This window comes from Haemaphysalis longicornis, unplaced genomic scaffold (assembly GCF_048455015.1).
Source record: "Haemaphysalis longicornis isolate Haplotype H1 unplaced genomic scaffold, Haemaphysalis longicornis Haplotype H1 scaffold_8, whole genome shotgun sequence".
Lineage (NCBI taxonomy): Eukaryota > Metazoa > Arthropoda > Arachnida > Ixodida > Ixodidae > Haemaphysalis > Haemaphysalis longicornis.
Window position 1 is genome coordinate 152,059,881 of NW_027526445.1, and position 71,943 is coordinate 152,131,823.

Genomic DNA, 71,943 nt, shown 5'->3' on the forward strand with positions numbered 1-71,943 from the left:
CAGTTCGGTGCGTCCGAGAAAAACGTTCGGTAGTTTCAGAACTAGATGCTCAACTTGTGATCCTTCCACTGCAAGAAGTGGACGTTGCACGATGCCCCTTGAGTTTGAGAGTAACCAGTTCCATTCACCAGTTTGGCACTAGACAGCTACCGCACACATCAGAGGTCACTGTTTGCAAAGTGGTTGAGCACAGATGCTGAGGACTGTTAAGAGCAAGACTTGGTCTTGGGTGCGCCATTCTACGAAGTACTAAGTGCGGGCTTTGCACCCCCCCCCCCGCCTTCCCCGAGAAGATTCCGACAGTTCTGGTGAGTGAATTGAGCAAACAGGAGTGGTTATGACTGACGAGCAGTGGAAATAAATGCTATTTATGGAGAGCTTTCCCCTGGAATTTTTGTCAGTTCTTTTTCACCTCATGTTAAAGGGTCAACCTATATACAGGGTAAACCAACAATCTGTTTTTTATAGTAGCAAAAGGACGCGAGTGGGGCTGTTCGATTTGCAGTGCTAGACCACACTGCTGTAGTCTGAGTATTCTTTGTGCCATGGGAATATACGTGAAAAGGAAATGCCCGACAGCTTCTCGGGAAGTCCGCGGTGAGCACAGGACTGATAAAGAGCGCCAGTGTGTGCGGTGACAAGAGGGCAGACTGCGCCGGTTTTTCGTTCCCCAAGGAATTCTCCATTGCGGGTTCAGTTGCACTCAAGCACAATTACTTTAGCTCTAGTCAACTGAGGATACGGCTACTTTTGAACCACTTGAGTGTAGCACGGAAGACAAGTGTGTTTATGACAGATGCAAGAGAGCAGAAGTCGTTTAAGGTCCCTAAAGGCCTTTTGAAACATTTCACACAAGAGAGTGTCATACTTTCAAGACTTCCCGGCGTTACTGTACTGTTTTAGTGCTGGTGGCACAGGTGTTGAAGAGTACAGATGTCACCCTTGGTCATTCGCTAATTTGCCGATTTTGATAAATTATCTTTAGACAAAGTCAATTAGTCAAAATCTTGTCTGTGACAGAATTGTGTTCTTTAACCTGAGCAATTCAAAATACGACCGTTGCCGGAAGTTAAGAGCCTTAGTTTACCCGTACCTCAGCAGCAGAAGAAAAAGCACTATGTGCCGTTTGTGGCCACCACAGCAACTACCACACCGGCACACTGGATTGCTGCTTGTTCGTTTTCATGCAATCACAGTGTTTAAAATTTCCGTTCTCATTTATTCCACAGTTAATAGGGACTCTCTGTTCTTCGTTCACAACACAACTTGTACAGGTTCAGGTTTTATGTGCAAGCAATCCTGCTAAATTGAGCCCTCCAGACTTGCTAGTGCGTCCTCATAGCTGACTTCAATAAATCAGAGGGAGCGGGGATGGTGCCAGAAAAGAGGTGCTTTCGAACACACTTTTCTCATTAGAACACACACGTAAATCGGCTGCAGGCAAAAGCAGAACATGTCACAAAGATCCTATACTTCATTCTGAATTCTGATAAGTGATTCGATAATGTTTAGAACAGGAGTTGACAAAAAGTGCGCAGAAAAAGTGGAACATGTCACATGAATTCTAATCTTCATTCTGGTAAGTGATTAGATAATGTTTAGAGAACAGGGGCAGACAAAAAGTGCACCCACAGATTTTTCCTTCCCTCCCCGCTTATTGTAATTCCCACCAAGGTGCTGGGGCAGAAAGTGGTGCTCTGAAACAGGCTCAACCCACCAGGTACAACATGCACAGCTTGCTTCGCTTTTTGTCGTGTTGTGCTTCGGAGTGGTTACCAAATAATTTCATTGCTACAACCGAGGCTGCCTGATACGGAAGATGGAGACTTGACATGCAATTAAAATTAGACCAAAATCATGCATCCTAGGCTCTAAAAGGTAACGGGGACTTGAGACGGAGGCAAAGAGAAACACAAGTTCAAGCATGCGCGTCAGGATCCCATTTTCGAGAACTTGCGAGGCCAGTGCTTGGATTTACGTTTGCCTACAAAAGAATGCAAATGGGGTGGGTGTCAGCTAAGGTGAGCATGTTTGCTACCTGGTCAAAGATGCCAATGAAACAAGTCCCTCATTGTTTGTTTTTTCTGCTTCAACAGGAAGATTGAACCGTTTGGATTTCAAGTCGCAAACAGCTGCGCCCTTTTCAATGCCTGCTCTTTTTACTTGGGATGGAGCGAGTTGGTGCTTCATCACTGGAAGTTTCAGCTTGAATGTAAAAAGTGAAGGGAGGTTGAGAATAAGAAGCAGGCCCAATGCTGCACATATGCTTGATGAAACATTGCGCAACGTAGAGAAAAATGGCCCACCCCCCCCTATGCGGGATCGGTTCACGAGGTAATGCCAAACTAGGTCCTTTTCCTTTTCTGTCAATGTGATGAAAGCTGGGCTAACGCACGTGCCACAGCTCTTGTCAGCATCCAATGCTTCGAGAACTTCGCATGCGAGGCCATTGTGCTTGGGTCTAATCAATGTCAATATTGACAATACGTGTCACACATGCACAATCACGGCACTGATATGAAAGGTGGCCGGATGAAGTTGCCTTAAATAAGGCAGCGTGTTCTCACGCCACGCCGGCTTGTCCCATTCAAACTTTTCCGCATGATTATCGGATGACTTTGATGACTTCAGTCTGGCAGTCCGTGCACATTGTGCAATGGTTCTTCTCGCATTTCTAGCTTCTGGATTTGTCGTTTACGCATCCACACATTTGATACACTTTGGCGGGTGCGCTGCACACCACACACCCGGCTGCTATCATCTTGAGACGTGTGTGAAGCCTTGTACGTGGAGAAACACTATACAGTCGCCGACCGTTTTTTCGGACTCGACGGGAACCGCGATATGCCCGAATAAAACAATTCACTGAAAAAAAAAAAAAAAAAAGAAAAAGAAAATAGAAAACTTTCATTGGCTCAACGGCTGGGCTGGAAAAACGTATGTATGTGCGTCTGTACACACGCATGCCTACGCAAGACTAAGTTTGCCTGTATTTCCGCCAGCGTTTGTCCGTCACTGGAGGCAGAGCTCGCGCTAGATCAGCATTTGATGCCTCTGGCATTGGTGGCACGTCATCATCTGAGTTGCTGTCCACCTGCGCCAGTTCGAGGGCCCAGCATAAGATTTTGTCATCATGCAACTCTGCACACGGCAGGAAGGCACTGTCGATGTTGGTACAATCTTCAAACGTAGCTGCTCCAGCATCGACACCGCTAACACGGCGGTCATCGAAAATGTCAGATACTGCGGCAGGTGGAATCTAAGCTGTAGAGTTCTGGACTGCGTCCCTATCCTCGTCCTCAATGCCAATCACAAACCCCGCATGCCGAAAGCAGTTATGGATCGTGTCCTGTGTCATTGCCCTCCAAGCATCAGACAGGAGGTCGATAGCGAATAATCCATCCACAACGTAGCTTTTGTCACTGTCCACACACCACAGCACATGACTGAGATGGCGGCTTCAAGTTCTTGATGACACCTTGGTCCACTGGTGGTATTCGGCGGCAAAAATTCTAAGAGCACCAAAGCTGGAGTCCGAAAAACCGAACGGCATGCTGTACGGCATCCAAACTATCGGCCGTGGATATCCATGTACTTCGATGGGACAAGAGGCCGTGCCGCAAAGGTGTCCGAATAAACAGTCAGTGAATGTACCGTGTTCCAGGTCTGGTGTATCTCGCTTCTTCCTTCCTTTGAACTGCTGAAGTAAGCTTTCCCATACTGCCACTAACATGTTTTTCATGAGGACCACATCACGTAACCTTTATATCTGCTGGTTGAAACTCTTTGTCATCTCATGCAGGCAGGACTTCTCAATGCAGTGTGCAAACCATAACAGCTGTTGCTCTCTTTGCATTTTTGGAGCAGGCAGAATCATAAGGAATCCCTGTATGCTCCTAGTCTCATACCGCCTTGTATCAGTGTTTTCTTCTTCAACATCCTTCATTTTTTTGTTCAAGCTGAAATTTCCACAGCTCTTTTTGAGACATTATCCGATAGCCTGCGGCGCCCTGTGTTGATGATGGCTTCCGTATCTCAAGTATTTTTGCTCAATTTCCAGTAACGAGCGTAGGATTCGATTGCTCAAATGTTTTCTACTGGCATCACAGCTGCAGGTATTGCTTGGTAGTAAAAGCGAGGGTTAAGGCATCAATTCTGACATCACCTCAGACGCTAAAGTTTAGGCTTTGTAAAAGCAGCATATTGTATATACACACAGTAAAAACCTAAACCTGATAATGGTATATAAACAACAGAAAAGCTGAATGCATTAGCTGAAGCGCCTGGGGTTGCCAGGATTATTCGGTCTAGCCACTGGTATACACTACTTACACGCCACTGACAATTCAACTCGGCGCTCGTGTTTGTTATTTCCATAGGCGTGCCACATGCAGGCACGATCATACACCTCTTGTGTTTTCACACTTTGTAATCGCAGCAGCACTGTTCAGAAGTTACATTTACAAAGTCGTCTTCCTCTGGAATAGAAGTGCTTAAAACGTTGCACACCGACAAAAGCTCGTAGAAACGTTATACGTCTTATCAGCGCGTACGGGTACGTCTTATCAATTTTTATTGCCTCGCTTTTTAGGAAACACCGTCCAAGGAGGTTTCAATTTATAAAGAGCGCGAGTAAAAACACACTACCTCGTCTGTTTTTGTTCCGCAAACATAAATTCCAACTCGTCTAGAACGCACAACAACAAATGTCCTCAAGTGTCATGCGAGATTGACAAACGGCATATCACACAATAGAAGCGACCTGCTCACCTGACCGTCTCTCCATGCTTCAGAGCCTCTGCGGAACAGCAAAAAGAGCGCCGGCACCGGGGACCCATCTGCGGACAGGTCCGAAATCGCAGAAAATGGAACAATGTCAGCTAACGCCTCAGTGCTTCCAGACATCCCCTTCCGCACTCAACGCAATATTGGCTAGTTAGAGGCTGTTAATCAGGTGACAACTCATAGTGGCAGGCGCAAAAGCCTTTCCGCATGTTTTCGCCCTCCATAAAGGCAGAGAAGAGAGGAGAAGGCAATCTCGTATCGCTTACGGTCAATCAACTCGCGTGACACAAGCCGTCTGCTGTTAGTGCAGCGAAGCCCGGAGCCGTCGTGGTGCCCCTTCGTCGCTATTGCGTACAAGAAATTGCTGTTAGAAGGTAATAAAATGCGGTACCTTGCACCTGAAGGTTCTGTCGCTAGGAACAGTCAATTTCTATGCCCTAAAATATAAGTATACTCCTTTAAATTAGCAAAAGATAGCTCTTCTGCGACCGCTCGGGCACTTGATCACTTGATCGTGTGCCTCAAGTTAATCCAGCCATATTTTCAAGCCGCAGTTTAGTAAAGCAAATGAAAAAAAAAGTGCTCACACGGCTTGTTTATGCATTAAATAAGTATAAAAATATTTTTTGTGCTAGAATAATTCAGGTTTTTTATAAAAATCTCTGGTTGTTTTTGTTTTTTTAACGCTGGTCGGTGCACGAGTTTGGCGCCGCCATTTGAAAGCACAGTTAAAACGACCGACTTTGAAAGTCTCTCTTACGTGCTAAAACTGCTTATAACTGCTCGAGGACAGCTCCATATTTCCTTTTTGCCCATGCATTTTTTAACTGGGGAGGAGTTTTGCTGTTAGGACATGTAAATGAAAGGGGCCAAAGGATGCATACAGAAACGGTATTCCTCCTCAAGCTTCGCACTGAAGGACCGCAGCCACGTGGTTTACCGAGGTGATGTAGCGAAAAAGAGTTTTTTTTTTTTTTTTTCGCTATGAAGGTGGTTCAACCTGCCAGGGGGAAACGGAAGAGTCTCTCGAGAACACCAACGCTTCTTATCGCTTTTAGTCAGCAGCGCGTCTCCGCTTAGAATGGCACGGAGAGTAGACGCTCGCGTTTCACAGCTTTGTCGACAGACATGTACCTCCCATCATGCTGCACGCAAGTACATTCTCGTACTTACCACCGACAGTCCACGGGTAATGCAAGGGTTCTCTGCTCTATAGGAATATGTGGGAAAGCGGGGTAAAACGAATGCCGGACTGCTTCTAAGGGAGTCCGCGGTGAGTCGGAGACTGAAAATTCTTTGTAAAAGATGCTACAGCGCGAAATAAAACACGGACACAGAAAGACGACGGGACGGGCGCTGTGTCCGTGTTTTATTTCACGCTGTAGCATCTTTTACAATGAGCTACCAACTCGCCCAATAGTACACTCTGAAAATTCAAGAGCCCCGCTATGTTTCTCGCAAGCAGTAGAAATGAACCGTTACGATGGGCAGCATTTACAATGAGTGAAATAGAACCAGCGCTTGTAAAAGTAGAAGTAATAACGTCGGTGCAGTGGCGTGGACAAGATTTTTTTTTTTAATGGGGGAAGCGGGGGGGGGGGGGGGGGGGGGGCTTGATTAAAAGATGAACGGGGGAAGGTAGGAAGGCAAGGTTTCCTGCGCCTTCTTTTTCAAATGAAGCTTGAAGTAACTGACTTTAAAGTGCAATGTGTGCGTGCTAAATGCGAGCAGTAAAGCCGACCTTGAGAAGCTTAGATGATGAATGCACGTTCGCCGGTCTATGGATAGGCCATGGGTGATTCGATCGGCCGAAAAACAAACGGTTGTGCGGGCACGCGCTCACGAGCGCTGGCCCGCACAACCGCTCACGATTACGCTCACGAGCGTAATGCGGACCCCGATGTTCGTCTGGCAGAAGCGGAGGCCAACATTGCGTGCTCACTATCAAGATTCGTGTCTTTTACGTTTTCCTTGAGGGGAGGATTTTCCCTACAGGGGAGGGATGAAAAAAGGAATAATTTTTCTAATCAGCTATGACGTGCAGTCGAGCACGATTTAAAGGTTATCGCGCAAGCGTCGACCGCCAAAACATGCCAGGGGCCTAGCGGCTAGCGGTTTTTCTCGGAACCACGAAAATCAAGATTTCGCACTCTTCTCTCTCTTGTCGGCTCTTCCATGCCACAATAATGGCCCCCACGACCAACTTGCCACTCTTTCTGCTTTAAGCTTCCAATTCGTTGTGATGAAGCACAGACTTGGTTACCTTTTATCTACGCCGACGATAACTAAATCGGCAGGGGGGATAGGCTAAAGCTGGGGATACGTATGCTTCATTTGAATGAGTTGCGCTTCCGCGATAACCTTCAAAACGCACCCGATTGTACTTGCGGTACATTTGGCAATGATGGTAATGATATGGCAATTATATGATGGTAATGATGGGAATGGCAATGGTAATGATGGCAATGATATGTAAATGAAGCAAGCACATTTGCTTCCGCGGTTTTAAGTCATCGACTTTTTAAGTGCGAATGCACTTCTTAAGCGACCCTGAACCTGCGTCCACCGGCGATGTCCGCGCTCGTGCGAATGCACATACCCAATGCACTTGGCACATACCCAAGTGGGGGATTGGCCAGGAATCTCCTCGTCTTCCTTGGCAACGGGGGGAGATGGGCGCGCGCTGCCTGGCCGCTGACATGGCACATACCCACGTGGGGGATTGGCCAAGAATCGGGCGTGAGAAGGGCTAATGCATCTGCTTAAAGGAGTACTGACACGAAATTTCAAAGCTGAGATCCGCTCTAGCAATCAAGTACAACGACAACACAAATAGGTGTCTGTGAATAAATGCATCTTTCTTTGTAGTTGTGTGTGTGTGTGTGATCTCTCTTTCGCGAACATTACCGAACCGCGCAAATTCAACTCGTGCATTCGCACTTTCACATTCTTCCCCTCGGGGAAATGCGGGGAATTTTTTGCTGTTGTTTTTTGTGCTAGTAACTTCGCATAGTTCCTACACTCAGCAGAGCACCTCATTGCACTGCTGCCGAGTGTTGAGCTTACTGCACGTTTCTTAAATTTCAATATATTTCCAGCTGTTTAGCCGAACAGACATGGTTTCAATAAAATTGCGGTTAAACGAATACAGAATGCTAATTATGTATGGTACAATTTTGTTGATGTGGAGGTGATGCAAGTTGAGCATAAAGCAGTGCGCAGATTTTATTAAACTGCAGTTTCTACTGCAGTTTAATAAAATTCAATTGTTCCCATGGTACAATTTTGTTGATGTGGAGGTGATGCAAGTTGAGCATAAAGCAGTGCGCAGATTTTATTAAACTGCAGTTTCTACTGCAGTTTAATAAAATTCAATTGTCCCATGAGGAAATTCTTTTACACATCATGGTTGTGCTTACCATGAAGCGTTATAAATATTCGGCATTCGTCATTTCGGTTGATGTTGACGTTGCCAGGGGGGCGAAGGGGACTTTAATTTTATGGTTCGCCCTTTGAATGATGAGTTTTTGTAGCGATGGTTTACCCGTGCTGATTTCGAATTGGAACACGAATATACCTTTATTTGAAATAACGAATTGAACTGAAAAATATTGTAAACACAGTACTATTGACAAAAAATAAATGCCGAGCACCTTAATCCGATAATAAAGTTAACGTCGGTGCACCGACCATGGGCGCAAGTGTTTTAGGCTTGTGAGCATAGGTCGGCAAAACAGAAAGAACTCACTCAAACTCAATCACAATTTTTTTCATTCATGCTGTACTCAATCAAACTCAGACTCAAATAGCTCGTCTGTTCACAAAATAACTCGTACTCACTCATAAAATATTCATTTGTTATCATACTCACTTGTACTCAAACTCATTTGTCCTCACGAGTATTCGTACTCAATCCGTACTCATGAGTACTCACTCTGTACTCATGAGTACTCAATCTGTACTCATGAGTACTCAATCTTCTGTACTCATGAGTACTACTCATTCTGCAATCATGAGTACTACTCATTCTGCAATCGTGAGTACTACTCATTCTGCACTCATTAGTACTCAATTTGTATTACTCACGAATAATCAACTTATCTGCACTGTTAGCTAGGTCGTATCTCCAATTAAAGACTAAATAGAAAAAAATAAAATGTTTAAGTGATTAGAAAAACACAGGAGCGGGCTCAGGGGAGCTCGGGGCTTGTCGGTGCGGCCGTGGCCGTAAACTGCGGTTTTCTACGTGTCTTCGGGTGGCAGCTTTTGTCGTCCGCTTTCGTTTCCGGGCGCGCTGATACTCTCCTAATCGTGCTCCAAATCAGAACTGTGCCTGCCCCCAGGCACAATGAAGCGTTTCCGTAGATTAACGTCCGTTCGTATCGAGATCACTGTCCGCTTATTCACAGATGCTCGATGCTGGCGTTTGTTTTTTGTTGTTCCGGATACGATAAACTTCGTTAAGAGGGTGTTCGTCTCGTTGAGCTTCGGGGAATTTCAAATCTGCTTTCTTTTATTGTGTGTGTGCCGTGGGATTCACTTCGTCAGACCTGAACTTGACAGTGTTTACGGCGTTGCGTTAGTCGCGCCGCTTCCGTCGGCGATTGTGTTCGTGTAGCTCGTAACGTGCTTGATGCATGTGGGGGCGTAGACGTCCGGTTTGTCCGGTGGCGAGCTGCGCTGTGTAGGGATGGCATAGTTCGGCTTGTTGAGGACGTTGCTTGAATTGACGTGTGCGTTGCGTATGATGCGTGAGCCGATTGGCTTTTCGTTTAGTGTGCGGTAGCGTGGCGTTTTCATAGGGTGACATGGCTGATCGGTCAAAGTCTGTGCGGCTCCGTGCTCGCAGTCGCCGTGGTTGTTTTGGAAGCAAAACCGTTGTGGTGGGGAAGCGGGCGTAGTTCGTGCCGTCCGTTCGGGGTCACATTCCTTGGCGTCGCAAGCGTGACTTCATTGTTAGGGCATTCGATGCCTTCGTCTGGATCGGGTTCATTCGTTGTCGTTTTTGCGGTGTCCGTGTCGTCGCTCAAGCCCTCGTCTTTTGCCCGTTTCGAGAATGCTATAATCGCTATCTCTCCCATACAAGCAGGCTCCGTTGGTCCCGAGTCCGCTTGCTCGCGGTTGCGTCCTCTTGTACGAAATAGTGTTTATCGTGTGAGTCTCGGTCGGAGCGCGGATGCCGGGGATCTTGTTCGTTCTGGCTCGGACATGCCGCATGCGCTGGCCGTGTCGTTGCTGGTTGGCGGACCTATATACCTGCACGAGTGTAATGTTGTTCGTCCGCTAGACTCGGGTTGGAGCAGCGGGTGTCGGAGAGCTCGTACGTTCCGGTAGTGTTGAACCGCGTGCGCTGGGTCTTTTTTTGCTTGTGGCCACGTGATTTCTGAGGTTTTAACATTCGCTGGCCAAGTCGGGATAGCAGCAGCGCGAGCGGAGGATGTCGCGAATAGCAGTTTTTTCCGTGTGTGCTGGCTTGGCGGCGTTCCGTGCACGGTGCATTTCGTTCGCCGTGGTCAGCTCGACTGGTTCAAGTTGGATGTCGTTCGTCACCTCTGGTGCGTTTCGTGCGCTGTGCGTCTCGTTTTATCTAGGAAACTCCCCTATAATTGGTGTGCGGTCATTCGGCACGTATGGTGCATTTCGGCCGCCGTGCGTCTTGCTCGCTTGTCGGGGCCATATCTAAAAATCCGGATGCGATGTCGTTGGTTGCGTGAACCGGCGCCGGTACAGCACGAAAGAGGTACGGGCGAAAGAGGAACGGGCGACACTGCAATACCTCCCGCTACGCAGCGCGAAGTTGCAAGTTTCACGGCGCAACCGCCACAAGTACCAAGTACTCCCTCCCTGATGTGTTTACCTCTTGGCTAAGGCTTGCGTGTTCGCTACTCCACACGGCGGACCAAAACGATTATTTGGACCGCGGTCCGCGCATCACGTGATAGGACGTCACCAGTTCGCGCGGACCGCCGTTGGACCGCGACCTTCGCGGTCCAAATATTCGCCGAGGCTTTTCGGTCCGCAGTCTCGACGGCGGACCGCGACATCAATCAGCGTGGTTTGACAGCGGCCGTGTCGCCTGGGCGGAGCCGCATACAGTTGCGCCAATAGAGAACAGCGCGGGCAGCGCGGCTGTTTCGAAGCGCTCGAAGGAGCCTATCAATCACCCGCGGTTGCAAGCGACGGGCTAGGCTTACAATCGCGACGCATACTTCATTCGCGCTTTTTCTTGCGAGTCCTATGATTCTTACTAGTGCGATGTTAGCTATGATTATCACTTTGTTTCACGCATGTGGACCTCAGTTTAGGGAAGAGTTCGGTTCCAGCGAGCGGTGACGAGCCGTATGCAGTCCGGATCGCCCCGCCGTCGCCGCTCGTCGTGTCGCCGTGTCGCCTTCATGCGAACGACGGCGGCGGCTGCGTGAGCACGCCCGCCCGGCTTGCATGCGGGTGGCCGTTATTGTGGGGATGAAAGGTTTCGTGCAGGCTTGTGCGTTACAACATGTTGTCGCGGCCAAACGGCGCCTGTGTTCAACCTTCTGGCTTGTGAGTTCAGACGGTCGGCCATTCCCGGTCCGCTCAGCCGGCCCGCCGTGTGGATGCGTGGATGCGCTCTGCTTTGAATCGGACCGCGGCGGACCGTGACGTCTCATCACGTGACCGATTGGACCGCGGACTCGGTCCGTCGTGTGTATCGGGACGCAGGGGAAGGCGTCAGGGTGGCGCGTCGCTTCTTTCTTTCTTTCCAGGGATACTATCACGGTGCCAGGAAAGGAGCTGAGGGCAACAGGCCACTGATCGGCGACTCTGGCTAGTTTCGGTTTCAAAATTGGGGCGATCCTAGCGGCAGGGTGCTGCGGCGTGGCCCTTCCCTTTCCCTCATCGTCTCTTTCTTTCCACACCACCATGCTTCCGCGCCTCCTCACGCATGCGCAACAGCTCACCGGCTCCAATATTTTTTTTTCTTTCTCTGGGCGCGCACGGCGGGCCAGTTGGGTGCGTGCGTAAGCGAGCCGGCGAGCGAAGGGCTGCGCGGGTTGCCTAAACGCCTCCACGGGCTGAAAGTTTCGCTGCATTATAAAATATATACGAATGTATTCTAAATATGGGGCCGCGGGGGAAGGAGCGTCCCCAGTCCTGCGAAGCTCTGTGGTGCAGCAACACAGGGCGAAACAGTTCGGCCAAGTTTATCGTCTTCTCCAAAAATGACAGGTAAGCAAATTAGCTTTGTACAAGTTATAGTGAATTCCTTAGAAGCCGACCGATTGCACTCTTCTATTTTCACTTCGCACATGTAACGTGAAGTTAATGAAACATGTCAGTCGTCTTGGAATGGAAACTAATGTGCAAATATATCCCAGCCTTGCAGGTACACAAAGTTTTAATAGAAGTAAACGCGCAGTCGGCGCGCAGACTCTTGCTCGTAAGGTGAATTTGAGGCGGCATTGCCGTTTTGCGATTGCCTTAGTAACTGCTTAGCGTCGATTCAGGATTCTTATCGATGTATTTTTTGTTGTTGTTTCGTGCAGTGGGTTTGAGTCTTGGGTGGGGTCCCAAGCCGAAGACGGTTCAAGACTTCATTGCACGTTTCGTGTGGTGAATCACCTCAACCCCTCCAAAGTTATCACGCTGCACCTGCTCACAAAGAAGGCAAGCTCAACTGTACGCGCTTCTTGTCATTGACTGCGTACCTATTACCACGGCGATTGTTGGCGCGGGGTGGCGTGCCCTAACCAATTTTGCCGGTGCCATCTTGCTCCAAAACGGATATTTGCGGCAAAACTGCTGCCAAACGTTGCTTCAGTGCTCCGAAAAATCTGACGTAAAACCGCGGTGTTCAATGCCAGTCAATTTGCACAGGGAGCAGTGGAAGGCCAAGCCGAAATACATGCGTTGTCTGCAGCTGCCATTGCAAGCGTTTCGCTCATAAAAAAAAAAAAGGTAGCATTGCCGGCTTTGCTGTTCAATCTAACCTGCGTGCCCGCGCCATGTCATCTTATCGCGAGAAATTTGCTGTTCCATAGTTCTAAAGATAGAATCGATATCGGACATGATGAGATAAGAGGCGCTGCCCAGACACAAGCTAGGGAGTAGCGTGTGGCAACCTAGCCGATATCTGCAAGTAATGAGCTCGGTACATGCGGCTTACAATACAGCAAAACTTTTTTTCTGCGCGTCCCCCCCCCTCATAATCAGACGGTTCTGGCGCCATTAAAAGAAAAGACGGGTGCGCTCGATTTGTGTTGCGATTGTGTTCTGTATTATACGACATGGTTGCGCATTATTTTTGTACGCAGATATAATCTAGCAATGAGTGGTCAACAGTGCGGTTATTGTGTTGCAACAGTTTTCTCTCGCTGCATTTTGTTGGTGTGAACAAGATTTCTCGGAAATGTATGGTCGGGTACGCACAGGTATGCTTCAACGCCTGCCCAAAAGGCAGGCGTTGAAGCATATCTGTGCGCGCTTTCGTTTAAATTATAAGTTCCCGTTTACTGTGTCTTTGAATTGAAACGAATTTTTTGAATGTCTAAAGAACATTCCCGTCTCGAGGCGAGCCCAAGAAATAACTATAAATTGAGTGGAACTTTCAAGTTCTTTCCTTCTCCCGCCGAGGTGTGGGCGAAAAAAATATGTATAGTGATTAGAACTTTCGAAGTTATTCTTGCGTAATCAATTATTGTGTACCTAAATGTGCATCTTGCACGTTTTTTTTTCCTATTCTGCAATGTTGCATGCCTAAATTTGCATGTCATATTTTTTCTTAGAGTCCAACAGAGTGTACATAAAATGTATGTGCATTATATTTTGTGTAGTGCATGTGTTTTCATGACTTCGAATAAAAGATGTCTTCATATGAATTTTGAATAAAAGAAAAGCGAAAAGAATGTTTGTGTAACGCTCCAATTATTATCGCCACAAAGACAACAATTCGACACCAGAAAACATACTATTACCAACATGTTTTCTTCGTTCAATTGTTAAACACGTTACTACACACACATACCAAACGACGGGCGGCGGCGCTCGTCCAACTTTCGCGCCTGGTGCCATTGCCGAGCGGCCCATGAGCAGCGACCGGCGGCAGGCGTGGAATTTGGGCGAGCGTCGGTTGCTGCGGCCGGTGCGCGGTGGCCCGGACCGGCTGCCAAGAAAAAAATGACGTCATCAGCGTCCGCGACGTTACCAACCTCCTTTCCCCCTCGCCACTCGTTGCCATGACAATAAATTCAACGTTTTTCAGACGCCACGTACCACTAGGGGAGGATTTGGCGCTGTTGGCGCGAATTACGCGGGACCACGGTGGATGCTAGAGAGGCCGCCCCGTGAACAGGCAATGGGATGCCTCTCATTGGTCGATGGCGTGGGTTAACCGAGGTCAGCAAAACAAACAAACAAAAAAGCGGATTTTTCGCCGCCTTGGCCTGCCGGTTGCACACTCTTTCTTTTTACTTTCACGCTCGCGCTCCCGTGCCGGCGCGCCAGCGAGGCGGCTCAGCGAAGAGGGGGGAAAAAAATCGCCCTTCAGATGCATTTCTGACGCCGTTTCTGAGAGGGTATCGCTCCCAGTCGAGGGCCGCAGGGCACCCAGTTGCTGCCGGTGCTTGGCAGGCGTTCCAGCAGTGTTGAACTGCGCTGCCGTGCTTCGTACACTCGATAACAAAGTTTGCAGACGCGTTTTTCGGAGGCGTGATAGCTTGCACTGACGTCACTGTATTGCCGTGTTGGTTGGTTGGTTGCACCGTGAAAATCTGCAGCTCTTATGTCGAGCAGTGCGGATGAAGCTGACAGCGATCGATCAAAAAAAGCGGTGGCGTCGTTATGTGCAATCCACACGTTTTACGAGATGTTCCAAGACGTGAGCTTAAGCGACAATAATACCGGCGTCTGGCGTTGGCATTCATCACTCAAAACGATTCCTTCACGAGGCCTCCTACAGTGTGAGTGTGAGCTTAAACTCGACAGTAGCTGCTAGCGAGGGGTGGGCGCCCGCCTGTAAACAGTAGTGAAGATAGGGGAACAACAACCACCGAAATTCACCATCATCGTCAGCATCGTCATTACACGGTGGCATAAACGAGAAGCGGCGAATGGGGTTGCCAATCGAAAGTAAAGCCATTCGAAAGCAAAACGCTCCTCCAGCGGCAAGATGCCAGAGCTCTTCGACAAAATATGTGAGGCTAAACAAGGTGTCGCACGCGTTAAACTGGATATTATAATGTCCGATTCACAACTCACAAACGTGCTTAGGTGTACTCGGATATTTTATTTGCATTGCTGGGGCAAATTACACCGCCGCACCTGTATACGGTGGGGCTATATGATCACTTGTAAATGGCACTACACGAGACAATATTACTAGAGAACCTGAGCAAAATGTTTCAAAACGGGAACCTAATAAAACCATATGGGCGCACGTACATCAGCCAAATTTTCGCTTGAATACTCACAGCGAAATGGTGCGGACAATTTCGATGAGACAAACGTTACAAACCACGTAGTCGGTTTGACGCGAGTTACGTAAAGTAACTGCGACTGTTGAAATGAGCAGTTCGGCTCACAAAACGACTACACAGCGCGACATGTGTCTACGGGAACTTCTGAAAACCGAAAAAGAGGGATTTCAGTACGCCTAGTGCGTCCATTGTTAGCAGCCTCCACCGCCTCTCCCCTAAAACAACTGGAAGGGAGCACGCGCAATGAAGCCGCCACGCGTTCACAGGCCGCGTCAACAAAAATAACTGCGGCAGTCAACAAGTGCCGTACGAGAAGAGCAACTGCGGCCGCGTTTCCCGCCGGGCCCTCACCCCCTCGTTTTCCCTCTTCACCGTGACCCCTTTGCAAGCGACCGCCGCGAAATGCTTACAGCGCCAAACAGGGACCGGGAAAGGGGGGAGGTGCAGTTTTCGTTGTCTAATTGTGCCATCCTTGACAGTTAAGCTGCACAGCGGCACTGCTAATGTTTGCGACTCGTACACGCGCGTCCAAACTCGAGCTCGTGATAAAACTTGTTTGCAGTACTGTACTCACGAGTGCACATATTCAAGAGTGCAAGCGCTCGCAAAACCGGTATTCATGAGTATTGTACTCATGAGTACTGTGTACTCATGAGTTTTGTGTACTCATGAGTACTGTGTACTCACGAGTACTGTGTACTCATGAGTACTGTGTACTCATGAGTACTCATACTCATTAGTACTCAAACTCATGAGTACTCATACTCATGAATGCTATACTCATGAGTACTCATACTCATGAGTAGTGTACTCATGAGTACTGTACTCACGAGTAGTGGACTTACCCCTGTACTCACTCGTCATCATACTCACTTTTTTTTTCTGGGTGTGTACTCACTCATCATCGTACTCACTCGTGAGTTTGAGTACAAATGAGTACAAATGAGTGTACTCACGAGTGAGTACGCCGACCTATGCTTGTGAGTGCCGAACTCTTTTTTTTTTAAGCAAAGCGTTACTGCTTTCGTCCAGCGATTTCGCGGAGGATGCACAAGGTGACCTTTTGACCGGAGAGACACCCCCGGCGACACACCCCTCGAAGCGCATCGCGTGATTCGCCGGGCCCGATGTCGGAGCTGCGCACAAGGCCACGTTTTCAGTCGTTCTGCGCAGAACAAGCAGCGGCAGCCGCCGCTGCGGCCGAGGCAACCGACCACCCTCGCAGCCTCCCATGCATGCGGCGCTGGGTCGTCTCGGGCAACGTGACTTGTCTCGCGCCCGGCGAAGAAAGAACGCCGCGATCGCCCGGCCTCCCTCTGTGAGCGCTGCACGGGACCTTGATTGATTGATTGATTGATTGATTGATTGATTGATTGATTGTCGGGTTTAACGCGCCGACGCAACGCAGGCGATGAGGCGCGTCGTAGTGGAGGGCTGCGGATTAATTTCGACCACCTGGGGATCTTTAACGTGCGCCGAAATCTCCTACACACGGGCGTTTTTGCTTTTCGCCTCCATCAGAAAAGGGACCGAACGGTTTTGAGACGTGGTCGGCAATACAGCTAAATTAAACTAAGTTAAACTAAGACTCAACCAGACTAAGCCAAGCTTTTGCTTTGCATATCCGCATTCCTGACTGCCATGCGGCTCCTCAGATTCCGTGCAGGCCCGGGAGAAGAATCAAGTCATGCGGTGCAGTTTCAGGCACGACCGTGAGTTAGTACCAGAGAGTAAAACTGCTTACTCGCTCGGTTGTGATTGTGGGAAGAGGAATCGCACTGCCTGCTCGACATAGAACACGTGATAGAGAACACATTGCACCTGCCTGCGGGTGCCTAGTTTAAGTGTGCGCGTTCCGTCCGTTCATTCTGCTTCTGCTTCACCGTTATAGCAACAGAGATGGAGTAAAGGTCGTTGAGGCAGTGAAGAAGAAGCAAATCGGCTGCAATCGTGGACTTAAACCGTCGTGATGGTCGTGAACGTTGCGCACAGCTTCGCTACCTTCATGTCTTACGCGTTAGTGTGAGCTTTCTTCATGTTTTAAAGCGAAGCGTTAGTGTCCTCAGTGCAACGCGAAAACACCGAAGTGAATGGAAAAAAAAGCTCCCCGTGGCCGGAATCAAACCTGGTTCCCTCGTGTTGTGAAGCCAACGTCTATCCGAATGCACCATTTCGACTTGGTCGAAGCGGTCTGGAACACTTAGACGACAACCAAAGAACCTGTCACGAAAAAGTTTCGCGTTCAACCACCGTCGTCGTTTGACGGATGGGTGCAGGATTTTTTTCTGCTCCAAGAAACGTTATTCAAGTTTCAAGTTTCAAGTTTATTTTCCAACATTACAGTGTTGGGGGGTCCACCAGGAGAAAAAGCGGTCAGTGACCACTTGAAGGGTGCCTGGCAGCCCGTAAACACAGCAGCTGTTTGGCAACGGTAAAAAGGATACACATGCTAATATATACGTGAAATTAACAGATATATACAGATGCATAAGTGTACATGCAATAACAATGCATTAGTGCACATATTAATCATGACATACATTCAGTAACAATAGTAAAAAAATGCATAGACACAAGAATCAACAACAAGTACATCACTTGGTTTGAGAATGCGCACGCATTTGTTTTTATCATCTATTTGGTAATGGTAGTGACTGCGGCTTTGTGATTACTTAGTGAAACTTGGGAGGACTAGAGTAAAGTTTTATCCATAGCATAGCGAACAAACATGGGGCTGTCCGTTTTCCACTTGTAGAAGGACATGTGTTGTGCAGAAAACGGGACTGCTGCAGCGCTTACAACCCAAGTGTGAACTTACAATAACAAGTAAAGGAAACCGGGCGCAACATCAGAGTTGCCTTAGCGTCCCTTTTTATTGTAATTATTATATGACTCGAAAGTTCCCGTAGAAGTTTTACCGCCATTTTTTGCAACAATACTCCTCCGGTAGACGTCCATATGTATTGACAGCAGACAGTAATTCTGTTACGTTTACAACTTCACTCGGAATTAAGTAACTGATTATAATAATAAATAAAACTCGGCGCAATAATAGAGGGGCCATATAATTGTCATATAACGTTCTTAGGAATTATTTGATAAAAAAAAATTCCCCGCATTTCCCCGAGGGGAAGAATGTGAAAGTGCGAATGCACGAGTTGAATTTGCGCGGTTCGGTAATGTTCGCGAAAGAGAGATCACACACACACACACAACTACAAAGAAAGAAAGATGCATTTATTCACAGACACCTATTTGTGTTGTCGTTGTACTTGATTGCTAGAGCGGATCTCAGCTTTGAAATTTCGTGTCAGTACTCCTTTAAGCAGGTGCATTAGCCCTTCTCACGCCCGATTCTTGGCCAATCCCCCACGTGGGTATGTGCTATGTCAGCGGCCAGGCTGCGCGCGCCCATCTCCACGTGCGCGGACATCGCCGGTGGACGCAGGTTCAGGGTCGCTTAAAGGAGCCATGAAGACAAAATACAAGTTGGGTTTATTAAAAAGACGGCTTAGTCCCGATAACAATGATACCAATATCATCGCAATCTTCGAACAAATAACGGAGATATGAAAGAGAACGTATGAAGCCGTGGCGACCCCCTAGCCAATTTCCCGCAACTTTTCTATGACGTCACGGAACCTTGTTTGTGCGATTGGCGGCCGCCTAACTGACCTGTGGCGACGACACATGACTGGACGTTTGTAATGTGGCCTCTAGTTCCATTTGACCGCATCACTTGAATGCTAACGTGCAGTTAATGCACTGAAAATTACGTTTTATTGTTGGCCCGTATGACGTCATTCTTGCTCATAACACGTCACTGTGGCGCAAAATTTGAAAGTTTTTAAATACTTCTTGCTTTTTTTCCGTTAAAAAAACGTCTTTTGTGGCTGTAATGGAGCTGAGTGAGATACTGAATCTACTGAATCCTAGTTCTTTCAAATTAAACGAAGTTGTATTTTCTCTTCATGGCTCCTTTAAGAAGTGCATTGCACTTAAAACAGGATTTACATATGCGTTTTCTGCTGAGCACTCGCCATGAAGATGACTTTGCCGCAAGGCGTTCGTGCTTGCAAAGAAGAGTTGTGTACATAGGGTTGTTCGTTTCCGGGTAAAACCCGATTTTAGCCGGTTTTTACACGCCGAACATGTTTCAGAGGGTTCTGGTTAAACCCGATTCCTCCCCGAATTGTCCTTTTTCAAAGTAGCGATCTGCACGACCGTGCGCTCACGGTTCGCGTATAACAACCAGTACTTGCTTGAAGCAAGCCTCACAAACACAGCTGTCGAACTCATCAAGTATTGGCATGACTCTAACGCTCGCTACACCGGGATGGTAAATGCTGCACTGGCATTGTTGTGCCTGGCTAATGGAAGCTGTGATGGCAAGAGAACTTCCTCTCGGCTGAGACAAGTTGAACGATCGGGAAGGTCCGACCTACATGTCGTGCATGTAGACGATAATGCATGCAAACAAGGATGTATGAAAGTTCGATGACCAGCTTTTCGTGAATGAAATATTTTTTTTTTCATGGAGGTTATGAATGTCCTGGACAGTTATAATTACTAATTCATTTCCGGAGAAACGCTGCATTTGGTGGAGTATTTGCTAGAAAACTCCGATGTCCCTAGATTCCCAACTTGAAACGAAGGGCAATTTAACGTGAACTTGTTAGTTAAGAAGCTCGGGATATTTTCTAATAAAATAAATGAAGTGTATTACTTAGTACGTCTGTACATGTCAGAAGAAAACCCGAATTCCTGATTGGTTTTGCATAAAAAAAACCCGATTTCTCCCCGATTACCAGTTTGAAAAACAGCACCCCATTTTTACCCCCCTCACGATTAAGAAAAACACAAAACCAGAAATCATAATATCTCGTAAAATTGCTAAAAAAATCGCGATATGACAGCTGTGATACGTTGTAATAATAAGCAGACGTCTCGAAGAATTCGATTGCTGTCCCATCGTGACAGTTTCTTCACTGCTCTTTCATCATCACCGTCGTCGTCAGCCTATTTGGGACCACTGCAGAACGAAGGCCTCTCCCATCGACCTCCAACCGCTCCTGTCCCGCGCCGCTCGAGTCCATTCTTTTCCTCCGAAATTCCCTATTTCGTCCCTCCGTCGAAGGTTTGGCCTTCCTCTTTTTCTGCACCCGTCACTCCGTGTCCACTCTGTCACCCTGGTAGTCCACCGATTGCCATTTCGCCTAACTACGAAGCCAGCCTGTGATGAACTCAGGGTTCGGTGGTGGGAACCACGAGACGAGCACACGGAGTCAATGACGACAGAGGCCACAACATGAAGGTGAAGCGTAGATGCAATATATTGCAGAGAGCGGGAAAGCTGGGATGCGCAGAACGGGACGAAAAAAAAAAAAAAAGAGAAATAAAAGAATGAAACACAAAGGGAGAGGAAAGCGTGAATAAGTCCTTCCCTGTCGCAGTTCGGCGGCGATTCGTGAGAGAAAGCACATGCGTGAAGAAAAACACAACAGTCTCACTGATGAAGTCCGTTATGACACGGTCGCGAGTGGCTCGATGGTTCCACGCTGACCGGAACGGAAGGCGAAGCGGCCAGGCGCAGCGAAAACGTCAGGAGAGAGATCCCGGCGCTGTTGCCCGGTGCAGTAGCGGATCCGGCTGGTGACCAGGAGTTACCTGGCGATGTCCCGGTGCGGTAGCACGGGCGCCGTCGATGGGTGTATTCGCAGCTGATGCAGGCGCACCCCGAACGCTCGTCCGCCCAACAGCCCGGTCGCGTTCCTCCTCCTCTTCCTCCTTCTCTGGAGGCGCATACCCATTAGCGAGTGATTGGCCCCGTCTCCTTCCACTGTTTTCTTTTCTGCGCCTGTTTCCTTCCTGGAGCTCATCACACAGCCCAAGTCAATTTCTTTTCCTTCGTAAAATCGCCAAAAAAGTCGCGGTGTGACGGCTGTAGGTATGTTGTAATAAGCTGACATCTCGAAAAATTTGCTTGATCTTTCTTTCTTTCTTTATCGTTTCTTTCCGTACAGGAAGGGGAGCAGAGGCAAAAGGCTTGGAGCCTGACTAGGGCCCCTGCTCCGGTGGCAGGCAGCGTGCGGGCACAGTATATATTATGAAGCACGCTTGCAGTCGAGTCTACAAAACAAAAACAAAAAAGAGGGCTGCAGACTACAGAGAGTTACATTTGCAGTGGTGCTCCTCGAACGCTCAATGTGCGACTACTTTGCACAAAAAAAGAGTACAGAACCAAATTTTCACACGGGATATGGTATCAAAACACTCGCGTGTTTTTTTTCGTGCAGTGCAAGGAGTGAACCAACAACAAAATACACCCGAACAGAGACTTACTTCCGCATAGATATCTACAATGCAACAAAACAACAAATGAACGAACAACAAAATATACCCGAAACAGAGACTTACTTCAGCATAGATATCTACAATTTCGCTGCAACATTTTATTTTATGCTTTGGTAAATTTTTTTTAGATGCGACTGCATCTCATTCACTCGCCTTGTCCCTCCATACGGCGTTGTTGTTGTCCGTCCACACCCCTCCCCCATTGTCCTCGCCGCGCTCTCCGCCGCGCACCCCCTCTCCTCTCCGATAGGGAACTCTCTCGCGAGGGGCATTGGATTGGATTCTATTGGATTGGCTTGGCTTAGATTGGATTGGATTAAAGTGGATTGTGTTGGATTGTGTTGCGTCATAGCCGCGCCACGTTGCGTCATAGCCGCGGCAGGGGGTTCACGGCACGTTCCACGCGATGGGAGAATCAACCTAACGGAAACAACAACGGAACCCCCTATGCGTCGCATCTACACAGGGGTTCCCACGAGGGGAGGTGGGAGAAGTTTTTTTAGCTATACACCATTTTCCATAAGCAGCCGGGAAAGGAGGAAAATACTCTCAAACCAGTTCTCTCGGCGGCCGACCAGCGTTGCCTGTGCGCGCTGGGCTGTTAAAATCGCCCGGCGCGGTGTGCTCTGCTGCGTAGTTCAGGAGTATTTCGCACCGTGTGCTTAGTTTTTGCGGAACTTTCAACTGTTTTAGCCAATGCTGCGATGCCGTTCAAGGCGCAAACGTCGCTTGGCCAGCACTGCGCGGTGGTGGGTTATTGAACAACCAGAGGAAGCGAGAAACAGTCGCTGACAGCACGCATGTGCACGACACCGCCTGGAGAAAATGCACTGCGTTCGCGGCGTGTTTTTGCTGCATCGCTTCCCAACGCACACCGAGTTGAGATATCGGTGGATGCCGTTGATAAATCGCAACGACTTTGTACCAACGACCAACTCCAGGGTTTCTTGGGTGCACTTGGACGGCAAGCAGACGGAGCAAAATCCATTTATTACACGCAATGCTGCGACAGGGAACGGAACCCCCTGAAATGTTAGAAGCAACTTTATCTTTTACAATACAGCATTGATTGATTGGTTGATTGATTAATTGATTCATTATGGTGTTTAACGCCCCAACGCTTCATGGGTGATGAGGCGCGCCGCAGTGGAGGGCTCCGGGTTAATTTTGACTACCTGGGGATCTTTCACGAGCGCCGATACAATAAAACATTACAATAACTTCTGGTTCCTTGTAGTCAATTTAAAATACCATATATTGTTTGTCATTACAGCCGATTGGCATTAAACAAACCCCTTTTCATTTAATCTAACCTTTAAAATCACGGCGTTTTGTTTACTTTTTTTCAGGCCAACGCATTACACTGCCAAACGATATGAAAAGATAACTTTCTCCATCGCACACTGCTGGTCGATAGCAGGATGAGCAGGCAGCCCAATGTGGAAACGCAGCTGGAGATACGCGTGAGCGCTGCATTTGGAAAATAACTCAACCTGTTCACAACGCAGTCAAAGGAAAAGCTTCTACTCCTTTTGCGTTGGCACGACATCTAAAGTATTACAATTACAAAACAGTTACTGCTGCTCGCGTAAAGCATTTGTGGTGCAAGCAGCGGTTTTACAAAGGTGGGCTCCGAGCGAAAAGCCACATGCGCTGCGCAGAGTTAGGTCAATCATGATCAACCAATACTAACTCGCCCGAACTTTGACCCTTCTGCTCAACCATAGAATAGTAAGTTGACTGGTTGTGCGGTCGTGTTATTTTTCCGCCCAGGTAACTTCGCTTTGTCAGTAACCTTCATAAGTCTAGTTAAGAAAGATTATATTGCATTGCAATGTCAACAGCGTAGCAATCGCCTCGTCGAAAGTCCATCGCGAGCACGGATCACCGTGACCCACATATGCTGTGCGCGCTCCGCATTCGACGTCCGCGCTTCCGTAAACATGACTAATCGGTGAACATAACAAGCACGGTGGCATTGAAAACACGTATTTACTCCCCGATATCGATTTCAATGTCAGTCGGGACCATACCGGAACGTTTGCATCGCGGAACTGCGGAGCACCAGCGGCACCACCACCACACTGCTACTACTGCTTGCAACAGCCGGAGTCGGCATTTTCCACTCTGGCATCACATTAGGACCTAAAATCCGTACGCAGATGATGAAAACAAAACAGAACACACACATACACACAAGCACTGCAACCGCTAACTTAACGCCAAACCACTACGGTTCACTCGGTAATGCACGGGTACCGAGCAGACGCGCGGAAAGAACGGAGCACTTAACAGCCCAGCGCGGAGGTTTCGGCGGTCGCTTCATAGACGGCGCTAGCGGTCCGGTCAGAAAAAGCAAATGGCGGCGCCCACCTCTAGCAAGGAAAATGGTGTATATGCAATCAACTCCTCTAACAGGACATTTTTAATCTCTGTTTTTGACAACCGTTGGCGAAAATTAATCTGTTTCTGAACTTTGTTCAATAAGGAGGGGATTTGATAACCTGTGTGTTGCCGGCCGTAGTTTGTTCTTGTAGATGGCATTGGTCGATTTAGTCTACGCAAGTTATGTTGTGTGGCGATTACAGGGCTGGGAGTATTGTATAACTTGTTGTCCCTAATGTACTGAATCTTTCATCGTGACAGTTTCATAACTGCAGCGATCTGCATTGCACTTTATTTCCTTTTCGGTTTACAAGTACTCTCGGCTCCAGTCATCCAGGCACTGGTAGCAGCCATTCGCCTGCCTGGTGTTGGCACCGGTCGTTGCCCTCATCCAATCGACAAATCTGGTCCTGTCTTGCCGTAAAACCAAGTACTGCCCAAGGACGTTGGATGCCTGAAAACAAAAACGAAATAACGCAGATTAACTGGTTTGTTTTGCGCAGTACAAGGAAATGGAGGTGTGCGAGTGGGGTGTTGCGGCAAAACGACCGACCGACTCTAACAATTGGCAGTAATGTCAGTTATAAGATAACAACCACACGGAGTTCACGCAGGAAAAAAAAAATCCCGGGCTATCTCCGCTAACGTGAAACCTGGGGAGGGACGAAGAATGCAGTGTATAAGTGTAGTTTTGGCGCCTGGGCGTTTTTGCCAACGGAGATGAAACCGTTGGGGGGTAGAGGTATACAGCTTTGCTGTAGAAGTCTCGTGTCTTTGATGCACAAAGCGTTCTAGCGCGATGCGTTGGAAAACGAGTGTCTCGGTGTTTCAGTACCGTGACTAGATGAAACAATGGCGACATGAGACGCCGACAGCGCCAGCCCATAAGGGGTGTATACCTCCTTCAAGGAGCCATGAAGAGAAAACAAAAGTTTGTTTTATTCGAAAGATTAGGTGTTTCATAGTACCCCAAGCGCTTTCCCGGAAGCAAATGATGCTTTATTCACTGAGAAATAAGGCAATTTAAGCCAAAAGAAATTTCCCGCTAAAATTGCACATTTCGTCACGTGAACAATGGCGTCACATGAGCCGGTCCATGAAACAGATACTTAGTATGTCGATTCCATATAGCACCCACACGCGGGAGTCGACCGAGACGGCGGCCTTTTAAAAAATACTAGTAAAACCTAGTGCACCCGCAGCCTTAGTCATGGAATCGCCTGATCCGGAGAACAAAACTCTCGACGAGGAGCTCGGGCTTGCATTTAACAACCTCACACCACTTGAACGCTCAATGCTTCCAAGTGCACGAGCGGCAAGAGTTGTGGGATACGCGGCGGACGGGAAAGCGACCATTCCGCGATAGCCACAACAGACGAACGCCCAGCCGTCGGCACCGCTGCCTCGTCAGCCCCGTCGCGACGGACGAATACAGACTGGTACGTATGTGCCGTATTTTCAATTTCAGTAGCAGTATCGCTTATGCCAGTTGTCCGGTGTCGTGTATGGAAAGCCGTTCGCTCGAGCTCTCTGCTCCGACCAGAAAGATTCGAGCGTCAATGCGCGGTGTGTACGGCAATTTTTTTCCCCAAGGTCAGAGCGCTTTGACGAAGTCGGCGACGAGCGCCAGCATGTCCGGGTCCCTGCCGTAATCACTTCCTCGGAAATGAAGCGAGCACACTCGTACTTCCTTTAGCTCTCTTTCTCCTCCGTTTGCAAAGTTCACAAAACGTAGCCACTTGCTTCGCCGAGGTTCGTCGTTGGGCAGCACATGAAAGGAGATCTCACCGGCGGGGTTGTCGCACTCCCTCGACGATTGGCCCGTACTACATGGACATTTCAAAACACAGCAACGAAATTTCATTGTAAAGTACTCGAACAAACTGAAGTTTTCAGTGGTTGTAAACTGTAAACGAGCTCGTAACGATAGCAGCAAGCCAACACGACCTCCATACCGAAACCTGTGCGACGAGTGGCACTATCTCGTTGCTGCTCTGTGTTCCTTACTCCCCTTGTTTCTATTTTTACCTTTGCTGGTTGGCGATATGACGGCCAACCTCCTGTGAAGGGATTACGATACCAAGCAAGGTCGCGGCTGTGCGTGCTGGGACGGTTCGTTGGCCCCGAAGAGCCTTGAACCCGAAAATTCGTCTGCGCGACGGTGGCAACGGCGAGATGTCGAGCTCGGCCAACGGTAGTTTCGTACGCATTGGCATACACGCTTGCGTGTTCGTTCGGAACTTCAACCGTTTACTCCACCGTTCTTTGTCATAAAAAGAATGTGCAGTATGTTTCACGGGCATTTAGCTCGCTATGCAAACTGTAAGCCCTGCCTAACATGCGTTTGCTTTTGCCGGCCTCCGCCAATCGCAGAGCATTCTCAAGTGACATCATAGGTTCTGTTGCAGAAAATGAGCTGGTGGGTCGCATGGTCATTTCCTTTTTTCCTAATTATGTAGCTTATTTGAGCGAAGTTTGCGTTATAAGTGGTGTCGTTATGGTTCTAACGAGGCAATCTTTCGAATGAACCAAACTTGTGTTTTCTCTTCATGGCCCCTTTCAGGGACACGACAAGATGCGGCCAGCCGTCCACCTAGCTAGAAGGCCGGAGTCGTCTCGCCGGCTACGGAGCGCAGCTCAAGATCGAGTGCGCTGATGTCATTACAGCAGCCGACCTCATGGAACATAGGCACACACACCGCATAACCTACGTCTGACTCAACCCGCCCCACCAACTCCGTATTCCGCCTATGGCGCCAGAAAGAGACAGCCGTATGCATAATGCGCTGCTCTCATTTTGAGTTTCGCGCCGAAGCTGCACGAGCTACGACCTATGCGGCTTCTTCATCGATTCAATTCATTAGGTAAAAGAAAACTCGCCGCAAAAATCGCACGTGACTTTCCCACGTTTGTTCCCGAGCTCCTCAGATCTGCAGAAATCTTAATCAACAAATACATCACCAACCCCAGCTACGCCACTGAAACTTTTAGACTATATAGTACGTCCCTGTGCGGGCACATAAATGCCCGCACTGCTTCTCAAGCAACGGAAGCCAATCTCCGCCACCTAATCTGCAGTTTTTGTCACAAATTTACACCATATCGCACAATCACGCCGCCTACATGCGATCCCTCACTTCCCTGAACCCGTCCCATAAGCCATCCCATAACCGTCACACTTCCCATAAACCGTCAATAGCGATCTTGCACGAGTAGCCTACAGCTGCGAGTCCGCTTCCCCGCCGGCCAATGGCCCCTGCCGGAAACCACGCAAATTGAACAGCGTCAGCTTAACGTTGAAGCATGATTGCGTATGCTAATAGAGCCACAAACCCAACTTGTTTTCTGTAGTCAAACGTCTTATTCACTCGGCTGTGGCAGTGGGGAGAGGAATCACGCCCCCTGCTTGACACAGAACGCGTGACAGGGTACACGTTGCACCTTCGGTGACAACTCAAGAACTGCACCGGAAGTTGCCGCTGTGCCTTATCACCGTAGCCGGATGTTTCTCCGCGCGGCGCAAGTAGGGCGTTACTGGGAATATTTTGAACATGGCGTGAGCCGTTCCCGTGATTTTTTGGACTTAATATGCTTATAAACGACTCCAGTGACGACAAACAAACTGCGTGATACAAGGCAGACGATATCACGCATTCATAGCAAACCCCTTTCAAAACGCGCGCGCGCTGACGTCACGGGTCCGGCGCTTTGGCGGAGTGATACACTACATGAGGTGGTGCCGTTCTTGAGTTGTAACCGAGTATAGTTTAAGTGCGCGCATTACGTTCGTCCGTTCTGCTTCTTCGGTTCGCTTCTTCTTCGCCGTTATAGCAACAGAGATGGAGTGAAGGGCGTTGCGGCCGCGAACAAGACGCAAATGGGCTGCAATGGTGATGGTCGTGAAGGTTGCGTACAGCTTCGCTACCTACAAGTCTTACGCGTGATTGTTAGCTTCGCTGAATTTTTTGTGCTTGATTTTATCTCGCGCATGCTGTAGCATTTCTGCAACATTTTGAACGCGTCGTTTTGAACGCGAGTTTTTTTTTTTTTTTTTTTTTGTTCGGCGGCCACTTTTTTTCGCTTGCTATCGTAAAAGCCAGCCCAACGAGCATTCCTACCTAAACAGACGCGGGGACCACCGGTTGCCTCAAATGTCCCTGCAGTTTTCTTTGCGCTAAATAATGGGGTCCCCGTCTATAACAAGTGCCAGCGGTTCGCAGAGTTCCGAGCGGTTCTGCCTATATAAACCTCTTGTTCAAGTTGCATCTTAATTTTTGGCCGGAAGGCTGAATCGAGGGGCAAGCGGGTATCATTTCGAAGCCTCTGTTTGGGTGCGTCGACCCGCGGCAGTGGCTCAGTGGCTATGGCGTTGTGCTGCTGAGTCCAAGGACGCGGGTTCAAATCCCGGCCGCGGCGGCCGGTTTTCTGATGGAGGCGAAAAGCGTAAACGCCCGTGTGTACCAGATTTCGGCGCACGTTAAAGATCCCCAGGTGGTCGAAATTAATCCGGAGCCCTCCACTACGGCGCGCCTCATCGCCTGCGTTGCGTCGGCGCGTTAAAACCCCACAATCAATCAAAATCAAATGTTTGGGTGCTTGACGCCACGTGACTGACTGCGGTGGCGAGATAGTGTGACGGCGGACGAGCTACGATGACAAGTCAGGCCCCTAAAGTGTTCTGCACTTAAAACGCCAAGACTCGGCAAAGAGAGAAAAAAATCTTTTAAGCAGCTTTCCAAGGTGCACGGAGCAGTAATTTTTTGCTGAGGTGCCTAAAGTATCTCCGACGAAACGGTATTTGCGCATCTTAAGCCCGTTCTACATGGGGCGAATTTCGCCTGCGAATTCGCAGTTGCGGCGCTGCCCATGCGGCGAAACTGTTTATTTTCCTATTTTCCCTGCTGCGACATATTGCCAAATGCTAAGCGGCGCTCACAAGAGAAGTTCGACTCTTCCAAGCATTCGAAAATTCGCCACAGCAACGAGAATAGATCGTTTTGGTGCACGAGCGACGTCGCAGCTGCGAATTCGCAAGCGAAATTCCCCCCATGTAGAACGGGCTTTATTCGCGCACTACACTGTGCTGGACCCTGCAGTGAAAATTTTCAGAAAAATGCAAAGGGCACAGTGGTATGGTATACGCGTTCAACCAACGTTATAACAACTCTTGACTCTTGCCTTATTAGAATTCTCGCGGCGTTCTTTTTTTTTTTTTTTTTTTTGATGGTCCTACTTACACTGCAGGGGGAGAAAGTTTCTCTCGCTTTCAGCGAAGCACCGCTTATAACGCAATCGGTTTTTTTTTTGGGCCTAGGACATTGTTATTACGGGTGTTTATACCGTACATACTTCCGAATAGCTGCATGCAATGCATGCGCTACTCTGATCATTACCTTGTCGTATCCCCGGTCTTGCAGCCGCTCGCCAAGGGCTTCTCCGATACCGGCCAGTTCCGTGACTCGCTTGCTTCTCATGGGCTCGCTGACGAAGTTTCGGTGCTTCTTCGATGTCGACGACATGGCTGGATTCGCTGCACCGCAAGTGGGGCGGGAGAAAGGATTTCATTTCGGCAAGGATGCGGGGAGGGAGGTCTCCCCAAAAAGTGAAGAGTGACCAAAAACGGAGGAAAAGCAAAACCACCAGCAAAACAAGAAAAGGCCAAAGCAAGGAATTTATTTGAGTTCTTAAAAGTAAAGAACTTTGGTATGATTCTGTTATTTACATAACGTTCTGATTGTCGTGATTGTGCGTACATCTAAGCCGCAAAGTGAGCCGAGTAGCGGCATAAAAATAATCTGCGTTGTAACGGTGGTTTCGGATAGCTGGTGCATACTAACTGGCGCCGTGTGTCGTCGTTTCTTGTCCCGTCTTTTTGCGCTGTTTTGAATTTCAGATAAAAATAAAATAATAATCATCGGTAGTCGTTATTTCATGGTGGGCATGGCAGAGCTTGTGGCCCCTTTTGTTTGCTCTTTCCCCTCCTCTCCTCCAGGTATCAAAAATGTCAGGCCACCCCCCTCCTCCTCCCCCCTCTTGAAGTCGAAGCTGTAACCAGGCTCAATATTCTTCGGCTATCTTGGTTGACCGAACGGACAGAGCCAGGACTGCCCATGGACTCCCGGACTAGGAAGCCACCCCACAATTAGTTTCTCTCTCTCTCTCTCTCTCTCTCTCTCTCTCTCTCTCTCTCTCTCTCTCTCTCTCTCTCTCTCTCTCTCGGCTAGTTATCCAGGAAAGCAGCTAAGAGCCTCTGAAGACTGCAGACCAACCCATATGTCCTTATCGTGATATTCTTCACCCCCCTACCCCACACTATACACGGCCACCTGTAATTTCTATCCCCTAACCGGCACTCTATACCATCAAGTTTGGAGTGTTAGCAGAAGTCTGCGCCCTGGGACCCAGCGCATACTGCTGAAGAGGCCTGAACTGTCAGCCAAGGTCAAGGTCAGACGCGTGAGCCAGTGCAGCACCAACGCGCGTCCCACAGACGTTTACCCCCCCCTCACATTATGTGTGTATTTCAATACACGTGCACATTGATATTGCATTCATTTTCTTTCTCTTTTCGAAGGCAATGGTTTCGTACTTTCGGACTCTACGATACACTCTCGGGGCAGTGCACCTGCCCCTCTTCCCCTCGGGAAAATGTCGGCGGATGCTTGTGGCAGGGATGAGGTCTGATGACTGTCTTCAAATGGAGCTAATCGCCCAATTTGAGCCGCAAGTACAAAATTGAGAGGCGCCGCAGACTGCACGTCCTGTACCCCCCTCCCAAATACAAAAAAAAAAAGTTGTTAGAAAATCAACATTTTACCGAGTTCACTGACGTATTATTGCTATTAAAGGAGCCATGAAGACAAAATACAAGCTGGGTTTATTAGAAAGACTGCTTAGTCCCGATAACAATGATACCAATATCATCGCAATCCTCGAACAAATAACGGAGATATTAAAGAAAACGTGTGAAGCAGTCGCGACCCCCTAGCCCATTTCCCGCAACTTTTCTCTGACGTCATGGAACCTTGTTTGTGCGATTGGTGGTCGCCCAACTGACCTGTCGCGACGACACATGACTGGACGTCTGTAATGGGGCCTCTAGTTCCATTTGACCGCATCACTTGAATGCTAACGTGCAGTTAACGCACTGAAAATTGTTTTATTGTTGGCCCGTATGACGTCATTCTTGCTCATAACACGTCACTGCGGCGCAAAATTTGAAAGTTTTTAAATGCTTCTTGCTTTTTTTTCGTTAAAAACATCTTTTGTGGCTTTAATGTAGCTGAGTGAGATACTTAATCCTAGTTATACTGCCGTCATTCAATGGCTCAACACCATGGCTAATGAACAGATCAGCCAGTTTCCTCCATCTTGCGTTTGTGTGCGTGCTCCCCCATAGTATATTATGGGCATTGAAATCACCACAAAGTATGTGGGGTGCCGAAGTAGTTCTAATAAGATTGTCTAGCCGTGAAGCGTCGAAAACAGCGCCTGGTTCGAGGTAGGCGGATATAAAAGTGAAAGGTTGGCGGCCGATAATAACTTACCTCAAGTCCCCGAACGTCACCAGCTGCATTGACCTGTCATGCGTTTCATCTCAGTTTGCTGGGCGGTTTACATGGATCACTGACATAGAAACAAGAGGAAGTGATCATTACCCAATTTTGATAACCGCCCTTGACGCTTCGCAATCAAGACGCCTTGAGAAGGTGAGCTGCACGAACTGGGACGCATTTACTAGCGCTACTAGTAGATGTGTGACAGCTCAGACTGGTGACGGCGAACTCGTCGACACGATTGCATCTTGTTTGCGGGAAACGACCCGCAGCCTAAGCAAGCGCCGCGATATACCAAAAAATGATCCCGAGTATCAAAGGCTGTGTGCGATACGAAGACGAGCGGAGCGAAAGGCGTTGCGAACCAAAAGTATGGAAGACTTGCGAGCTTCCCGACGAGCGCAAAGACATGTAAGGCGCCACCTAAACAAGCTACGTCAGCAACGTTGGAGGAGCTTCTGTGCTTCGTTGAATGTGAGGCAACCTTTGACACGCATATGGCGTGTTTTTAATGGAATGCGCAAACGTAGCCAGCAACTACATCCATTCACTGCCCTCTCGCTGCACGAGCACGCACCCTTAAAAGAAGTCTCCGAGGAATATTGCAGACTTCTCTCAACGTCATCAACGCCTTCACCACGACTTATGCGTGTGTCTTGCTCTACGTACTCTGGAGTGTCGGAACCAGCCCTTGACCTTTCTTTTACAATTGATGAGCTTTCTTCGGCCATCTTCGATGTGAATAAGCGCTCCACACCAGGCCATGACGGCGTCAGCTATGAGGCCATAGCTCATCTGTCACGGCCTTCTCAGCTGCGCCTTTTGGAATTTTATAATTCAATATGGCAAAGAGGGAAAGTGCCTCCGGAGTGGAAGCTTGCAAAAATAATACCACTTTTAAAACCTGGGAAAGCGCCAACAAGTTACGCATCTTTCCGGCCTATTGCTTTGCTCAGTTGTGTTGGGAAGTTAATGGAAAGAATGATACATTCAAGGATGATCTGGTATCTTGAGAGCAGGAAAACTTTCCCTCAAGAAATGAATGGCTTCCGTCAAAACAGATCTTCGATAGATAACATTATCGCTTTAGTGTCTTCTATTGAAGAGTCACTCAATTCCGGCTATACACCAACCGCCATTTTCCTGGACATCAAAGCTGCCTTCGACTCGGTATTTCACGCAGCAATCCTTGCCGCTCTTGAAGACCATGGTCTCGGAGGCAGAATATACTCATGGATAGCGGACTACCTTGATGGACGGCAGCTTTTTATGTCTACTCCAAGTGGCCCCACATCTTACTACGCTGTGGAAAAAGGTGTGCCACAAGGTGCTGTATTAAGTCCACTGCTATTCAACCTAGCCCTTATTTCACTCAAGAGAGTCCTGCCCCGTGGAGTGAAAATCACACTATATGCAGATTACATCTGTATCTGGTATGCCTCACGTTCTCGACGATCTACGCAGCAGCGCCTACAGAAAGCCCTCCATAACATCTCTAGCTATCTCGCAGCCCGTGGCCTTAAGCTGTCCCCAGATAAGAGTGTAGCCATGGCCTTCACACGAAAAAAGATGGATCGTTATCCTCTGATTCTAGGCGGCCGCGCACTCTCAGATGCACGAGTTCAGAGATTTCTGGGAATTCTAATAGATCGCAACTTGACCTGGTCACCCGAGGTTAAACGGTTACGGGCCCGCATTTCTTTGGCCACTCAGGTTTTGAAATGTTTTGCGGGTTTGCGCTGGGGCAGCGATTGTCATTCCATGGTCATGCTGCACAACGGTTATGGGGACGGTGCGCTTAGGTACAGCCTCCCAGTCCTACAACGTATATCAGACACAAGCAAGAAGAGTCTTGAGGCAGCAAGGAACAATAATTTACGCATATGTCTTGGGCTTCCGAAGGGATCTTCGAGCGTCGGAACCCTTGCGGAGGCACGTTGCTTGCCTTTTGACGTGATTAGAAAACAGGAGACTCTCCGTGTGCACCTGAGGCATCGGCTTCACTCAAGCAATCACTTTTTAAGTCGCGTATCCTCAAGCTGCTCGAGCTCTGGATTCGCCCAAGCAATTGACAGAATACCCCTGTTAATTCCAAACCAGCCGAAACCAATAATGCCTCGAAATTTCCCTCCTTGGAACGTTACTCCTTCACAGATTCAATGTCGCATCCCTGGAATTGGCCCCAAGAAGACAATGTCCCATACTGAAATACTACATATTGTGCTAGAATACATGTATAAAATGCATTCGGCTAGAACACACATATTTACGGATGGATCGTCATCCCCGCAAAGCTCTTCATCTGGAATGTACGTGCCACTTACGGGTGAAATGTTTTCATTTCGTCTGGAGCGACCAACATCATCTACAGCGGCTGAGCTATATGCCCTTAAAGAAGCGATTGTTGACGTCTTACGCCACCAGCCGCGTCAGTGGAGTATATTTACAGACTCCAAGGCAGCTCTGCAAATTCTGTCAAGGAGGAGCAGGTCTTCCCCTCACCATACCGCAGCCGCCGATATCTCCTACCTTCACCACCTCGCTTGCATTGCTGGACACACTATAAAATGGCAATGGATACCTGGCCACAGTGGTATTATTGGAAACCAAAAAGCCGATGAAGCGGCCCGTATGGGCCTTAACCACCGCAAATACCGCAAAGTGTACTTTACAAAAACAGACGCTTCCACCATGGCCCATCGCTTTGCAGTAAGTGAAAGAAACCGGCTATGGCGCAGCAACGAACCCAATAATGAAGTATTTTTGCACGCGATTGACCCTGATTTGACATCAAAACTTCCTAGAGAGCTCCCTCGTAGGCTGGAGACATTATATCATCGCCTACGACTGAACTCGGCCTACACCAACAGTTACCTCTTTCGCCTCGGACTGACGACCAACCCTTACTGTGATAACTGTTCTTCCATAGAAACCGTCGAACATATCTTATTAGAATGTGTGGCCTACTTGGCACCAAGATCCCGTTTTTTTGAAGATATTGAACGCCTAGATCAAGGGCCGGTAACTTTGAAGACCATCTTAGGACCATGGACTAGCCCATCGAAGCAGCGTCAGGCCCTAAAAAGTTTGTTTTCCTATTTGGAGGACATAGGCCACATTTCAAAATTGTAAATTCTGTAACACAATCTAAAAAATAGTACGCCAAGCCCGCCAAACCACGTCAGTGTTTTTTTTTTTTGCTTCTTCGTTTTTTTCTCTCTCTCTTTTTTTTTCTCTCTTTTCTGCCCACCTCTCTCTAGGGCCTGTTCTCCCTACATCCCCGACCCCTATCAGAGAAGCATGTAGGTGATCACAAACGCCGGCAAAACTCTCTGCTTTTTCAATAAAGAGCCTTCTCTCTCTTCTCTTAATCCTAGTTCTTTCAAATTAAACGAAGTTGTATTTTCTCTTCATGGCTCCTTTAAAGCGCAGCTTTAGGGTCCCCACTCATGCCGTTGCACGCCAATGTGCCCTGCAGGAAAGCCAACTTTCTCTTATGCTGATGATGAATGATCGCGGGTGAAGTGAAAGAAAAAAAAAAACGCTTCCCGCGGCCTGAATGGTACCTGGGTCGTTCGCGTTATGAAGCCGGCGTCTATTCGATTACTCTATACTTCGACGTCGTCGAAGCGCTCGGCAAGCAGCAGGTATACCCATTAGCGCCGTACACCCCAAGCCCAAACGTTAGGCCTACGGAGTGCAAACCCGAGAGTTGCTGTGGGTACTCTAGAAAAGGGGTGCGTACCTCTAGAGTACAGCGCATACTCGCAGTGTATATAGGATTGGCTGACCAAAGGCTCCACCACGAGAAAGCTTCGCATTCAACCATCGATGTCGTTAGACGGAGGGGTGCACGATTTTTCATATCTCCGCAACATTGTTAACAACCAGGGTTTATGCATGTTGAAAACGTATCTTTAACCGGACTTTCTGTTTTCCGTGTGTGGCAGTTGCAATTGCTCCGGCTTTACGGCGTTTGCAGCACTTTAAGAGAAACGGAACAGTAAAAATAGTGCACCCCTTTTGACAGCTGTATGATGTAGTACGGTTTAATGTGAACCGAAATGTGGCGCAGGCGCGAGCTGTAAATTATGATTCCGTCTCCCTAAAAATGCGGCTGTCGTGGCATCCCGGTTCCCATTACAAATCGCACATCATAAACGTAAAAGAGCGCCTTAAAGTTGCCCTTTACCAAGGTGTAGTAGCAAGAAAATGAGTGTACTGAAAAATGTCGAAATATCTTTGTCGGAGCACGAACCCTTTGTTTTATTTTTCCCGGGATCTCAACAGCGTCACTGTCCGAACGTAAACCAAGTATTACAAGCATAAATTAGCCTATTTAAAAACAAGTTTTTTTTGACAAAACCGAGCATTTTTGGCAACTGAAATATTTTATGACGATCACATGTCCTCGAATATTTTGTTTACAAGCAGAACAGGTGACAGCAATGCTCTGATTTTAGCGACAGATTAAAACTTTGCTTTCTCCTATAGTAAGTAGTCAAGGTTGCGGGAATGGAATTGCATACCATTTATTAATTTCTTCCTTGAGCGAGTGCCGCCATTAGGGAAGAGAAAGTCATTTATTTTGTGTCCCTTGACAAATTTTTATAGGATAAAAAATAAGGCAGGTAATATAGCTTATGCCCGTATTATCTTGAGGTAGAAATACCCCATATAGTTACACCCGCACGCATATTTTGAACGCAGCCAACAAAGCAAGCCAGGCATTAAAAAAAAAAACTATTTCAAAGATGTGTATTAACAATACCCTGCATTCTGTGTCAGGTTTTCAGTAAAACTAGATCACATGAAGAAATGTGCGACATAAATCATGAGGGGAGAGCCGCACCTTCCCCTTTGCGATGGGGGTGATAGGGTCGCATGTTACGCGCTCAGCGATGTCTCTTATAGTTTCGTGTTGCCTCTCGCATGTCTCCTATAGTTTCGTTTTGCGTCTCCTGTCTTCTATAGTTTTGTTTTGCGTCTCGTATACGTCTTCTATAGTTTCGTTTTGCATCTCCTACGTTTCCTATAGTTTCGTTTTGCATCTTCTGCCCCCTATAGTTTCGTTTTGCGTCTCCTGATTCCTATAGTTTCGTTTTGCGTGTCCTGTCACCTATAGTTTCGTTTGGCATTTCGAATGTCTCTTATAGTTTTGTTTTGCGTCTCCTCCTATGTCTCCTATAGTTTAGCTTTGCGTCACCTATGTTTCCTATAGTTTCGTTTTGCATCTTCTGCCCCCTATAGTTTCGTTTTGCGTCTCCGGATTCCTATAGTTTCGTTTTGCGTGTCCTGTCCCCTATAGTTTCGTTTGGCGTTTCAAATGTCTCTTATAGTTTTGTTTTGCGTCTCCTCCTATGTCTCCTATAGTTTAGCTTTGCGTCTCCTGTTTCCTATAGTTTCGTTTTCCGTCTTTTGTCCCCTATAGTTTCGTTTTGCGTCTCGAATGTCTCTTATAGCTTTGTTTTGCGTCTCCTCCTACGTCTCCTACAGTTCTGTTTCGCGACTCGTGCGCTGAATCATAATCCTTGCTATTAGACATACCGGCATAATCCACCACGGCGTGGTATAGCTCTCTCAGCAGCCCATCGTTAAAATTTTCTAAAGAAAGCGAGAAAGCTCAGAAACTGTGTCCTCGTCTAAGTCGACGCAGTGCCGCCGAGCATCGCTGAAGGTATACGTCAATCCGGTATGGTAATTCTTACATGTTTAGCCTCCGAGTGCGTATACACCTACCTCTCCAATGCAGAGGCAAACTGTTTTCAAGACCCCTCGAGTCGCGTGGTACGAATACGCACGACAAACTTTTATTTTTGTATTTTTATTCGGTGCCGACCTGCGTTTCGTAGTTTACAGTATACCCCTCTGAACGCTGCGGCAAATCGTTGACCGTTAACTCGATAAGCCAATATTTTTAACTCTTTTCGCTTCAGGGGAAGAAAATTTTTACAATGCGCTAAATGTCCGCGCTGGCCGACGCAATGAGTGCATTAAAAAAAAAAAAATCACGCAGCGCCATTCCATACTGTGAAGAAGAATTACCAGCGACGATGTATGTGACTCCGTTGACCGGGTGCAGTCCAAAACAGTGCCCGAAACAAAACACGAGTGTTTGTAATTTGCCTTTGAGCATATTTTTTAGTTGCCTTTGAGCATATTTTTTAGTTAATTAGTCAAATAAAACTTGGAAGGACCAGCGTTCAACATGGTGAGGTCTCTTTTCCTCCCGTATAATTCAATGTACATTGACAGCAGACGGGAATCCCACAGTATTCATAGCTTCACTACAAACAACTTGAATATGAAATGTAACTAAAGTTCAGCGTAGTATCAGAGTAGTCTTTGCAGGTTTATTGTCGCATAATTTTTTGTCGGAATATTTTTTCTAAAACAAGAGTTACGGCCATTCCCTGTAAGCATACTTCCCCCGTAGTCGACCATGTATTGATAGCAGCCGGTAATTCTGTAAAGTTTGCAACTTCACTCTGAACTGACTGATTACGACAGGTACATGAAACTCAAAATAATGATATAGCTTTCATAACGACCTCGTTTTGCTACGATTTTTTTTTTTCTCGAGATGCGTACATTAGACTGGAAGCCGCTGGGCATTCACCCGAAAGTTGGCTTTGCCGTGAGATTTGTCGACACACTTTCCGTCGACGCACGTAGTTTTGGTTCAGAACGCGGTCAAACAAACTTACCGGAGCTGCAGAGGAGGGAGTCACCAACGGAGCTCGATGGGCTGTGGAGCTTCACGAATGTATATCGATGCGGGTGGTGCTTCTGAAGAACTCCGCTATGGCGGGGACTGCAGCGTCGTCGGGAGGACGTTGTCTCGTATTGCAACGTAGCCTATTTTATAGTCTGTCCGGTTGACGCCATCACTGGAATACCGCCAATGGCGGCTCCGGGCAGCGATACGTTACTGGGTTTGTCCCCCCGTCTTCCGCTCTTCCCCTTCCCCCTCCATCCTTCTGATTGGTGCGCTGCGTCCCCTCTCCATCCTCTCACCCTTCTTTTATCTCTCAAGAAGAACGTATTGAATCTAAACTGCGCGCGGTTCGCTGCTGACAACACTAGCACGCAGAAAGGGTACGCCACCGCCCACCGTGAAAAAAATGTGCACATATTCTGAGAATTGTCTACTCATTCGTAAGCGTTTCTACACCGCTCCTCTTAATTTTGTCTGCTTTATTACTCTGCCAATAATCTCTGTTTACACTACAATAACGATAAACATGTGAACTTATGCCAATTGTGCGTTCTTGCGCAGATACAGGGCCTTGCACGATTGGTGCCTTTTCACGATTTTTTTTTCGTCTTTCGTCGTGTTAGGGCGCTGTGTACAAAATATCAATTTTTAGTTTAGTTAGTTCATCCTAATTATCTCGCAATTTTTAATTTCTCGCTTTCTTGTACAGTTTTTCTCGACCAAGAATCTCAATTTACACTACAAAGCAGCTTACTGGTAACATGGCGTTGTGTTGTTTTAGTACGCGTTGTGTTCTAGCGCGAGGCGTTGCAGAACGAGTGTCCCGGTGTTTTAGTACCTTGACTACGTGAGACGGTGACGACAGGAGACGCCGACAGCCCGAGTCCTTAAGGGGCTTCTCCCCCAAAGAGGTTCACAGCGCCCTGGTATACGCCAGGATTTTTACATATTTTGACTATGTTTTGAGAAGATTTCTGACTGAGGGCCTTTTACAACCCATACCAGTAGCGGTCCCAGAGATTGGTTTTAAGTGGGGGAAATTTGGGGGGGGGGGCGAATTTTTTCTCTCTTTTTTTTTGGGGGGGGGGGGGGTGCGAATAAAGAACCGCTCCCTTTTTTGCACCAGTTCTGCGGAGGAGGTGATAACCATGCCGGCGTGTGCGCCTATGCGGTGTAACCCGCTTGCCCACAAATCACTTACCGACACAGTGGTTTTTGGTTCCCTTAGGCGGTACAAAGGCTGGCTCGAGCCCGCATTTCTGACGGTCGCAACACGTTTGCGAGCTCGCATGAGTGGGATGCTTTAAAAAAAAAAAAAAAAAAAAGAAGCTGAGGACTTCTTTGGGGGGGAGGGGGGGGGGGGGTGGTCGCCCCCTTCGCCTCCCCCTTGGGACCGCCACTGCCCCATACCAATGATTTATTTTTTTGCCTCCTCATGTCCTTTCAAATACAGTAATACCTCGTTAACTCGAACTCGGATATCTCGAAAAATCGGCTAAGTCGAAATTTTCCGAGGCACCGAACCATTTCCTATACGTCCCATGTATTCGTAGCCCTTTATTTCGAAGTATTTTTGGGTCAAACTGCGGCTATCTCGAAATCTTTACTGAGAGGGGAACGAAACTTTCGCCGCCGCCGACCGTTTCACAAGATTCGTACGATGCTGCCGCGCATAAGTCCCTCGATTTCTTTCTGGTTTAGCCACGCCTATCACAAAGCCGATGTTTTCCCCAAGCGTGAAGTCTGAGCCTAGAGGCATATGGACTTAGTCACGCAACCCTGTGGCACGTCATGTGACGGTGGAGACATGCGCAGAGGTACAGCAGTATGCGCGCGTGACTGGAGAACTTATGGACGCCGAAATCGTTCAAATAGCCGCAAAAGGAGGGGACGGCGAAGACGGAGGGGCGATGACGACGAACCTCCTCGAGAGGTGCCGACATCTGCCGAAAAGGAGAATTTGCTGCGCTTGCTGTGAAATAAGGTGGAGTGCAGCGGCGGGGAAGATCGGCTGATGATATGCGTCAAGCAGCTAGAAGATTTCTTACTAGGCCCGAGTGCGACCGCAAAGCAGACCAGCATTACGCAGTTCTTTTATGCTAAGTAAAGTTGCAGGGCTACAAAACCCAGCCCGCGATCGTCTCCTGTGTGTGCTTTTTCCCTTTAAAACCTTTATGAAAAGCAAGATTGGAAGCCGCTGGTGAAGAGCTGCTAAGTAGCGCCTTTTTTTGCAAAGAACTCGACATTTCGTGGCAATTCGTGCAACTTTGCTTATCTCGAAATATTTCCCCGTTTTTACTACTTCGAGTTAACGAGGTATTACTGTAGTATTTTACTGACTGAAAGCCGCTCACTCTGACATGGCGCTCTTTGGCCTCGATGCTCTTGTGCCATAAACACATACATACCCACATACCCTTTTTGCGGCCCGCGGCGGCGCCGCTCACTTTCTGACGGAGGCTAAAAGCGAAAACACCTGTTTGTTCGAGATTCCTAAGCACGTTAAAGATCGCCATGTGGTCAAAAATTATCCCGGAGCCCTCCATTACGGCGTGCCTCATCGTCTGTGTATACCGTCGGCGCGTTAAACCCCACAATTAATCTTTTTTTTTTTTTTCTTTTTTTTTTTCAATCAACCCTTTCTGCGGTGCCTGACGAGTGCGTCTCGATGCCACAAGTGTTTGCCGAAAGCTGCCTTCGCAGCTGCGCGCGGCACGGCCTGAGTATTGTTATCATGCAATGCATCATATCATGTACGTTTTATTGTTATACACTCTTGTCATCCCAGGCGCCTGCCGCTTGCGCGATTCTTCCGCGCGCGAGCAGCGCGGATTTCCGGAGCGCCGACGGGGATTCCCGGCGGCCGCGGCCTTGGACGCGTTTACATCGGCGGTTTATTCGCAATACAACAATACGAGGCTGCCCTACTGTGCGCTTCTCTTATATAGTTAATTGGCGCCGTGTCATTCTTAAATACTTAGGCTTGCCCACGGGTACTATTTAAACCATATTGTTATTGTGTAGCATTCTTTGCCGAGTACCCCCACAACCTTGACCGTGTACTGGCTGCTACGTTGTGTATATAGTCATAATGTGTGTCAATACACACAATAATATTGCCATTGTACCACGATATAAGGTGTACTATTACGTCGTGTTTACGTAAGATTATCTTAGTGACATTTTTATGCCGTAATATGTACTTCGTTGACCTCTAGACCATTTGTTTAACAAAAAAGAGCCAAGGAAACCTTGACCGTCATCTTATACACATTGTAATGCGTGATATCCTTGGCTGAGTACCCCCGCAGCCACAACCATGTAACGCCCTGCATTTTTACAAAAATGCGTTGTTGGTGGTGTAAACGAATTCAATCGTTATAATAGTGTAAACGTAGATAACTGGTCCAGTAAAATTTAAGCAGCAGCACTTGATACAAAAAGAGAACAGTTACAAAAGTGCACCAACGGAATCAAAACCGTTCGTCTTACACACCTCCCCCCCGAAACAGACAAACATAACGAAGCCCTGAAATGAACAACAGAAATACAAAAAAAAAAAAGGCGTGAAAATGTACCAACCGCGTTTGGACCAACCCTGCAATTCAAAAAAAATGCACAATTGGTGGACTTGCACACTTAATCGGTATAAAAGCGTAAATGGAGGGATTTTGGTCGTAGGGAATATAATATATTACAGTATTAAAGAAACAGAATAAATGAAAAAAAAAAAAATAAAAATCAACCAACGAAGGCAAAAATTTTAATCTAATAAACCTCCCTCCAAAAATGAAGAGAAAAAAAAAGCACCCCCAAAAAAGACACAGACACGAATAAAAAATCGCGGAAACTGACCAGCCATGTAACGCCCTTCATTTGCAAAAAATAAAAATAATAAGAAAGTCTAACGGCGGAGCGAACTTATTTGATCGTTTTAGCAGTGGAAACGGAGATAATTGGTTAAAAAAAAAACAAGAAAACACAGAACTGAAAAATAAAAAGCCGACAAAAGTAAACTTACGAAATACATCTCCCCCAGAAAACGAAGACAAAAATACAAAGCCCGAGAAAAGTACGACCGAAACACGGATAAAAATATTGTGAAAGTGGGCTGCCAGTGTAACGCCCTGCATTTACACATAAACGCGTAATATAGGATGAGTTAGCACACTTAATCGCTATAACAGCGTAAAATAGTACGTTGACGAAAATTAAAAAGAAAAAAATCCCGGGCCATCTCCACTAACGTGAAACCTGGAGAGGGTCGAAGCATGCAGTGCATGAGTGTATTCTGGGCTCCTTGATGTTTTTGTCCACGGAGATGAAACCGTTGGGTGTAGATATATACAGCTTTGCGGTAAGTCTCGTGTCTGAAGCACGAAGCGTTCTAGCGCGAGGCGTTCGAAAACAAGTATCCCGGTGTTTTAGTACCGTGACTACATGATACTACGACGACATGAGACGGCGAGGACATTAGACGCCGACAACCCGAGCCCCTAAGGGGCTCCCCCTAAAAACTTGCACGTGCACAAAAATACACAGTTGGCTTAGTTAACGCTCTTATTTGCTTCTATAGTGTAAACACGCATCACTGGCTAAAAAAATTAAAGGAACATTACAGAAAAATTACCCCAACGGATTTGGCTACCTATAACCAAAGTGGCTAAAACAGCACACAATGAAGAGAAGTGGTTCCCCATCATAAGACAATCCTCTGAATTATTGCACATTCTTTTCTTTTCTTTACTTTTGCATATTCTTTGAATATTGTCACGGAATGTGCAAGAACTAATATTATCATTATTAGATTAGATTTTTATTTGTTGCTGCATGCTTTCCTTACTAACTTCCTAATACCTGTAGAATTTACTGTTCGAGGACCAGAAATTTCGCTGCGTTATAGTTGTGTGTACCCCTGCGTGTTCGTTCTTCCGTCAGTATTGAGCTTGCTACTGCATGGTGTCTTTGTTGATTTTTGTTTTATTTTGTGTGTACTCAAATGTTGAGAGAATGCGATATGCTGTCGTATTGTTACGTGACGCTCCAAATACAGGCAAACGACGAAGACGACGAAGACTTCACGACGTCCCCTTGGCTGGCCATCTCGGTGTTGCGCGCACTTATGCCCGCGCCCGCCACCGATTCTTCTGGCTTGGTCTTTATAAGACGGTCAAACAATACGTCAACGCTTGCGATTTGTGCCAGCGCCGCAAGAAATTGTCAGTGCTCCCTGCAGGTCCCCTTCAGCCCGTGGATATTCCGACCGAACCATTCTTCCGCGACGGCTTGGACCTCCTTGGCCCCTTCCCTTCATCGCTGTCCGGCAATAGGTGGATTGCGGTTGCTACCGACTACGCGACCCGATATGCCATCACCCGTTCCCTGTCAACAAGCTGTGCCCCTGATGTTGCCGACTTCCTCCTAGAAAACGTCATTTTGCAGCACGGTGCTCCGCGGGAACTCCTCACAGACCGTGGTCGTTCCTTTCTTTCCAAAGTCGTCGCCGACTTGCTTCGCTCGTGCTCCACCCGACACAAGTTGACAACAGCACACCATCTCCAGACAAATGGTCTGACCGAGCGCTTTAATCGCACACTCACCGAAATGCTGGCCATGTATGTCTCATCTGACCACAAAGACTGGGATGCCGTGCTTCCATATGTAACATTCGCTTATAACTCTTCACGCCACAATACCACCGGCTACTCCCCGTTTTATCTGTCGTACGGTCGAGAACCAGCTTTGCCAATGGACACTTTACTGCCTGCTCCCGCTTCTTCACCAACAGCCTACGGTCGAGAACCAGCTTTGCCAATGGACACTTTACTGCCTGCTCCCGCTTCTTCACCAACAGCCTACGCCCACGACGCAATCACGCGGGCTGCGCTAGCACGTAACGTCGCTCAAGCGCGGTTGTGTGATTCCCAGGTGGCCCAAAATTCCCGTTATGATGATAAGCACCACACTGTGTCTTTTCCGCCTGGCTTTCTGGTGCTCCTGTGGACGCCTCTTCGCCGTGTTGGCCTTTCCGCAAAGTTGATGCCCCGTTACACCGTCGACCTTATCAGGTGCTGCGACAGGTGACGGATGTCACGTACGAAGTCAGGTACTTCCCTCTACATTCCAAGCGTCTCCTTCAACGGACGTTGATCACGTATCTCGCCTCAAGGCCTATCGGACGCCTTCTGATAGCGACTCCTAGCCAACACCGGGACGGTGCTTTCGCCGCCGGGGGGTTATGTTACGTGACGGTCCAAATACAGGCAAACGACGAAGACGACGAGATACACTGGACGGTGCTCGGTTGGAGAAAGAAGAGGAGAAGGTTGATCGGACAGCTTGCGAACTGTTCGTTGATGCGCTTCTGCATGAACTATCGCAGACTGTGTGAACACCGCAAATACGCCTTATTTTCATCCTAACAATATGATCTATCACGAGTGCTTTTTCTATTCTTTCTCGTATTTTCAAGGTATGTAGCCTTGCTGCTATTGTATGCACGAGTGTTGCTGCTGCTGCCTGAAACCAGGGCAGTCGCCTCGTCAATTAAGCTGCCTTCAACGACGGCCCTTTGTGGCTCCCCCTCCTTCGTTCAAAGGAAAAGAAACGGTTTAGTTTGAACTTGGGGCGACACCGTTGGTTAAGCTGCCTAGAGCCGCTTTGCCTTATGCCTTCTCATCTACTACCCAAAATATTAAAATAAAGGGTATTCTCATAGATAACAGAAATTTTACTTATCTTGGACAGCCCAAAGGCGCTGGAACAGTTTTCAACGCGATTTTTTTTACCTCTATCCCCCAGGGGTTCTGTCGCGACCGTTGGTGTCAGCAGCAAACTCCCGCGAACAAATAAAAAAAGTTGCTGGCACCGCCAGGAATCTAACTAGCTGAAACGAATGGAGAAACGGAGCGAGAGCCCGTTGTCTTACCGATTGACCTATTTTTTTCTTTACTGCCCAACTTGGCATAACATAACGGTTACATGCTCAACCTGTTAGGTTGATGTTAATAACACCCTGCCATGCTTTAAACAGGCAGTTATTTGTGCACTTTCATCACAATTAAATCATTCATGATTCTCTCGATATCATCATCACAACCCCGTGCGGAGTGCACTTCTCTAAGCTTACACACACTTTCCATGAAATAATTAACCACAGGCATCGCGCCCACATCATTGTTTCGTATACAGTCATTCTTCTCCTCCATATGGCCTGAAGGCCGAGCAGGAAAAAAATCATCATATGGTATGATATCGTGTTTTACGGGAAGCTAACGCATACCATCTGGTGTCAGGGGCAGATCCTTGTGGAATGTTCGCTGGAGCACATCCCAAAAAATCTCCGCATCCCAGCAATCCACAAACACATGCTGCACATCCTCTGGCTTTTTTACAAAGCCTGCAGTCGTATCCCCACGGCAAAAACATCCGCATTTCATGTAACCATGTTAAAACTGGAAATGTTTGAGTGTGTAACTTAAAAAAGAAAGTTTTCACCCCCCCCCCCTCCGGTTACTCGCATTTTGACAAACTCAAAAATAAGAAAAACACAAAAAATACGGAAAATGCGAAACGTGTAACGGCCTCCATTTCCACAATAATGAAGATATCGCGAAAGTTCCAAATGTAATCGTTATAATAACGTAAATGCTGTTAATTGGTCGAACGAAATTTTGAAAAAGTCAGAAATTAGAAAAATATAAAGTAATTACTGGGAACGGCAAAACGTATAAAACATGACATTTCCACAAATATGCAGATTTCACGAAACTTCCACCTGTAATCGTTATAAGAGCGTAAATGGAGATAACTGGTCGAAAGAAATTGGAAAAACCCAAAAATAAGAAAAATAATTACGGAAACTGGCAGTCCATTACACGGTCTGCCACAATAATGCAGATTCCGGGAAAGTTCACCTGTAGTCGTTATAATAGCGTAAATGGAGATAATTGGTTAAACGAAATTTTGAGAGAGAGAGAGAAACAACATCTTTATTGGCCTGCGTTCAAGCCCCCGTCGTAGGGGCAAACCTACTGCCTATTACCTCGCACCCCCCGCGCGGGAGATGGAGGCGTCGGTTTCGGCCGCTGGCTTTCGATGGCCGCGAGCGCGAGCTGGACAGCCATCTTCTGTAACCCACAGTCCGCACTCATGATCGCGCACTCAATGCGCGGTGGAAGCACGGTCACTTCGTCCGTATTAGTAGTCTCTTGCCTTGGTTGTTGTCCGCAACCCCACAGCATGTGCTGCATGGTGGCCCTCTCACCCCGCACAACACACACGCGTCCGAAATTTTGAAAAAATAATAAATAACAGAAATATTAAAAAAGACGGAAAATGGCAAACCATATAACGACCCGCATTTCCACAATATTGCAGATTTTGCGGATTGATAGCAAGAAATTTTGAAGCACTAAAAAGATAAAAAAATATTTAAAAAATTTAGAAAATGGCGAACCGTGCAACACGAACCGTGCAACCGTGCAACGCCCGGCATTTTGGAGGTTTCGCGAATGTTCTACTTCTAATAGTTATAGCAGCGTAAATGGAGATAATTGGTCGGACAGGCTTTAGAAAAAAAAAAAATGACTGTAAATACTCACACTCAAGATCACCGGCATAAGAATCAGTAGATAACACAGATAGATAAATTAGTAGATAAGGATAGTAGATATAGATACGCATTAGTAGATATAATTCTCTGAATTTGCATAATTTTTGTTGATTCTCTCGCTGTCAGTCAGCGTGTGTGTGCCATTTGTTTTCTTGCTCAGGATAAGTTAAGGCACGTATCGCAAGTTCACAACAGCATTTAAAAGACACGTTGCATAGTACGGCCAAGCCAACGGCAACGTGTCCGGTGTCACCGAAGAGATTGTGCGCCACCGCCGTAAGCTGAAGGGGCAGCTCTCGGTATGCAAAGCTCGGAAGACCTCGTTTTGCGGGCTCTGCCCTCTGCAGAAAGACTTGTCTTCAAAATAAAACCCCCATCACGATGTATTGCCTCCTTTGCGTTGCCCGCTCGAAGACACCACACTGGTGCACGCATGTTCAACTGTCGAGTCTGCAGGCTCCAGCCAGGAACACGTTGTCTCTGGCATAAGCAAGCGGACGCAGGCCGTTGCCTTCAGCACATTTCGAAAGCATACGGCGCCACTGCGACTCGCATTCGAAGCACGCAAGAGTGTAAAGGGATTGATCAGTACAGGCGTGTCGAGTGTGGCAGCGGAAGCGAGGTTTGCATATCAGGGAGTCGAACTCTGCCTCTTGCATCGTACTTCCTTGCATCACTTCCTTTCGCCTTGCGTAGTTGGAATAAAGTTTCCGGTGCGACTGCGGCGCTTCTGCAAGCGTGTCCGGATGACGCGTGTCCGGTTGTGCAGACATGCCACGAAGGGTTGACCCTCCGCGAAGGGTTGGCTCGAAGGGTTGACTCTCTCGATGGCTTTGGCCCCACTATCTGGTTGAACGTCTTTCCTGTTGCAAGGTCCGATAAAAGAAGCCCTCACTTTCGGGAAAAATGTAGCGATGAAATCTTACAGAGCGAGAGTCCGTCCCTAGTTCGCGGTGGCAATACCTCAAAGTGCGATCCTTTCGCTTCTCTTAGGCTAGTCTGATCCGGCTGAGGCTATTGTGCGTTAATAGTAGTCTGCAATGCTTCGGTGTTTGCGACAATACTCTGATCCGGCTGAGGCTATTGTGTAATAATAAAGGCCCCTTTAAACGTGTGGTTTACAATGCTTCGATGTTTGCGAGAACGGAAATCAGGTAGCGAGGATCCGAAGGTAGCGTTTCTCCTATATATGCTGCTGGTATACCCGTTCGCTGGCGTCGGCGGTCTCATACACCCAGTCAGGTTCTCTGACTGTGAAGTTCTCTGACACCTAGGATGTGGCTACAATCAGGTCGTACATTGGATGATTCATGCAGGTGTGCTGATTACCACCACAAGATACTGCATGTTGACCTGTTGACATGTTGACCTGTATTTTTGCATCTGGTGGTTTATCGACGGAGCATCAAGCACAACTCGGCCTGTCGTCTCAGTCAAACAACCGTCGTCGATAATTTCACGGCAGACAATGGCAGTGTGACTCCCAGTGTCTATGAGGACGATAGCGAATTTCCCGAGCACTCGTCCTGGAACAACTGGCACCCCTTTGACCAAATGCGGTGAGTTTACACCGCTGGTTTCTTTACAGTTGGGGCTAATTGCTTCAGAGAGCGGGGGCCTTTGGGATTTGACTTTCGCGGCTCTCGTTGGAGTCGTAGCTCTGAGAAGAGAGAGAGAGAACGATTTTTAATGAAGCTGGCGATCACAGCTGAGCTAAGCTGCCTGGCTGGCTACTCCGGATGAATGCGGCGTCGATGATAATTATGAAATCATCCCTAGCTGCATCGCTATTGTCATTAGTTTCCCTACATTCACGTTACAACTATTGAATCACGTATGTTCAGAGAATTCAACCTCTTTCTGCAGATATCAACGGCGCGATCCTGGCAGGCTTGCCACTTTTTGAAATGAATGGGCAGAGGGCCGCGAGGAAGAATAACGCTTTGTGTACACACAAAGGGGCACGAGAACATAACAATGAACGACGTGTGGGCTTCCGCTACACACGCTACGTTTAGAGAAGTAGCGTTATAATGGAATAACATGCTGCTGTTGGTCGTATTATACTCTCGCACAACATTGCCAGCGCAGAGACGGCCTATGTCGGGTTCGAGCGAGCCAATCCACCCGGCACGGTCGGCTCTCGCCGCGCGTATACACCAACAACTACAAGGGGAAGCGATAACTTTCACAGTACAGGAGTTTATTACGCGGACAAGCGTGATACAAAACAACACTAACAAAACAAAAACAACACTAGGGCAATCATTCCTCCGCGTCTACCCATTCCGGCATCGGGCGGCACTTAGCGCCCGCCTGCATAAGCCGACGCGGCGCACGCTGAGGTCAGAAGGGAGGGAGCTCACGACGGCAGCTACAGTGCTAGCCACGGGGCTCGAGCGGGCAGCATTGGCACTCATCCGCTGACTTTTAACGGTGCAAGCCGGCACAGCGCGAACGCTGGCCGACCCGTCAAAAGCAAGGAAAGCACAGCATTCAGCGAACATATCTGCCTGCACTGACCAGGGAATAACGCAATCAAGGCATGCGCAAATCAACGAGAGAGAGAGGGGGGGGGGGGTAGAGAGAGAGAGAGAGAGAGAGAGAGAGAGAGAGAGAGAGAGAGAGAGAGAGAGGGAGAGGGAGAGAGAGAGGGGATAGATAGATAGATAGATAGATAGATAGATAGATAGATAGTGTGTGTGTGTGTGTGTGAGAGAGAGAGAGAGAGAGAGAGAGAGAGAGAGAGAGAGAGAGAGAGAGAGAGAGAGAGAGAGAGAGAGAGAGAGAGAGAGAGAGAGAGAGAGAGAGAGAGAGAGAGAGAGAGCGGGCTTGGACGGGTGCTCCACGGCAGTCGGCCGCGTGCGCGGGCAATGTGCCAGGCGATTCGAAGCCAATTGATCGGGTGAAGACCAGGCGCAGCAGCGGCCCAGTTTTCCCATGAGTATGTAATGTGGGATGGTAAAAGGTATGGATGAAGAAAGTGGGGGGGATCGCCTGCAGTGAGAACAAGTCCAGTAGGTGTGTTTTACATCAGCATAGACATCACACACCCTACAGGGGGAATTTGTCAGTTCGGGTGATATTGTGATGGAGGATGAGGTCGCAAGAGATGCAGAGAGTCTACGCCAGGCGGATGGAAGTACCTCCGCCGGGAGTGGTAGGAGCGGTATACGGGATCAGGATTGGTAGGAGAAAGGCTGCGGCGGGAACTGCGAAGGTCCTCCAGTTGCTGCCTTCCAGACTTGCGACGAGCGGCGCGTTCGTCTTTAGGTCGGTAGTCCCGGGGCCAGTGTTAGGGGTTACTCCGGGTCTGATTCGCACGAGCGAGGGCTCCTTGGCTGTCAGTGCGGATGGTAATATGGTCAGTTGAGTGTAATTGCACTACGGTTAAAGGGACACTGAAGTGAATTTGTCAAGCTCCCGGTTTTGCTTGCACTGCGTAGACTGGCTCAAATTACCACACTTTTCATCGTTTATCTTGCTGATAAGTCGGTAATTATTTTATAAAGCGGGAAAGAAGAAAAACTACCATGCGCGGTCTGTGGCGGCCGCACCAACTAAACGCTGTGACGACGGGAGGAGATGCACCGTGATTGGACGATGTCCAAGGTTAGCATTCGAACAAGTTTCGGTTTTGGTTCTGTAAAACAACACGCTTGACATCTGACGTTATCGTTGGATGGGCATTCTCGATATCTCAGTAATCGTCGTACCGCGCTTATGCCATGTTGTTAGCTGTAAAAAGCCTAAGATAAGCCCCCCAGGACGGCTTGGAATCGTAGCTATCACTAGCCGAGGCCTACGTAGTGAATGAACGCCCTTCGTGTCACCGCAGACGCTCAAATGCCATGCGCTTTTCCCACATATTCGGAGCTTGCCTCACTCATGCCTGTATCGTAAAAAGCGTGTTCGCACCAGGCCAAGGATCTGCTGATTCAGGCCTGTGCCTACTGCCCGCAAGTAGTCGGTGCTTGTGGCAACAGCACGCCAACGAGAACTCGCTAGCGCGTCAGTGTCAATCTGCGCGCGTTCTGCGAACTCGCTCGTGCAGCAGTGAACGTTACGGCCTAAAAATGGGTAACTCAGTTTAGAAAACATCGGCCGCAAAAGAAAAAATCAACTTACAAAAAAAAAAGCACGTACCGTCGGGGATTCGAACTTGCGACTTGCAAAAGAACAATCCTAGCGCTATGACCACTCGGCCACGAGCCTTTTTTTGTGTCTTTATTTTCTTTTTTTTCTTTTTTACAAGTCAACGACGTACTAAAAAGCGCCTACCATGTTTTGGTTGGCGGAAACTACTATAAACGTCAAATGGTGTCAATTATTAAAGTACTGGCAAGATTTCCGCGTCAGGATTTTCCACTTTGTACAACTCACACAGATAGTTCACTTTTTCCCTGAAATATGCGCTCACAGTTTGCGCATTTATATCCACATGGTGGACCGCCATTCGAGAACGCCAGATACTATACGACCCTAAAAGCATAATCCTATCATGCGGTACATCGTCTTCATTATTTACACTGAGGAACCTGATTCCATAGGGTGTCACCGGATACTCCTTAGGGTTCTCATCAGGACGTCCCAGAAGAAAATGACATCCCACCACTCCATAAACACATGTTCTGTAGTTTCAGGTTTTTGACAAAGAACGCACAAGTTGTTCCAAGCAACAAAAAGACCTCGCTCTTCCATCCATGTTTTCACAGGTAGTGTGTTGGTGTGCAATTTAAAAAAGAATGTTTTCACAGAGGCTGGGATTACCATAGCTTTCATTCAACCTGGACAAAACATCCTGTCCTCGGCCTGCAGAGTACACTGCTCGGTACAGAGGTACAGGAAAGAGAATTTCGTTCAGATCTTTTTTCAAACCCTTCCTGGAAACATTTGAGAGATAATCCAAAGAAAACCGCACAGAAATGAATCTAACTGCGTCAACTACTTCTTTCAGATATCCTTTAATTGTAGGCCGTTCCTCGTTGCATGAAGAAACGATGAACTGCGGTAAAGCTTTGGCAAGTGCAACTTGGAAAAAACTTCGCAAGAAAGGGTCGTTTGAATCCCTGAAGAACATAAAATAATTAACAATTTTCCTTATGTATATATGCGATAGCCCGAGCCCTCCCAGCTTCACTCTTCGAAAAAGAGAGCTTAGGCTCGCGCGTTCCCATGTTGAATTCTAAATAAAAACAGCAAAAATACGATGCAACTTATTCACTTGAACACAGGAACACTGAATAGCTTGCATCACGAACCACACTTTCGCCAGAAAAAACAAGTTGCAGACAGTGGCCCTTGCGAAAACGGACAAAGCACGGCCCATTGTCGCGCAGTCTTTTGGTTTTGTCTTGCAGAACTGATGGCTGTCCAAATAACTCTCCATCGCTACCCCCAGGTACGTACCACCCAGGCGTGGTGGTCCAGTTTACGCGTTCAAATACAGTCGGTGTTGATTCCCAGTTTCCGTGCCAAAAACCGACACACTTCTGCCAATTGACTGAGCTTTGGGTGACGTCACAAAATTCTTTGGTTATCGTGACAGCTCTACTCACACTTTGTTCGTCTGTGCAGAATATGGCACATCATCAGCATACGTTAGCAGCTTCACTTCGCTTGCATGCAACACAAAACCTCGTACATAACTATCATTGATAATCTTTAAACAAAAGGGTTCTAGAAAAATACAAAACAACAACGGGGGCACCCTTGCCTCACTGATGACAACACTGGAATGCACTCTGTAACACTTTTGCTAATTATCAGCTGCGTGAAACAATCATGATTCGCCATCTTAACGCCCTTTAAAATAACATCTCCAACATTTATACGCTTCAAAACTGAAAAAATGGATCCCATGACAGACGCGATCAAAGGCTTTCTCAAAATCTACTTGTAGCATGGCTACTTTACGAAAAAACATGTCTCAGCACTGCAAGACACTTCTCGCGCTACGTGAATGTTTGTTACAATACTGCGACCTTTAATGCCACATGTCTGATGTGTCCCGACGATCATACTGATCACACTCTGAAATCTTTTGGCAATAATCTTCATTAATATTTTGTAGTCTGTGTTGGCCAAAGTAATAGGTCGATATCCTGTTACAGACTGTCTTTTCAAAGGATCCTCAGATTTTGAATAAGAATGGTGCGCGTGAAGGTGAACGTTTTTGGCAATGCACCGTTTTTGAAAGCTTTTTCGAATACAAGAAACAAAAAAGGGGCCACCATATTTTTTTACATCCTATACAGGTCCGAACCCAGACCATCCGGACCCGGCGCTTTCCCACGCTTTAATTCATCAATTGCTGTTTCCACTTCTTTTAAACTAATGGGTTCTTCGAGTATTTGCCTCGGCCACGAGGCAGCGCTGCCGATGTTGGATATATAAGGTATATAATGTACAACCAGTTTACACTTTTATTTAGTTTCAGCATTTCATGTACTTTAGGTGACTATTAGTTGTATAGCATTCGTGCAGTAAGCGTCCCCCAAACTTCCACAATATCTCTAGCAATTGCATTTCTTAGACTGAAAAGCGTTCGCAGATGTGTGGTCGTGCTGCTGACCGCTGAGCTTGTTCACCCAGCGCAGAAAAGTGCTTCCGGCTCCCTAGTTTTACGCTGTACGGTAAAAGTTTCAATTGATTTTATTTGCTTAGTACCTATATTGGCTGCGCTGACTCTTCTCCCACCTTCAAGTGGCCTTACGTTTTCCTACTAGCGTACAGTCAGCGAAGCGTTGCATGTGCACTTGTGCAGCGTTCGTGTGGAGCAACCCGGACTCGGAGCTTGATACAGTGTACAAACTAACCAAGTAAAGAAAGGCCCATTCTTCTATTCACAAATGTGTTGTGACTTAGTTTCAATTAAAGGGGTCCTGAAATGCCTTCCGCCGATGCATGGATGTACATGTAACCAAATAAAGCAATGTATTAGCAATCTCCTCCTGCAAGAATTTTGTTAAAGCGATGAGTATTAGCTGAGAAATCGTAAATCAAAAACCGCGCATTATCGTCGCGCCGTATTTCCTCCTCCTTTCAACTGTTTCTTCGCTGTTGGCCTCCCCTCCCATGATGCTCCGCTCCTCAGCGGTGACGAACTTCCGCTATTGCGCTCCCACAGACTGCCGTCTGCTACGGGCCAGCTCTTTCGGCTTTTTCATCTTTGTTGACCCCATGGACACTCCTCTAAAGGCTGGAAAAGTGAACGAAGCACCTGGCCGCATGTGTGCGGCCTGGCCTTGCCCTTTCGCGGTGTACGTAGCTGCCGTTGGTATCGGCGGCGAATTCGCAGCCGCGCGGGGTGAATCGTGCGCTCGTTCCCTTTGGTGCACCGCGCACTGTTTATCCAAAAAGCGCGGTCTCAGATGTGGCCCCGCTGGTGCCGGGTGTTATTTTGCGGCGGTTGTAATTCCTACTACCGGCGGCATGTGAAAAAGGACATTTTAAACCGACACAGAACCCGTGCACAAAACGCGCCGTATTGGATCGCTTTATCAGCGGCGATGAACGGGAAGGCGCAGAGCAAATTTAACCAACGCCGCACTTGATCAGCGAGAACCCGTGTTCTGACAAGCTGCACCCATGTGTTGCATTCAACACTGACGGGAAAGCGTATGTTTGCACTTGTTTGGATAGTCGTAAAATGTCCAAACACTCCGGCACTCCGATAGCAGATGAGCCGGCGAGACATTTCGGAAAACATTTGACAGATGGCGCCGTATGCATTAGTGTGTCGCTACGCAAAACTGATTAGACGCTCTATACCGCTCTACTAAAACTCCCCTCGCAGTGTTTACGTAGCGGGATGCAATAGCAGCAAAATAGCGTGCGTATGTGAGGCCGCTTGCGTTTACAAAGCTGCACGCCGAGCGCGTACGTTTCAAACCTAGTGACATCGTTTAAATACACTGGCAAGCACAGTGTAACGTAGTCAGATATAAACCGTATGCTCAGGCGATAAGCAAGAGCTTGTTTTATGTGATTGCGCATAAAGGCCCGTTCGCACTTGCGACGAAAGCGAGTGAAAGCGGCAGGAATTCCGTCGCTTTGTCGCGCGACGATCGTTTTTGTCGAATGGTAGGGACAAATTTTCGTCGCGCGACAGAATTTCCGTCGCATTCGCTCGCTTTCGTCGCAAGCGGGAATGGAAAGTTCTGCCGCTGCCGTCTGCTACGCAGCTCGGAGGTAACCGCGCAATCTGCTCGGGCCGAACGAACGCGCACACTCCCGCACGGCAGCGCCCCAAGCTGCAGCCGGCCGCGTACATCGCTCCCGGCGCCCGCCTGGAGCCCGCCCTCGGCACACTAGCCAGTATATTTCAGGCACTATAATGGAGGACATATTTTTTGCTTCCGATTAACCTAGTTCTTTGCCCCTGTGTTTTTAAATACGTGAAGTGGGTAGCACGTCGTCCTCACGCAGCTCTGTATCGTCGTAGCATCGCTGATTGTCCGAACGAAGCTTGCAGCTAAGCCAATGCAGTGACCGAAGCTGTGTGTGTGTGTGCATCGCCTCCTGTGTGTTGTGGACGCGTTCGTTTCGCGATGAAATGCGGCATTGTACTTCTGCGGGTGGATAGTGCTTCCCAAGGTCTGGATTATCTTTCTCGAACGACGTACGACTCAACCTCGCATGGGGTATGTGTAGTGTGCCTGGCTAAAAGCATTCTCGCTTGCGCGCCAGAGTTGTGACTTGCTGTTCGTCCACGCAAACCGGGTGTGAGGTGAGTGCCGAATTTACGACGGGCAGGAGGAGGCAACCCATCGTCTGTCAATCGCGGTTCAGACTTGCAACGCATGTTGTGACGTTGCGTTCGTTCGAAACGCATCTCTGGATTGTTTTGAAGTTGAATAAAATGTACGCGTCAAACCTTGGCATTCGGCTCAGGGCGTTCTCTGCGATTGCACCAAATAAGTGTCACGGAGCTTTCTTCATGGTACGTACTCATGTAACATAAAATCCATGTCGTGCTATGGCCGTGTTGCATTCAATACAAACGGTTAAGCGTTTGTTTACACTTGTTTCGTTTGTCGTAAAATGTCCAACACTCCGGCACTCCGCTGGCAGATCAGCGGGCGAGCCGATGCTGAGCAGACGACTCATCTCTTTGCCGGAAGTGCGTGAAAAAGCCGCCCAATAGCAGGATGTCTAGCTCATGACGAACATATGGGAATCGATGATGTAGACATGTGAAGATGGCGGCGTCCAAAAACACGAAGGAAAGGGTGAGAAAAAAGCAACAAACTTTGCAACAAAAGTGTGAGCTTTCCGCTGCGCGTAAAAGAGTAATACTTGGCACAGATGATGTTGACGACCCTATCTAACGATTGCGCTAGTTCATTTAGTGTGCTCAAAATGCCTTTCAGGGCCCCTTTAAGCGAGCGAATTGTGACGACCCGTCGGCGGCCGGCGGACTGAACGCTGGGCCGACTGACTCTGTTGGAAGGTCGGCGAGCCATGCAGTAGCGCAGCCAATTGCCAGCTCATCTCCTCCTGACGTCACACGAAAACGCAACAGAAAATGGGCGAGGGTGCAAAGAGGAGGACATCATTTCGGAATTGATTTTTCTACTAAATGAATTCGCGTAAACGCGCTCAGAGTGGTCAAAACATGGCCTATGGACTCTGGACTACAATTTGCGCTAGTAATCCCGCAATGTTTACAAATCACTTCAGTGTCCCTTTAAACCGAAAATGGCTTGCATCTTAGCAGCTCTAGCAGGAGGCACGTTATAATGTTGGCGGGTAATCTCTGTGTGGACCAACTGCGACAGTTGTGGATATGCTGTCTGTAAACGTGGAGTTTGCGTAAAGTGTAAAAGTGTTTCGTGAAGCGATATCTCTAATCGAGTGGTCAGATGTCAGGCGCACCACGGATCCTGATGCAGCTTACGATTGTTTTCATGGAAAGCTAAAAATGATATACTACAATTGCTTTCCGTACAAATCCTTCAACTCTGTATGCAAAGGCAAGAAACCACGGATAACAAAAAAGTGTTTGTAGGAGATACGCATAAAAAATAGATTGTACAAGGAATTTGTTCAAACCAAAGACAAGGGCAAGTTCAAACAGTTCAAGGCCCAAAGAAACAAACTTAATAGCCTCTTGGGTTACGAAAAAAGACGATACAGGCACAATTTATTCAGTATTGGTGTAATGAAAAGATCAGATATTGCTTGGAGGAACTTTAAATTCTGTTTTGAATCGTAATGCAAATAGCTATTACGTGACACACGAGGTTAGTCGGAACAATGAGATCTTAACAAATACAGAGCTAGAAAATGTTTTTAGCGATTACCTCATATCAGTATGCAAAAGCGTTCACAACCCCGCAAAAGCGTTCACAACTTCATGAATGGAAGCACCCGTGATGGAAGCCTTGTTGGCCCCCGTCACTTTGAATGAAATTGTGAGCGTTTTTCTTTATCTGAAAAATAGTGGTTGCCCTAACGTAGATGGCTTGGGAATCCGGCCGATCAAGTGTGTTCTAGACCCTATTTCACCGGTGTTGGAGAGTGTCTTTACCCTTCTTTTTACTGCCGGTACTTTTCTTAAAAACTTCAAATGGCTAAGGTAATCGTTTTGCACAAGGAAGGCGATAAAAGCGAATTCACAAATTTTAGGCCGATCGCGATACATCCTACATTTTCAAAAGGCCTAGAGAAGCTTATACACACTCGCATGATTTCATTCCTCGATAGGCACAAAATAATAATCCCTGCACAGTTTGGATTCGTTAACGGCCTTTCAACTGACACTGCCCTATTAGCCCAAAAACAGGCAATCCTTAACTCCTTTGAGCAATAGTTGTACACATTAGGAATTTCCATCGATTACTCAAAGAAATTTGACTGCATTGATCATGTCACTTCGCTAAAAAAACTCAGCCACTACGGCTTTCGTGGCAACACTCTGCAGTACTCACCTCCTACCTTAGCAATCGCCAGCAGAAAGTGCTAATTAATAATCATAGTTCCTGTTTGAAGCCAGTCTATGCAGGAGTACCACAAGGAAGCATCCTAAGACCCCTGTTATTTTGTATATATATTAATGATTTGGCCAATATTGATGGCGTTGCTAATATTATTATGTATGCCGATGACACAACCATGCTTCTTAGCGCGAAAAACCAATCGGATGTGTTTCGCATGTCCAATGAACTGCTTGATAAACTGTCACGCTGGAGCCGAGTAAATTCACTGACAATTAATGGAAATAAAACTAAAGCAGTCCTGTTTGGAACAAGGAACAGCCCAGTTCACTGCTAGCACACACTAAAACTAGGTAATCGTAATATTGAAATTTTACCTACGGTGAAATGCCTTGGAGTAGTGTTTGAGCAACACATGTCGTGGAATGCTCATATTGACCTAGTGTTATCGAAACTTTCTCGCATTATTGCTGTTCTTTCTAAACTTAGGTCTTGTCTGTCCAAAATTGTGAAGCTTTTACTATATCGGGCCATGTTTTTACATCGTTTGCAGTATTGTCACTGGGTATGGGGCACCACAACTCAGGCGAATATTACTAAACTTTCAAAAGTACAAAAAAGGCACTTCCTATCATCATGAACGCAGCATACGATAGTCATACAGCCTCCTTTTTTGAAGATATGAAGTTCAGTTCAGTTTCAGTTTATTCACTAAAAAGGGATCTAGATGAATATACATGGATTCCTGGGCTAAAAGTGGCAATAAACAACTGGACTAGGGCCCAGGCGATTCATGGCGCGGCTTACAAGACACTGCATACAGTAAAGAAATATTAGGAAGAAGTGCAATGTTTCCGAAGATGTGTAGTATATAAACAACAACAACAATTCAAATTGCAGTACATATCACAAAATATAAGATATAACGAGAAGGATCTGAATTAAACATATTAGCAAACAGCACTGCTTGTGAGCAAAAGAAAAGACGAGAAAGGGGACAAGCAAGTAAAAGGGGACAAGCAGATGTACGCAACTTGTACAATGTACCAGTGACGGATAAAGGTAGAAGCGGAGAAAATACAAATAGAGAGCGGGTTTTAACTCCAACATAACAAACAACCACTAACAATATAAGCGCAGACACTGCCAAAAGAACTGAAACAGGCAAAAACACCAGAAATATTTTAAGTTCATCAATTAGTATCAAGTCTACAAAATATCAATGGGTTTCTTTAAATGAAAAATGTTGTACTGCTTTAAATCTGTTAAGAATATCAGGAAGGTTATGCCGAAGAGATTGTATAGCTTGTACGAAAGTGAGGTATGTGCCAGGAGGTGTGTGCTGCGCGTGTTTACTACGTTTGTTGTATGTGTTAGCAGTGCTGTAAATGATAAAAAGTTCTTTGACGCGACGGATGAAAAATAAAAGGAGCGTACGATGTGGAAATGACACATATGCTGAAAAGCTATAATATTATAGGAGTTAAATATACCGGCTGTTGGTATATAATGCACACCTGAAATGAGTCGCATAATTTTTTTCTGCAATATTTGAATTTTTGTTATATTTGTTTTGGTCATGGTTTCCCAGACTAGGCTGCAGTAATTGAGGTGTGATTCAAATAATGCATTATCATATTTACTTTTGAGGGCAGAAGTGACCGGGTGTGGGCCAAAGCTCCTGTTGCTGAAGAAAGTTTTCTACAAATGTTTCTGATGGTATCCCAGTTGAGGCATGACGAAAAGGTGACACCAAGAATTTTGATTTCATTTACTATTTCAATTGTACTATTTGAATATTTAATGATATGGTTTAGTTTCACTGGTTCGTGTTTTGCTCTAAATATAACTACCTTTGTTTTTGCTGGGTTTATATTGATTCTGTTCGATTGGGACCATGAGTGCAACCTTTCAAGAATACCATTACATGTCATAATTAAATTATCTTCACATTTGCCATATATCAGTAAAGTACAGTCGTCAGCATACATTATAAATTTTGCATCTGAGCCAATTTGTACAATATCATTAATGAACATTCAAAAAGGAGGGGTCCCAGCACACTTCCCTGCGGTACACCAGTTGTTGTGGGCAAAAAGGATGTAATGTTACCATTACCCGCAGCGGTGGCTCAGTGGCTAAGGCGTTGCGCTGCTGAGCACGAGGTCGCGGGTTCCATTGCCGGCCGCTTTTCTGATGGAGGCGAAAAGCAAAAACGCCTGTGTGCGCAAGATTTCGGCGCACGTTAAAGAGCCCCAGGTGGTCAAAATTAATCCGGAGCCCTCCACTACGGCGCGCCTCATCGCCTGCGTTGCGTCGGCGCGTTAAACCCTACAATCAATCAATCAAATGTTATCATTAATACAAATGCATTGGTGCCTATTGGTTAAGTAAGACCGAAGTAGCGATAAGGGAGTTCAACGTATACTATTAAGCATCAGTTTTATGTATTAGTATATCGTGATTAAGGCAATCAAAAGCCTTCATGAAATCTATGAAAAGACGAACAGTCTAGTGCTTGTTTTCAACATTTTGCAATATGTTTTATTTAATTGTCAATAGAGCTTTCTCAGTTGATTTGTTTTTTCGGAAACCAAATTGTGCATCAGATAAAATGTTGCCTCTGTCAAGAAAACTTGTCAGACGGAATAGCAGCAACTTTCCTATTGGTTGAGAAAATACCGAAATTACTGATATAGGTCGATAATTTGATCTGTTAGTTCTATCCCCACTTTTATGTATCAGCGAAACCCTACTTTTCTTCATAGCATCAGGAAATATGCCACTTTCAAAGCATAAATTATAAATGTAAGTAAGCCCTGTGGCAATTGGTTCTATGACAAATTTTATGGGTTTAATTTGCAAGTTGTCAGTGTCTGAGGCTTTGCTGTTAGAAAGGTTCATAAATGTAAAATAAACTTCTTGTTGATCAGTACGCGTAAGAAAAAAAGCTTCCGATGGACTCTGTATTGGGGTTATCTAAGGCTACGACGTCATTAACAGGAGAGACGCTATTTACGAAATATTCATTGAAATGTGGGGCATTGCTTCGCCCGTCAGTTTCGAGATTATTGTACATTATGCTCTCGGGAAACGATCTTTTGTTTTCTCGACCTAATACGTGGTTCAATAATTTCCAAGTTGCATCTGGTTGTTTCGGACTTATGTCAGCAATAACCTGCAAATAGTAGTCTTGCTTTGCTCGCTTAAGCTGCGGATTGAGTGAATTTATTGTATTCTTGAATTCCTCATACAATGCCGGCAATCTCGTGATAAGAAACCGATGGTACAGACGCTTTTTCTTCTTTATCATAGCCAGATGTGTTCTGGTAACCCATGGTTTTATGATCTTATCAGTAGGTTTGAGCGACTTGAAAGGAAAGTGGGAAGCATATATCTGTACAAAAGATTGAATGAATTCTCGGTACGCAACGTTCACATTATTTTCGTTTAAAACGCTAGACCAGTCATGAAGGTTGATATCCTGTTTGAAACGTTCCAAGCCTTCGTTGGTCACACATTTCACACGAACTGCTTTATAACTGCGTGATGTACGTCTGTTCTCGGAGCAATATAATGCGAAAACCGGGCAATGATCCCTAATGTCAGATGTAATTGTTCCAGTGTCAAAAACAGCTGTGTCAATGTTAGTGATAATCAAATCAAGAATGGACAAGGAAAGCGCTGTCACACGAGTTGGCATTGTGATTGTGTTAACAAAGCCGTTAACGATGGTATGTAGTGTATTTGCAAGCGTTGAACGTTCAGAGTAATGAATACTAAAGTCACCCGCGCTCTCGCGCTCACATGGTCGAGAAAAGTTTCATAAAACTAAAAAAAAAAAGATGAAACGTTACCACTGGGGGGCCTGTACACGAGAGACAAAATATCTCGGTTTAGCTTAATAGTTAAGAATTCATAATCATTCGCAATTTCCGAATATTGGGAAACAAGTTCGAACTTAAGAGTTGTGTCAACATAAATAGCAACTCCGCCTCCCCGTCGATTCTTACGATTAAGCACAAATGTGTTATAGCCATTAAGCTCAATTATGTCACTCTCATCACGGTACCAAGTTTCTGTTAAGAGTATACGAGTTTGTACTTAAACTGAAATTTACTCAAGAAATGTGTAATTGTATCGCTTTTGTTTGAAGCGGAGCGGGCGTTTATATGCAACACCGCGACATAAGGGATTTTCGCGGTTGTGTTAGAGAGTTTGGTAATATAAAATTGCGATAATTGTTTTGGACCATGATTGAGGTTGCTTTAGTGACAGGAATGCTGAGCAGATGTTTGCAAGATCCTTTTCACAAGTGATGTGAACGGAGTTTCTATCTTCCGTTTGTTTTGCCAAGATTTTAGGTGCGGAGTACCTTGGGACCGCACAATGTCCGTCCGCGTCCGTGCGCATAGCATTTACAATCGCAAAAAATCCCACAGACACCGGCAGGATTCGAGCCCATGTCAGGTAGACCAGACAGAGTTAGTGTCAGTCGTCGTATGCCCATTGGACTACGACCGTGAGTTAGTACCCGAGAGTCAAATAGCTTACTCCCTCGCCTGTAACGGTGCGGAGTTCCTCAGGACCTCCCAATGTCCGTCCGCGTCCATCCGCGCGCACACCCGCATCAAGCGAAATTAGATTTGAGCCGTGAGTTGTAGTTTCATTTATGGAATAATCAAGGTGCAACTCACGGCTCAAATGGAATGACGGTCGGGGCGCAAATCTAATGTCACTCGGGGTGCAACTTGGATGTCATTTCGAGTCCCCGTACTCCGCACCCTCGCCATCATCCACGGAGTGCAGATGCTGCCATTTTTTATTTTATTTGATTGTGGGGTTTAAGTATAGGGTGTGTTGGTTTAACGCGCCGACTCAACGCAGGCGATGAGGCCCACCGTAGTGGAGGGCTCCGGATTAATTTTGACCACCTGAGGATCTTTAACGTGCACCGCAATCTCGAACACACGGGTGTTTTTGCTTTTCACCTGCACCTGCCATTTTTCCATTCCCGCACCACACAAAGTTCCAGTGATGGTCCCGTTTCCTCTGAACCGCCATCCCAAGAAGTCTCTTTAGGGCTGGGCAGAGGTGTTCGTTGACGTATATCGGTGTTTGAGTTCCAAGTCCGATGTCGCTATTTGCGAGCCTGTGCTTCTTAGCCTTTTTGAGCACAACGTTGTTGGCACGGCATGCTGCAAGCAGTGGTTGATAACTGCTCAAGAAATCGCCACTCCTTTATCGCTGCCCTAGTGTGCGCTGCAGACAACGTTTGTAGTAAAATTGCTGCGCTCACAGCGGCCTTTGTCCGGTGGAACGTTCCTATATCTTCCCACTCCGTTTTTATTTTGCTATACGTGAAGCACTCGTGCTCAGCAAATAGTCCCTATCTAACGAATAAAACACCCAAAGGGCGATATGCCTGACCCTCCAAGATAACAGGAAAAAGCATGGGATGCGAGGCCAACCAAATATGATAAGCGGTGGGAGGGTGGGCGATAAGCTCACGCAACGTGGCATTTTGTCGGACCATCGGCGATGGCAACGTCAGGAGCTATCTATTGTGGCATTTCTAAGGCTTCTTTAAAATAAGTGGCTCTGATAAGGTACACAATAAGTGGGTTTGCTAAGAGCCTGAAAGTTGCCTAGATAAATGGCACGCAATCCTTCATGCCAAAGAAAAACTTGTCTGCGTATCGGTTTGCTTTACTGCAAGTTTCGTCAAAAGACGATAGCCTTCTGCCGACCCTGCCATCTATGCGCTCTCTTCCTGAAAGAGTTGCACTTATAAATGTATTGTGTGATTGTAGGCTTTAACGCGCCGACGCAACGGAGGCGATGAGGCGCGCTGTAGGGGAGGGCCCCGGATTAATTTTGACCACCTGGGGATCTTTAGCGTGCGCCGAAATCTCGTACACGCGGCGTTTTTTGCTTTTCGCCTCCATCAGAAAAGAGGCCACCGCGGCCGGGAATCGAACCCGCGACCTCGTGCTCAGCAGCGCAACGGCTTAGCCACTGAGCCACCGCGGGTACTCATAAATGTATTGCTTGTACGCTTGGTTTACAACAAAATTCCTCGAGACGGACCAACATTTTCGCGTTGAGGTAGCCAAAGAAAGACTATCGTCTTTTAAAAAATTGGCCACCCACATCGGTTGATCCACAGCGCAAACCACCGAGACAAGGACCAAAGAGAGAAGGAGGAACAATTGGTTGCGTGCATCACCAAAGCGTACAAACCCTGCATCACTAACTAGCCCGAATTTTCACGTTGTCACTTTCACTGGGTTATAGGCTCTCGAGATGTGGAAAACGAGGATCGTTTCTGGCTCATCTTCTTCATTGTCAGCGATTTCAGAAAACAAGACCCGCGATGCACTTCCTGTTGAACGCTAAACCCTTCAGCGACGCCTCAAACATACTTGTAGGCGCAGCGAAAAGGTGGACACAGTACAAAAGAAGGAACGAAGACGAGCGCTAACTTCCAGCCAACTTTGCAGCAACAACTCCAACTCGCAGAGAAATTGATGCAGTTCCTCAGTCCAGAAGGCCAAACACGACTTAGCGATCTCTGCCCAGGAGACCAATTGTTGCGGAGCGCTCAGGTCAGCGCTGGACACAAGGTTCTCCGACAGCTCGGGTAGGGCAACGGGGGAGGAAAGAGGCATTTAGTGCTCGTCTTCGTCTCTCCTCTAGCCGTCGGTCAATTGTTGCGCTACGTCTACAAGTACGCATCACCGACAAGCCCAAGTTTGCACTCTGACCTCAAGCATGTCCTGTTACTGCCAGCACGTAAATTAAATACGGCGCTGAATATATTGACGCGCAGCTGATGATGATGATGACCTCTTATGCTCTCGGGATCGTAATCGTCGTGGAACTTTGATCTCTTGCAACTGTTTGACTGTTCGTCATCATCATCGCTCAAATTTTGCACTCCTCGCACCCCTCTTGCCTGAATTTGCCGCCTCACTTGCCGTCTGACTCCCGTCACGCTGTTCGTCCGTGCTTGACACGCGTCATTGTCTTCGTGGGGACCCCCGTTGTCCCCTTTGTCAGAATACTGGTATAATATTTTTTTTTCGCTTCTCACTTCCCACTGCCTTTTCACTGTCTCTGTAGAACTGTTCGCGGCGCGTCTTTTCACTGTAGTTCACAGACGTATGCTCACAATCGTCGCAATTATCGGTTACTCGGTTACTTCACTAATTAAACGGCATGTTGATTTCCCATTTCCACTTCTCATCACCCTCCGTCTTTAAAAACTCCGTTTTTATGGCATTGAAAAACTACTTTCGTAACGCCCAATACTGGGGCCAATCTTTTACAGCTACACAAAGCCAAATCCTGTGCGCACACACACGCATCAACTACTAACGTGCAGTAAGTAGAAGCCGCAGTGTCCATCAAATCACTATACCAAAGGCTGCGCTAGTAAAGTTAAGCTTGTTCTACACGTTAGGGCGAACAATAATATTTTTGACAAGTGTTTAATGGGATGTCTTACAACTCACTAACGCATGCGTTGAGCAAGGGAGAAGAAGCCCGTTGCTTTACAAAACTGTTATTTCATAGTACTCCTAAAGGCCTCAATGGAGGGCATTTCATACGGGGGGAAGGGGAGGCATACACGCACACTGAAAACACACATGTTGAAAGCAGTATTCGAAAAATAGAAAAAAAGGAAAAAAAAAAGATAAAGATGAACTAAAAAAGAAAACTTCGGTTCAATGAAAAAAGAAAAAGAGATAGAAAGGAACGAGAAAAGAAAATTTAAGTACTGAAAAATATGGCAGGAATGCAATGTGTTTTACGAAAAAAAAATAATTTGAACAAGTAAGCGGATTGCGCTGGCGCAAGAAGGCACTTACAGATGACGAGGAAATTACTCTACGGAACTAGTTGAATACAGTTAAATACAGAAAAGCGATGAAGGGCGAAAAAAAAAGAGAAGAGCGGTGGGTGCACAATAATACATTTCAATGAACAATGCAAGTCAAATCATCACAATTGACGAAGCAGCCCTTGAAAGTTAGTTATGTCAGTTTGAGTTGCTCTATGTGAGGGTAAATCGTTCCAGTCAGATATGGTGTGGGGCCGGAATAAGTGTGCGTACAAGGACGAGTGAAATAGTGGACGCTTAACTTTGTTGGGATGATCCCTGCGTGGAAAAATGGCTGTTGACTTCCCCCCCCCCCCCCATCTTTTAGCTATTTTTCAGACATCTCAGTTTCACCTTTCTAGTGGTCGTGATCCACAGTGAGGTCATACTGGCCACCTCAGACATGCACGAGCATTATAAACTACAGGGCTCGGCTGGGGGCGACCGGCCAGGCCCCTCTGGTCTGAGAAGACCCCCCCCCCCCACCCCCTCACTCACTTCTATGGGTCCCGTCAAGAAAAAATCGTTCTTACGATACCGTTCATTCCTACAACGTCTCGATTTCAGCATGGAAATATATCTGCTTATTTTTGAACATACACATTACTTGTTTGTTTTGTTCTCACTATTTGTTTTTCATTAATTTGTTCTGTTCCTTAATTGAACTTTTGTGTCAACCATTCCTAGCGTCGTGAGAAGAAGTCGACTTCAGTCAAACCTGGATATAACGAAGTTGACAAAAGTTCGCAATTGTTTATTAGATGCAGCTTTCCAGTCAGGGCTCTCCGGAATGAAGCAGAAATGAAGTAAAAAATGCTAGGCATCATTGAAGGTGAACTTACCCTTCATTACTTCATTTCACAGTGAAAAAATGCGTGAGTTGCGCCCGCTGCTTTCGCGAGAGCTTAGGCACTATACACGCCGCTCCGAAGAAGCAAGGTCACTCACCCTCGCATTAACAAACGTAACTTGAGTATCACCTTTGCATGTTGACAGTTTTAACGGTGTCTTAACGCGTTTCAAGAACCAAATGTGTGCTGAAAGTTCGCCTTTTCGCGAACTTGATGCTTTTTTCGGCACTCAAAGTTATCGAGAGGCTGCTTGCTGGGGTACCGTATCGGGGGGCGACATTCTTCTTTCTCGCCGGCGGAGACGGCGTACAAATTTGTAAGCTTGTCTTGAATAGACGAAACTTTTCGTTTTCCTGGCAGCAGAACTCATAACCGATGAACTAATACCACTGACAGCAGTGGATACGCGCGAGTACACTCCGACAGGACGGCCCAGCACTTCAAAACTCGAACCGACACTGCACTCACACGTGGAAATTCACGGTGGTGCGGGCGAAAAAAAAGTTAAGTGGAATTATTCTTGCTGCCTGGTGTGGTGTTCGTTACATCCAGGTTTAACTGTATTGCACCATGCTCACCCGTCTGCGAAGATGACGCAATTAGTTTGACAGAGCTTAGCTCGTGCCACGATGACTACTAAATCTATCTCATCACCTACTGTGGTTCGTGCCGCCTTCAACCTGCCGTCATGTGATATTTTGTTGGAGCATGCGGGTTCATCCCCATCCTGGCCCCAGCTTCCTGCTGTCTCGGCTTGGATGCTATCATCAAGGGTACGTCGGCTGTTCCGCCCCTGGGTGATACCAACAACTACTACATGCTACACAATAAAAAAAACTGTGGTTTATTCTTCTGCCATAGGAATCGGTAAAACACGAAAGTGAAATGTGCAGAGAAATCTGCAGTTGAACATGATATAAAACCCGAAAACGAACAACCCGAAGTATAACGTACTCTGTAGTACTAAAGGTCGCTTCCCTGCGAGAAGACCCCGTGTGCGGGGGTGCACCCTTTACAGGCCGCCTGCTTCATTGTACTGGGGTCATTTCCGTGACGGATTTGACGTCGGAGAAATCTTTGTGTATGCCGGAATAAAACACTTTCGTGTTAAAAATCCTTGATGATTGCACCATCCCTGACACCCTCCGCGCTAGAGGACATAGGTTGCTGCTGTGGCAAGTACACGCGTGTGTACGCAGACGGATCAGCACCACCTGAATGACTGCAGGCCATCACTGTCTGGAGCCTGTGGCGTTTCTACGCGAGGCTGCACCACATAACCTCGTCCTATGCAGCTGAACTTGCAGCGGTCTGAGCTGTCCGCGCCCACGGCTGCCCTCCACAGTTCTGCGAGATAAGTTGCGACACACGTCTTGTCTTGTAGCCACTCGACAGAAACACTATTACAGTTAAGACTTGATCGAACGCAAAACTGCGAATTATTTCGTTAAATCTAGAACTTTGTAAAATCGGGACTGTCTTTCTACAAGCAGACGACTTCATAAGTTCGATGTCTAAAGGAAGGCGCATTCTAGCAGCTACCATGACATCGTAATTGCGGCGGCCGCGGCGCTCGTCTTCCGTTAATTTAGCCATGTGCTAAAAGTCTGCGGTCGAAATAATAACAATAAAACATTAGGGGACCCGGGGAAACGAATTTATTTCCCGATAAGAAAGCCTGTGATTTTCGCCTGCGTGCACGTCGTTAGCATTGGGGGGACTGAGACTTTTCCTAACACGCAGGCCCGTTCAATGCCTCCCGGTTCCTTTGTGAGCCCCAGCAAAGCGCTGGGACAAGTGAATAGCGTCCATCACCTGAAGCAAGCGCCGCCACCCCTGCTGGCGTTATCGATAGTATCACTGATTGCAAACTGAAACTGCTGAGTTTATCTCGTAGAGCTCCGCAAGAGCGAAACTATATGCTCCGGTCTTTTTTTTTCTGACGTGGCTCAATAATCTTCATCTCGAAAGCAGGCGCGGAAAAAACATTGACCAAGAACGGAAATAGACAGGACGACGCGTCGTCCGGTGTATTTCTTTTCTTGGTCAACGCCTTTTCCGCGCCTGTTTTCAAAATGAATCAACACCAACTCGTCCAACGTACTATCCTGTTACACACAATCTTCGTTGTCATGGTTCTGACGAAACATTAGAAATTGCTCCTTTTTTAAACGTGTCTGCTTCCCGAAATACTTCATTGAATCAGGAACGGCGCTGAATATATTTCATTATTTCGAATCCCTAAAAGCATTGAGACGTAAGGCACCTGCGGGGGAATCTGAATTGGCTGGTTAGATCGGGAAATTCGTAAAGTCCGGTTTCGTTGGATCGAGTTTTGACTGCGGCTTGCCTCTGTGGTGAACTTCCTGCACACGATGGCGTTGCAAGGCCACTGCTCAACTGCGTTTCACTGTTTCCATGGCAGCTGCGGGGTCGGTAGGGACGTTATGGCTGCCTTGGTTTCTATGGAAAGCCATGCTGCCTAGTGGCGTTGCGGCACCCAATCCCTTTTCTCTAGACAGTGCGAGCTCACACGTCCGTTCGCTGGCGTGGAAAAAATAGCTGCCACGTTTGCGTGACCCACTTCTTCACTCTATGCTGTGTACCCGCAACGGTCGTTTTCTGTCCGCCATGGGCTATAACACGAGGCTTGAGTGCATCGTACACTGCTCGCTCTTGAACGTTACTTTCACCAGCAATTTCCTTCATGAGAGTGAACACGCGTACTCTGTTCTGTACGGAGTATGTGGCGTGTGAGACGATGTCATGTACATCCTGCGCATTCGCTCAATATTTGCGCTAACGTGAGCACTAGTGCGGTCGCTGCTGCGTAAGGAAACCTTCCAATGAAAAACTTCGTCGGCCTATGGGATAAGTGCAATCTTGCTTGCTCGCCCACGAAACCGTTGATCCGAACGTACTCCAAATGTTTGCACCCGCATGTATGCCCGAAATATGTGCAACCGTCACGTGTGAAAATGTGTTTTTACATCTCATTTCTACAAGTTTTTTTACGTTTTTACAAGTTTTTACATCTCATTTCTTATCATGCATCATTACAACATGGCCCTTTGCACCAGTCATCGATCTTCATTACCATGTGTTTTACTTCCTTTATTTTTATTGAAATGGTTTACTTTTATATTCGTGTCACTCAAATGAACTACATATCGTTTGGTGCTCTTTGCACTCAGTCGGCCTTGCGCCATAAAAATCCAAACATCATCATCATCATCATCATGAAAAGGTTTTTTATACCTTGGCGTTCCTTCTCTTTGTCTTCCTTTCTGTTTTATATCACCCGCGCATTGCTCGCTCGTTTGTTTTTCAACACGCAGAGATAGAGAGAGACAACTTTTAATAGAAAAAGATGACCACTGGTCACGATGGGGGAAGGGAAAGGGGAGGGAGGGTAAGAGAAAATAAACAAATAAATGCTGGTCGTTCTCAGTAGACTCAATAACTGGGCTAGTTCTTGGAACCTGGAATTCATGGGCCAGTTCATGTCGATCGCAATAGGGTTTGCGCACATACACCAGGAGGCACCAAGACCTTCCCATAGCAGGGCAGATACATCTACAGATTTTATTAAAGTGATTTCTCTCTGGCTGTCTCCAAGTCACGGTGCAAAGCCGTGATCTTCCCGCCGCAGTAAACCCGTATCTTCAAGTTCTGCTGGCCTACGGCGATGTTGAAAACTTCAGACTTTCAAAGAATTCGGATTGATTGCTGGTGAATGAAATTCCGCTATTCAGAGTTTGTTTGTTTCAAACGTTTATTTCCACATTGGTTTCTGTTGGTGCGATGGAGAGGGTTTAGGAAAGGAGAAGGACAAGGGGATAGCACGGGGTGATACCGCGATCCAGGGATGATGCTGAGCGGTCCGTCGAGATGGAGGATGAAGGCGACGAATGCACGCGGTGTCTTCTTCACTTCACGGTCGAAAATTGTTTGCGGCACTGTCCAGCATGAGCCATCGCAAACAGCTTTACACGAATTCTTGGCACCAGTCGTGTAAGCACTGGTAGCAGTCGTTCGCCTGCTTGTTATTGGCGCCACTAGCCACCTTCAACCATTCAACAAAACGCGTCCTGTCTTTTCCTAAACTCAAGTACATCCCAAGGACGGCGGAGGCCTGAAAAAAAAAATGAGTTACACAAATTACTTTAACGCTTTGCGCAGCATTGGGCTAGCGGCGGGGGTTGGCACATGCTGAAGCAGAACGACCAGCTAGCCACGTACTAGTTGTATAATATAGAAGCACCAGTTACTAGCTCAATAGCACATGTAACTACGAAGTGGCTGTACAACATAGTACAACACTACGGGGCAGTCATAAGTATTAGGGCCGTAAAACTGACCGCAATACATATTAACACAAACTGGCCACTTCCTAACAGCGACAACCCAGACTGCTGGCAAAATTATTGGTATCTTTTTTAAAGCGAAGCTTTCAATGTCTCATTGATGACATAGTTCGTTGCCCAAAACCCAGTGCAGGGAAGCCAGCTTTACATAGTGGGAAGGGACATTACGATGGGTCTCCACAAAGGGACGTAAAGCGTCCCAAAAGAAAAAAAAAACGCTTCATGAGGTCGGAATCGAACATGGCTCCCTTGCCTTATGGAGCCGACGTCTATCCGATGCGCCATTCGAACTTTTTTTCCTCTTTACTGCATGAATAATTTAGGCATACTGAACGACTAAAAGACAATACAAAAGTTAGCAGGCGTCAGTGGAGAAGCACAAAGTCCAACTGCGTTTTGCGTCATTTAAAAGTCAGGCAAGCACATACACGCATACAAAAGATTCAACCAGAGCGGTGGATCATTCTGCGCCGCATAAACACTCCTCGCCAATGCAGCCAGCTCACGAAAAATGAACCTATTTGACCAAATGTCGGTCAGTCATGCAACACTATCACAATCTATACAAACCCAGCCCTACAAATACGCCATAAAGTACCCGATTAACATCATGAAAATGCAGGAACCAAATGGTGTAAGGAGTAATTTCAATGTCCTTCTCGCGAGTTCGCTGCAGAAAAACACAGCGTCCCGGCACAGCACAAAACAATGATCAATTGTCTCTGGTTGATTGCATAGGCGACAATTGTCCGACCAAGGAATAGACATTCCCTTTTCGCGCAGCCATGTCTTAACTGGGAGTGTGGAAGAATCGGACACGATCGAGGCAGTTCGGATTTTGGACTTTGGCTTTGACTCAAACTGCGTTTAAACCATTTTTCGCTTAGGAAATGGGCTCCGAATTTTCATGTTTCAACTGCACCCCTCTAACTACCCGGCATCGGATGCAGATAGTGCGCAGTATAGGCGACGGCAGTGCACGAGGCCTTAATTACGTGCAGTGCGGCACTCTCCGAGAACTTCAGCTCAACAAG

General features: G+C 47.1%; 3 protein-coding genes across 6 annotated transcripts in view; all 3 read right to left on the minus strand.

Annotated features, from left to right (window-relative positions):
* LOC144149874 (apoptosis-resistant E3 ubiquitin protein ligase 1) overlaps nucleotides 1-5,012 on the minus strand; it is a 91,673-nt gene extending 86,661 nt beyond the window's left edge. Inside the window, exon 1 of one of the 2 annotated variants that reach the window (XM_077681588.1) lies at nucleotides 4,771-5,012. In XM_077681588.1, coding sequence (XP_077537714.1) covers nucleotides 4,771-4,786 — 16 coding nt within the window. In that variant the 5' untranslated portion in view covers nucleotides 4,787-5,012. The remainder of the gene's footprint in view (nucleotides 1-4,770) is intronic. The other variant, XM_077681587.1, reaches the window with a different exon arrangement.
* A 19,221-nt stretch (nucleotides 5,013-24,233) lies between these two features.
* Nucleotides 24,234-38,438, minus strand: LOC144150104 (barrier-to-autointegration factor-like). Its single transcript, XM_077681918.1, has 3 exons — nucleotides 38,242-38,438; nucleotides 29,372-29,508; nucleotides 24,234-24,432 (listed from the first exon to the last, which is right to left on the minus strand). Exons 2-3 carry the CDS (start codon nucleotides 29,495-29,497, stop codon nucleotides 24,286-24,288), a joined length of 273 nt encoding a protein of 90 aa, XP_077538044.1. The 5' UTR covers nucleotides 29,498-29,508; nucleotides 38,242-38,438; the 3' UTR covers nucleotides 24,234-24,285.
* Nucleotides 38,439-70,299: 31,861 nt separating this feature from the next.
* LOC144149625 (barrier-to-autointegration factor-like) overlaps nucleotides 70,300-71,943 on the minus strand; it is an 11,786-nt gene continuing 10,142 nt past the window's right edge. For all 3 annotated transcript variants that reach the window (XM_077681272.1, XM_077681273.1, XM_077681271.1), the window contains one exon: nucleotides 70,300-70,677. In XM_077681272.1, coding sequence (XP_077537398.1) covers nucleotides 70,531-70,677 — 147 coding nt within the window. In that variant the 3' untranslated portion in view covers nucleotides 70,300-70,530. The remainder of the gene's footprint in view (nucleotides 70,678-71,943) is intronic.

Bases quoted from the DNA above. Each gene is read 5' to 3' on its own strand.
- LOC144150104 (XM_077681918.1), bottom strand. From the start codon at position 29,497: ATGTCGTCGACATCGAAGAAGCACCGAAACTTCGTCAGCGAGCCCATG. The intron at 24,433-29,371 runs GTAATGATCAGA...TTTTGTTTTCAG, and splicing joins AAGACCGGGGATACGACAAG to GCATCCAACGTCCTTGGGCA.